Source organism: Vipera berus, assembly GCF_964194415.1.
Source record: "Vipera berus genome assembly, chromosome: 2".
NCBI lineage: Eukaryota > Metazoa > Chordata > Lepidosauria > Squamata > Viperidae > Vipera > Vipera berus.
Genome location: NC_138203.1, coordinates 102,489,764 through 102,550,711, shown reverse-complemented (window position 1 = coordinate 102,550,711; position 60,948 = coordinate 102,489,764). Strand labels below are relative to the sequence as shown.

At 40.5% G+C, this 60,948-nt stretch overlaps 2 protein-coding genes across 2 annotated transcripts; one reads left to right on the top strand and one right to left on the bottom strand.

Moving 5' to 3' along the window:
* Positions 1-668: 668 nt before the first annotated feature.
* SPMAP2L (sperm microtubule associated protein 2 like) lies at positions 669-37,923 on the top strand. Its single transcript, XM_081319792.1, has 9 exons — positions 669-1,243; positions 3,855-3,885; positions 7,373-7,426; positions 8,527-8,649; positions 14,546-14,683; positions 18,169-18,289; positions 34,300-34,431; positions 35,879-36,054; positions 37,782-37,923. Exons 1-9 carry the CDS (start codon positions 1,225-1,227, stop codon positions 37,894-37,896), a joined length of 909 nt encoding a protein of 302 aa, XP_081175918.1. The 5' UTR covers positions 669-1,224; the 3' UTR covers positions 37,897-37,923.
* Positions 37,924-45,066: 7,143 nt separating this feature from the next.
* Positions 45,067-46,511, bottom strand: HOPX (HOP homeobox; the record flags this gene model as incomplete). The annotated part of the gene is made up of 2 exons (XM_081321849.1): positions 45,067-45,144; positions 46,374-46,511. The coding sequence occupies 2 exons, from the start codon at positions 46,509-46,511 to the stop codon at positions 45,067-45,069; spliced, it is 216 nt and encodes a 71-aa protein (XP_081177975.1).
* Between the last annotated feature and the right edge of the window lie 14,437 nt (positions 46,512-60,948).

Below are 60,948 nucleotides of genomic sequence, written 5' to 3'. Positions count from 1 at the left end.
CTCCATACAGTTTTCTGTATAAGACAACAAGCCTGGATATTTCAGTGTAAAAATGTGACCCTATGACTTGAGGGTAAGGACAATTGCTGGGAAAGGTTTCCTGTGAAACAGTGGAGGAAGGTGTTGGTAGGTTATGCTCTATGTGACATTATTTTTCATAACTTGATGGCTTTGCCTGGAGAAGCCTGATAGCTCCTGTGATCTAATCCCACTCAGTATTGTTGCAATTTTCAGCATAGAGGTACTTTCATCAATGCAATAAAATTCTTTCTCTTTTAAGAAATATTTGGTGGTAGTATTAGTGCCAGGTTATATTGACATTGGCAAGAAAATGTAACAAATGCTGGTTTTGTTTTTAAAACAAGGTTAAATTTTTTTATTTTTTTGTAAGAATAAAAACCGTACCAAACTTTTCTAGAAATGTTTTCTGCTGGAATGTTAAAATTTTCTTTTCTTTTTATTAAACCAGCATGTTTTTTCTTTAATCGTGCATTTTACTGACATAAAAGTACTGTACCATGTTCCCTGCAATTATCGCTTATTTTACTAAGACAAATGCACAAACGTTTGATTTCCTTTTTTTTTTTGGCTTTCAGTTTAGAGCAGCGTTTCTCAATTCCAGCAACTTTTAAGTCATGTGAATTTCAACTCCTAGAGTTCCCCAGGTTGCATATTGACTGAGGAATTCTGGGAGTTGAAGTCCATATGGCTTAAAGCTGCTGGGGTTTAGAAACAGAGCACTGAAAACAGACGGATAGTGAATATTCATGTTGGATATAGTAACAAAGGGAAGGAAAGCAGTGTGAATAATTGTATGGAACCCTCTTGCACAGAAAAGCAATTAAAATTTCAGGGGTCTTCAAACTCGGCCCTTTTATGACTCATGGACTTCAACTCCCAGAATTCCTCAGCCAGCGTACCTGGCTGAGGAATGCTGGGAGTTGAAGTCCATGAGTCATAAAAGGGCCGAGTTTGAAGACCCCTGAATTAAATCGAAGGCCCAGCCGAAGTGACTGGACTATTTGCACTGTTGAGAATAATACCTGCAGATCCTACGCGCCCTCCCGCGGCACAGAGAGTAAGTTCACAGAAAGAGAAACAAACGGAGGGAGCAGTGATTCCTCAGGTTGCCGTGGCGACGGAAACAAAGAAGAACGCAAGGTGCGCTCCGGAGCACCCGCTTTTCTACAATTGCAAGCTGTGGCGTGAGATCGGAGAAGCAGGATGGTCGAGCCACGATCGGGTCAGTAAAGGGAACAACACCGTCTCTAAACTAAAGTGCCGCCGTCTTTCCGGGTAGAACCTGCCCTCTATTGTGCATTGCAATTATGACACCACGCAGAATGGGATCCAGTTAATGCTCAGAATGGATTTCCGCAGGAGGGGAAAGCAAAAATACTATTTTTTTTGACTTGATTTAAGAAAAAAGGGCTTGAAGGGCAAGTTATAATCACTCTCCTGACTAAACAGATCCGTCTCGCAGGAGGAGGGATCGTTCAATTTTTTTTTCTTTGTTTAAAGACAGTAAGATTGTAATGATTCCACCGCAAGGGATGCACAGCTGGATGGATTTTATGGAGGTCATCTTTCATTTTACCATTTGAGCGTAGCTGTCATTTCTCATTGTTTACAAATTGGGTGCAACAAATGTATTTAATGCTGCACTTAAAAAAAACCCAATTTTGTAACTTTGTGAAAATCCCATTAATAATTTGCTTATCAATCCATGTAATGCTCAGTTACTTATATTTTTTTTACTCTTTGGGAACTTAGGAAGGCCAGAAGCAGTGTTAATAGTTCTGTGCAACAAGTCTTGTCTTTTGAATTTTAGAGATAATGGCTAGTCTGTTTACTTCTTTTATTTATACCCATGTACTATTTATTTTTTTTATTCCTGTGATAGGTAGAATTTATATTTCACATGGAACTGATCTTGCCACTTAACCCCCAACTGGTAATTTACTAAATAAAATAGTTTCCCACCCCCACCATCCCCTTGTGGGGCAGCCATCCAGAAAACCCTTTAGAAAATGAATTTATTGGGCTTCACATTTCAGAAACAATATAGGAAAATAGTTTTATGGTAGCCAAAAACTCAGAGATTGGTAGCACCCTTTCTGACTTAACAAATTTTATTAAAAGGCATAAAGTTTTGTAAACTACAGTTCATTACAAAACTATTAGAACAAAAACAGTAAAAACCAGAAGAAAAATAATATCATTCGTTGAGCAAAACCCTTGAGATACCTGAAAGTTTAAGATAATCCTAATTCCTAGCATCCCAGAATATATTACTATAGTTTTGATTAGATTTGGCATTTTTATCCAGAGACCAAGTCCTTTCTAAGCGCCTGGAACACGCAGATGTTGTTATTTGATGGTGTTAATGGTATCATCTCAGGATGTTCATTGTTCTAAGTAAAGCTGCCTTTTGCAATTGACTGATTCTGATTTTGCCAATGCTAATGATCCTCAAGTGATGCGCCAGATATTTTGGGATTATTATTATATTTCAATTATCAGCCAGTGTTACAAACAAATACAATCATGTAGACAGCCCAACAAATAAATTATCGAACTATTAACTATACCAGAAAAGTTGTATAAAGGGCGTATTATATGGAATAGGTTGCTGGCACTTCTCAGGGATATATATATGAATCCACAGAGCAGGGGTTCCCAATCTGGGGTGCTCCACTCCCAGGGTGTGCAGGATAGAATTTCAGGGCATACAACAAAGAGTGGCTTGTGTTCCTTTGTGATGAGTCATGAGTCACAATTACTTTTGTACACGGTGTGAACATTAGCAAACATTTCCTAAGGGTGTGGGCCATAGAAAAGTTTGGAAACTACTGCCATAGAGGATAATATACTATTTTTTTCATTATAAATTATAAAACATATCCTGTTTAAGGTGCTGAATATGGGAATCATGCTAGTATTTGCAACACAAAACAAGTCTTTTTGATACCTTAAAAGCAAATGATAGTATTAGTTACGATGGCTTATGCAAGAATATATTAGCATTCAGGATGCTACATGTCTCTTGGATGTTTAATGTAAGCAGACCTAGTTGTGTCCTTTGGACCTCAAAAAGCTCAGAATTTCCATGCTGGCTAAGTTCTAAACATTTATAAGACTGTATAGTTAAGCAAAGCCACATTTTTTGCTGTAATCCATGGCATTCTTATGAGCCCTATTAGCACTTTTATCAATAGGAATTTTCATTGCCAGGACTGCAGTTCCTGGTGGCCATTTTGGCAACATCACACAGAGGAGTGGGGATTGTATTATGGGTCTCCATGTGCCATCTTGCTGACTTATTTCCCACTCCCAAACCTTAGGGAGTACCTTAGGGATCACCTGCTGCCGGCATCAACTTCCCTCCACCCTGTGCGTTCCCACAGAGAGGGCCTCCTCAGGGTGCCACCGTTCAGAGAATGTCGTCTGGTGGCCCCCAGGGGGAGGTCCTTCTCTGTGGGTGCCCTGAATTTATGGAATCGGTTGCCGGTTGAGCTCCGGATGGCTCCTGACCTTCGCTCCTTCCGACGCGATCTGAAGACTCACTTGTTCGAACAAGCCGGCCTGGCCTGATGGGGGATGGGTTGGGATTTTATTGTTGTTTTTAATATATCTATTTATTGTTTTAGCTTGGGCATTGTGTTAATTCTTTTTTAACTTTTGTATCTTTGTATTTTTATATGTTTGCCCTGTTCACCGCCCTGAGTCCTTCGGGAGAAGGGCGGTATACAAATAAAATTATTATTATTATTACTGAATTACTTACAATATATAATTAATCATGGAATGTGGACATTTTCAGATTCATTCGTTCCTTTCTGTTTCTTTTGCAGCTACTAGCTATGGGTTTTATTCAAATGAAAGGTAAGATAAAACCATCAAGCTCCCATCTCTTGAATAGTTACCGTACTTAAAATACATTCAGGAATTGCAGAGTGATATCCGAAGTGACACATTCAGACTTCAGTTTACAAAACTGATCTCCTCCCCAATATTTGGTTCAGAAAGTCTGCAGAAGTGAGTTTGAAGAAGTGAAGGGATTCTAGAAGGGGGGGGAATTATCTTGCCTTTTCTCATGATCAGTTGTGAGGAAAAAAACTGAATGCATTTATCTTGTCTTCTCTGATAACCAGTGAGTCTTCCAGTATGCATGATTATTATTTGCCATCTTTCTGCAGCAGCTGGCCTGCAGACTATCTTGATTCTATGAAAATAAATTAAAAATGAGGAAAGTACTAAAATATAATGACACCAGCAAACATATGCTTTGCCCCTAGTATATAAAGTGATGACATTTATATGGGCTCAGGAGGTTGATGATGACTTCACAATTTTTTCTTCCTCCACACAATGCTCATAGATGTCAATCAGTCTTAAATTAATTATGCATATGTAGCAGAAGCAGAACTGAAGAGAGCTGCCGACTTTCTTCTTTTGTCAACTTATCCATATTTACTGCTCCTTTATGCGCATGGGGCAGGGAGATTACACAGAAGAGTCAGGGACAAAGAAATACTATCCATTTTAATATTAATCGTTGTTCGGGATGTAACAGCCATATAATTTGTATAAGGAAGGTTTCACAGTATTAGTCAAAGCAAAGGGAGTGTCAGAATGTTGACAGTACCTGTTTGACATAAAATTAGACTTAGACTTAACCTTAATTGCATAGGTGATTACAGTTAAATTGTTGCACATAAGAAAACTAGAAGGTTTTTCTAGTTTATCTAGGTTTAGAGTGATGATTCTAGTTTAGTATTTTGTTCTAGTCAGTTTAGTGGGTGGAATTGCACTTGAGTGGTAAACGATAGTTACATTTTCGGATCCTGCCCTTTTTTCTTCTCTACATAGGATAGTCGATCGCAAAGGAAATGGTTATGTGTTTGGGGAGAAAAATTAAAAATTAACTGACCACTCTGGGAGGTGGTACCCAGAGGCCCCTAAATTCTGTCCTACCACACATTTTGTACAACAAGTGATGGTTATTTTTCCCACCTGGAAGTGATGCTGGGTGGGAGAAGAAAGGGCAACAGGGAACCCAACAGTGGCTGATCTGAAACTATCCCAAATTAAAATTTGTAAGACTGCAATATTGCAGGGTTAGCCTTTTAGCTTGAGTGTAATCACGGGTCTATGACAATTTACCATAGCCAACTTGCCACGGCCAGCTTGCCACTGCCAATTCACTGCAGGACAACTCGCCACAGCTAACTTGCTGCAGGACAAGAGTTACACTGGTATCAAAGAAATAGTGGAACAGAATCATTAAAGAAAGGATGCAAAAGGAGGGACCAAATGAAATGTGAACTGCAATTTTTTTAAAAAAATATTTATTTTAAATAATTAAATAGAATTGTTAAATTGTCCCACAGCAAGTTATCCCACAACGAGTTGGCCGTGATGAGTTGTCCTGCAGCAAGTAGGCCACAGCAAGTTGGCTGTGGTAGCTGGTCATGGTGAGTTGGCTGCGGCAAGTTGGCTGCGGCAAGTTGTCCCATTCCATTTAGAATTTTAGAATACAATAGAGCTGGAAGGGACCTTGGAGGTCTTCTAGTCTAGCCCCCTGCTCAAGTAGGAGAACCTATACATCTCAGACAAGTGACTGTCCAGTCTCTTCTTAAAAACCAGTGATGGAGCACCCACAATTTCTGAAAGCAAGCTGTTCTACTGGTTAATTGTCTTCACTGTTAGGAACTTTCTCCTTAATTCCAGGTTGCTTCTCTCTTTGGTCAATTTCCAACCATTGTTTCTTGTCCTGCCCTCTGGTGCTTTGGAGAATAATTTGACCCCCTCTTCTTTGTGGCAGCCTCTCAAATACTGGGATACTGCTATCATGTCTCCCCTATTTCTTCTTTTCTTTAGACTACCCAAACCTAAGTCCTGCAGCCCTTCTTCATAGGTTTTAGTCTCCAGGCCTTGGATCTTTTTAGTTGCTCTTCTCTGAACTTTTTACAAGGTCTCAACATCTTTTTTGTAGTATGGTGACCAAAATTGGTTGCAGTATTCCAGGTGTGGAGTCACTAGGGTTTTATAAAGCAGTACTAATACTTTGCGTGATCTTGATTTTATGCCTCTGTTTATACAACCCAGGATTGTATTAGCTTGTTTGGCTGCTGCTGCACACTGCTGGCTGATAGTCAAGTGATCGTCCATTAGGACTGATAATAACAGTCCGCCTGGGCAAAGTACATTGAAGCCACTACAGCAGACATGTCAAACACAAGGCCCGGGGGCCAGATCCGGCCCACAAAGTGGTTTCATGTGGCTCGTGAAGCCATCCTGGAAACAGTGAGGGAACGGCCCCCACTGCCTTGGCCCAGAGACCCTCCTTCTGCCAGAGACCCTCAGATCTGTCCCACTCCTGCCCAGGCCCCCATAGGCACCCTTGATGCGAACGATGTAGAGCTGGCCACACCCACCCAGTTGGCCACGCCCATCCTGGCCACGCCCACCCGGCCCCCTGAGGGCAACCACAATGCTGATGCGGCCCTCAATGAAATTGAGTTTAACACCCCTGCACTACAGTATAATGTTGACTCTAGATAGAATGTGGGTGTCCAAATGAGCCCTAACTGTCAGCAAAAAATCCCATTCCTTCATGCACTGGAGGTGTTCCGCATTGTACACTCTATTTAATATGCAATCTGGAACTACAAGCTTTGCTAGACCTGAGATAAATTCTTCTGACACAATTGCATATCTCTGAGCTGTTATGTCAACAGAGAGACATCCTTAGCCACTAGCCATCACATGCCTTAATTTATTGCCTGTGTTGCTAATGGCTGAAGGAGGAAGATCTTTCTGTCTCTCTCACAGTCTCTGTCACTGCCTGTGAGAAAGATTCTTCCTCCTTCCATGGCAGTTTTTCTCAAGGTCCTCTCTGTTAAGAAAACATCATTATGAACTTGAGGGTGGTGTTTCACTGGCAAAGAATGTTTGTCCTTGAACAAGTCTCAGCCTGAACTGAAGGCCTATCACCCCAATGCATCAGTGCCTCTCAATGAAGCTTTTGCCTAGAAGCAAGTTTTATACATGGCAAAATACAATTGGAGATTAAATGTAATCAGCTAAATGTATTACCTGGGTTTTTGTTTCAAATGACCTTGCAATAATAATGCATAATCTCCTTGTCAAATATGCATATCTCAGTGCTCCCAGAGCAGATTCAGTAGTAATGGAAGTTAAAGATTTGGAGGGATGTAGCTTTGGCCTTTGCACTTGATATAATTAGATGCAATGCATAGTTGGAAGTTGCTCAGTAGAACTGGGAAGGTTTGTCCGATTGTAAAATTTTAGAGAATTGACCTTCCACTCGGTCACCAAGTAATGTTTTAAAAATTGTATTTTCCAGGTTACAAGAGCTTGCAAAACCAAAGCCAACCAAAGATGTATGGAATTTTCATCGGTGAGTTAGATATAGATACAGATATACAGGTATAGATACAGATATACATGACAGATTACAACCTTCTGTTTAGCAACTAATCAAAAGTAACAGTGGTACTGAAAAAACTGACTTATAACTGGTCCTCACATTTACGACTACCAGTACTGCAACATTCCCATGGTCACATGGTCAAAATTTGGCTGCTTGGCAACCAGCATGTGTTTGTGATGGTTGTGGCATCCTGGGGGTCATGTGATCACCATTAAAAGAAAATTGTCAGAAATGTCATTAAGGAAAGATGGATTCACTTAATGATTTCATGATTTACTTAACAACTTCAGTGATTAATTAACAACCATGGCAAAAAAGGCTGTAAAATTGGGCATGAGGCATTACAACTGCATTGCTTAGCAACAGAAATTCTGGTCCAATTGTGGTCCTAAATCATGGACAACCTGTGGTCTTTACAGTGTGTTTAGGTGAGTGATCAGAACAATTGACATATTCCAGTGTATGTTGTAAGTACATTCAGATGCTTGACAACTGATTCATATTTATGACAGTCACAGTGTCCCAGGGTCATGCGAAGTGACCAAAACCTGTTGCAACCACCCAGAAGATGGGGGAGGGAATAAAAACCAAAGACACCCCACCTCACCCCTGCTGTCAATCCTCAACAGAAATACAACAATGAAAACCTTGGACAGGAGGAAGAGCGTCACCAGGTGGGCAGGCAGGTGTCTTGCTCAGCTGTGGCTTGGGGGACACTTTTTTCAGTACCATTGTAACTTCGAACAGTCACTAAGCGAACTGTTGTAAGTCGAGGACTACCTGTACTTCATCACTTTTTTCCTTTTTTGGGGGGTCATCAGGTTTTTGACACCTTGCTAGGCAACTGGTGGTACTCAGATGTTGAAAAGTGGTACAATGGGTGAAAAGGTTAAAAAGCCCTGGTCTAAGGCACAAGATTAGAACTCACACTTTCTTGGTTTCTACCTTAATGCCTTAACCACCACACCAAACTGGTTCTCATATAATAAAAATAATATTTATATATTACTAGGGTATGTGGTTGTATACTCATTTTGACTGGTACTTGCATTTTGTATTCATAACAGCAAGTTAATCTGGGGAAATCAAGAGCCAATATGGCCCCTCTCCTCAAGGACTTTGCTGAGACAGCCCAGCTCAAGAATCCTAACTCTGGCAAGGCCAAGGGAAACAGTTGATAAACAGAAGAGGTTTGCTTTTATGTCTGTCCTTTTTTGTTTCTCTCTCTGTCTTGATTAATTTTTTAAATCAAATTTCTTAAACAGTAACTACCTGTAATATATAGCAATTTTTTTTAAAGTTTTATTGATTTTTCTAGTTTTACATTTAAGTATTTAAAAAGCAACGTGGCAGCTGGATTAATCAATAATTCAATAACATACAAGTGTCTTTAGTACAAATCTCAAACTACCACATTAAATATTTCCTCTCTTTTTCCCTTAGTATTTACTGTCTCATGTATAAGCTAATACAATTCTTATTATATCAATTAAGTAAAAATAACATTGTTACATTTATCAATACTTTTTAGCTTATACATATGCTAATTGTTTTCACATTCTATCTTTATAGACAATCAATATCCAGTTTTTCCCAATTTTTAGCTTCCCATCAATATTTAAATTTAACATTTAATATTTATAATTTCAAAGTTTTAGGTAACCAAAGTTTCCTTTACCACAATTCATCACAAAATGTAATGTTCAAGATATATGTCCTATTTGAATATATTCTATTTGTCACCATCTTACATCATCTAGTTGATAATACAGTATAACGTTCTTATTTTCTACTAATTTCCAAATATCTTAAATTTAATGACCAAAATTTCCCTTATTTCAACATCAAATCCTCTCTTTTTCTCTTAATATCTACTATATCATATTTAAACTAATACAGTTATTTTAATTACTTTTACATTCAATCTTTATAGACAATCAATGTCCTATTTATTTTTTTCTCCAATTTTTAATTTCCCATCAATATTCAAATTTAACATTTGATATTTATACTTCCAAGTTTTAAATGACCAAAGTTTTCTTTATCTCAATTCATAGCATAATCTAATATTCAAAGTACACGTCTTGTCTGTTTGAGTACATTCTATTTTAATGACATAACATCCTCACTAATAAATCCAAACCCCAATTTTCTTCAGCCTTATCTAGCTTGCTTTCTTTGCCAACTCGCCTTCTATGTCCGTCCTTTTAAATCATCAAATAGATCTCCCTCTGTTATTGTATATATTATTTGAAATAAAAGAGACCATCCAATCGCCATTCTTTTGCAAGGACTAACAAATCATCTATTATTCTATCTTCCCATAGTTGTCCTGGAATGTTTATCTTCTCTTCGGTCTGTTCTTCTTCTTGCTCTTCAGATTTCTTCTGGTTTATATAAAAAGTCTTTTCCATTTTCAGTGTTATCAGTCCCTTTTGTGGGTTTAACATTAACTGTGTTTATTGGTCCATTGAATTCTCTATCATAGTGTTTGATTGTTCCACTTCTTCTATTGTGTTCTGTATAATTGATTCTTTAATTGTAGTCAAAGTTAGGGTTTGAATATCTAGGCTGACATCATGTTCTTTTCTCTAGCATCTTATTTCATCAGAAGCTGTAAGAATAGTTTCATGAATTGCTTTCAACATAGAAAGAATCTGTTCCTGATGTTCATCCATATTCTCTTGGTGGTATATTAAATTAAAAGCTTTACAATCGGGATGAAAATATTTTTTTGCACTGGTTATAGAACACAGCTGAGCTTCTCACAGCTTATACTGCCAAGGTTAAAGGAGTCTTATCTGTAGTCTGCACTTCAAGCCAAGTCTCTTTTAGACAATAACAGGTTGTAGTATCAGATTTAGCCACAGGATGTCACCAATGCTGTTTAAGATTTTTTAAATCCAAATTTTTTATAATTCTTTTTCCAATTTTACTTCTTTTTTGTAAGTAAAAACCCAAATCTTCAATAAGGATAAGAAATCTTTTGGTTCCCAAATTTTAGAAACATATAAATCCAGTTAAAATAAGGTTATTCTTTCAACGTTTTAAATTCCCCTGGATAGTCAGTCACCACTGCTGTTAGAGGGTGGGATAGGATTTCCCTTCGCTCTCTCCACAGGGGGGAAAATACTTTGGGCAGCTTACACAGGTAAAACAGATAGTTAGGATTGAAGAGAGGTTCAGATCTCACCCAGTCTCATCTACGCTGCTTTAGAAGTGCCTGGTGGTAAATTTGACTTCGGCTGTCTGCAGCCTAGTGACAGGCCATATTTCTATGGCCGGTCTTTCATCTGCCAGTTTGGAGGGCTGCCCCGGATCAAGTGGAAGGGCTACTGCCCTCCCGTGATCAAGTGGGGATCTCCTCCTTGCTTGTCGCCCCTACAGGGTGACTTTCAACCCTTTCCAGGGTTCCCCAGCAGTGCAAAATCAAATGCGGAAGATAGAGCTTGCCTTCCGACAGCCGCAGCAGCCACAATAGCAAAACAGAAGTCAGTATATAGCAAATTTCTTTTGAAATCCAGGAAATGTTAACTTTGGTTTAGTGTGGACCAGGTTTTGTCTGAGGAAAGTTCCTCAAATGCAGCTTTTGATATGGAATGGTTAAATATTTGACACAAAAGTCAAATATTTAAGAATAGTCATTTTGCCTTCTATGTCCCATCTAGCAGAGCTAAAGTCAGCTGCTACTTTTCCTACTCTTTGGTTCTACTGTCTCCTGCTCATTGGGCAATCAGTGGATCAAGTATCAATATGTATTAATTACATTTTTTTCTCTCCATAATGGAGTTCTTTGGTGTATAGAAAACAGGAAAGAAAAAGAATGGGGCGAAACAGTGAAAAAAAACACAATACTATTAACAAACAGAAGACAATATTACCTAAGTACTCCTAAGATTCTACAAAAGGTGGCGAACTTATGCAGAACCATTTTAAGATCTAACCAGGACATGTAATAGCCAGGAGAGGAAGTCATCAGGAAAGGACCAGAAATCCAGTGTTTACTGCCAAGCAGCAGAGATTGTTTGAAAAAACTATTTGGATTCCAAGAAAGACTATATCAATTTGTAGTTTTAGAAAAAAATATCCCACATACAAAAGGAATATTTTTCTACTTATAGAAGAAAATTTTTGTTCAGGGTTGAAATGTGGAGTCCTTGGTGCTCTCTGAGCTTGATTGTTTTCTTGCAGATGTTTCATTACTTAACTAGGTAATGTCTTTATGTTAGTAGTACTAAGATGTTGCCTAAAATGTCTGCAAGAAAGCAATGGAGCTCAGAGAGCACCAAGGATTCCACTTTTCTACTTCCTAGAGGAAAAAGTCCTTGATTAAAATGTCTTAGTAGAAGGATAAAGCGGTTCAATAAAAAGTTAGAACTACTAGGTGACTATTTTTTTCGTTAGGAACCCAGAATGATGAGTTAATCATTCTTTCAACACTTTAATATACTAAGTTGGATACAGAAGGTGATATTTCTCAACTAACAGATGCCCACTATCTATATAGGAAATGGCAATTAGCATGCTGCTTTTTTTTTTTGCCAGCCCAGTACTGCATCTTGAGCATGATACTTAAATTGAAGGATTGGCAGAGGGAAATGCTGGGCATTTGGAAGAGGACTTGGGAAGCAGCAACCTCACCAACTGGTAAACAGATTGCCCATATATGGACCTGATTCAAGTTATTGAGGGCCTTATGCAGTGCAGAGGGTGGAGTACTATTGCGAAGCTCCATGGCAAATCTCAAATTTGGTTGGCAGATTTCTGAAAGATCTCCCTCTTCCTCCCTATCCTTACTCAGGTTTCAATAAATAGACGAGTTTAGTGCTGAAGTCCCATTAAGTAGTTCAGGGAGTGAACTACTTAAGCATGAAATAACCTCTCTCACACTAAAATCATTGGGATCAAGCCGTCATTTGGTGCCCACTACTGTACATTGTTTTGTCTGGGTATTGGAGATGTTGCTTTGCTTACTGTTGCTTTCATTCAATAAATACTGTGTTTGCCTCTAAGCAGATGCTCCAGACATTGCTTTTGTGCTCAAACCAGCATTATTTTTTTCAGGATACATAAGCACTTCTAATTTAAAGAAACAAACCTATTTGAAATTGAAATCCTAACATTCCTTGGGTGGGGTGGGGGGAGGACTTAAGAACCATTGTCACTCACAAGTGTAGATATTGTTAAAAATATTAATATGATGTAGAATCTAATTAATATCTCCTACATTGTAGTTTCAACTGCCAAATGCAAAAAGTTGAGAAAATAATAGTTTTGATTAATAATAATGAATTTGCTCAGTATGAAATACAGTTTTGATACCAAAAAGGATAAATGAAAAGGGTGCAGAGTAGCTTCAGACCATAATAGTAAAGTTTATTGTTCACAAAAAGGGTGTAACATTTGTCTTGACTGCCAGCGCCAGCAAGATTGACTCATCGAATAAGCATCTGTTTATTCTGGAATGGCTGGATGCTTTAAATTGAATCCCAAGTCTGACACTGAACACTTTCGAGTACCAGTACATGTAGCAATAATGGAACAATTCTTGAAATGATTTAAGCACAGCTTGTGAAATTAATAAACTGATTTACTTTGTCCTGAACTTTCTTCTAAATCTCCTATTTACACTAGGGGGCAGAGATAGGAAATGTAAGTGTATGTATGTATAGGCATGGAAAAGTGCTTGCCACAATTCTGTAAAAAGGTTAAAGGTTCCCCCGCACATGCGTGCTAGTCGTTTCCAACTCTAGGGGCCGGTGCTCATCTCCGTTTCAAAGCCGAAGAGCCAGCGCTTGTCCAAGGACGTCTCCGTGGTCATGTGGCTGGCATGACTAGATGCCAAAGGCACACAGAACGCTGTTACCTTCCCACCGTAGTGGTCCCTATTTTTCTACTTGCATTTTTTACGTGCTTTCAAACTGCTAGGTTGGCAGAAGCTGGGACGATTAACAGGCGCTCACTCTGCTACGCGGCACTTGGGATTCGACCCGCCAAACTGCCGATCTTCTGATCGACAAGCTCAGCGTCCTAATCCACTGAGCCACCGTGTCACTTACAATTCTGTAGAATAGCATAAAAATGAACCAAATATTAAGCCCAAATTCAAGCTTCAGGATGATTAAATAAAAGGTAGACAAACAGCACATCTGTAGGAGATGACCAGGCTGAGTCCAAGGGAGGAGTCAAACGCATCATCAGTCATGGGTCCTGTTGTATAGGTAGATTAGTAGGGGAGTGGTTTCCCACCAGCGGGAAATCCACGAGCCTGGGTTGGGTGTTGTTTCCTGTGGTGGGAGATTCCCGGCCGGGGGTTAGCTAGCGTCCAGCGGCTGCTGGACATATATTGAGCCACCCGGACGGGGATCCCCAGTTGACTCCACGTGTATCAATAAACATTACTACTGCATTCCTCGCTGTGTGTGTGTCGTCGATCCGAACACAACAGGTCCCTTCTGTGCCCACAAAAGAGATCAAAGTCCAGTCAACCTTGAATTCCTTTGACTCTTCTCTACCTCCAATTTGTTTTGGCGTTTGTAGTTCAGATTCTTGTAGAGAGCTTTACTTATTCTTGCAATAAATCTTTATAACTATTTGAACTGCCTGGATCTTCTGATTTCCCTGGTGTTTGACATTAATTTAAACTACTAACGGACAAAACAACTTGGCGGTAGATAAGAGTCAAAAAAATTCAAGGTGGGCTGGATTTAGATCTCCGATGGGCACGAAGGTACTCATGACTGATGACATGTTTGACTCCTGCCTCCGGCTCAGCCTGGTCATCTCTCCTACAACACCTGTAATTAAAGCACAGCATAAACAGGTTGGTGAAAAACATTTAATTTTAAAAAAATGTTCTTTTTAATTTAAGGAAAGAAATTATCATTGCTTCTTTCTAATACATCCAAAAGGGATATAAGAAGCTAAACTATTATAGATAGCAATAGCATCATTATGACCTTGAGTAATTGAAGTTGCAGTTGAAGTGACTGGAAGCAGTAGAGCAAAGAAGAACATAGAATGGCCTTTCTACTTTAGACTTATCCTGTTTCTACTATTTCACTTACCCTTGTGGTTTTTCTATAGGTCCCTCTTCCTGTACAGCTGTGGTCAAATGTCAGAGATTTGGAAACGTTCTTCAACAGTGTATTCTGCAATGCCCACGAAGCGATTGCTGAAGCTAGCAGAACCTAGGCCAATTTCTGCAACTTATCTGAAACTAAGGTGAGGCTCTAACACTAATGAGTTTTTCTAATTGCCACAGGCCAGTGGGATTTTCAGTGTAGAAATTTAGGCAAGAAAGCCTTTGTAAAATAGGCTGATATTCTAATATAGAATCAGTTCAGCTCTCCATATTCCTGAGGTCAGGGTTTGGTCAGTAACAGTTCCAGTCTTTAAAAAAAAAAATCTTTAACAAATACGATCCAGCAAATTTCTGCCCGATTCATCTCTTTAATATAGTTAATAGCGTTTACAGTTTATACTTGACTTACAATCACAATAGAGCCCAAAATTTCTGTAGCTAAGCAAGACAGTTGTTAAGTGACCTTTGCCCCATTTTACATCTTTTTGCCATAGTTGTTACGCAAATCACTGCAATTGTTAAGTGAATCATGCAGTCATTAAGCAAATCTGACTTCCCTCTTTGACTTTTCTTGCCAGAAGGGCAGCTGGGAAGGTGACAAATGGTGATTACGTGACCCTGGGACGGTGTCATTGTCATAAATACATGCCGGTTGCCAAGCAGCTATATTTTGACCATATGACTGTTGGCGATGCTGCAACTGTTGTTAAGTGTGAAAAACGGTCATAAGTCACTTTTTTCAGTGCCATTGTAACTTCAAACGATCAGTAAATGAATGAATGTTTGTCAAGGACTACTTGTACACTTTTTTTTAAAAATTCCATTTATATCCCGCCCTTCTCCAAAGACTCAGGGCGACTTACAAGCTTAGCAGTAGCCTTCATTCTATGTATATGCCTGCTTATTAGGGCTTTCACACACACCCCAAGCGGCATTATTACAAAGTCAGCTTAATTGCCCCCAACAATCTGGGTCCTCATTTTACCTACCTTGGAAGGATGGAAGGCTGAGTCAACCTTGAGCCTGGTGGGATGCGAACCTGCACTAATTGCAGGCAGCTGGTGTTACTTAAGGAGGCATTAGCCCACTGCTCCACCAAGGCTCTTTAACAACCTCTCTATAGACAGTCTGGCTAAGCAACAGGCTAGATCGAGACTGGGAGGGTCTACATATAATGTCTGTTTAATGTGATTTTGTGAACTTTGCATTCTTTAAAACTCTTTTTATTCGTGCAAGTACTTGTTGCTCTTACTCTCTGTACTGTCTTCATTTGGTGTGCATATTCTTTGACAGGTGGTCAAGAGTATGAATAAAGCTAAATTAAATATTTCATCAGATGTTAGATATCTGCAGAATCTCCACATTTTCTCGCAGAATTACATAGTCACATATGACACCAATAATTTGCTCCTGGAAATAACATGTGGGAAATTCCAGGTACACATTTCCTTAATATACAGAGGGCAGCCAGTTTTCCATCTGGAGAAAGTCTAAATGGGAAGAAGTCACGTAATTAGCTGGAAAGGTTGTGCTTCAGTTGTGTTTCTCCTATTATTATCTATTTGTCACTATCTCTTCATGAATGGGTCTATGGAGAGGGTGATATTGGAAGAACCATAGATGATTTTTATGAAAATCTGAATTAAGATCATTAAGGAGGAAAAAAAATCTATTAGGCAACATGAGTGGATAGGTGGGAATGAAATGAAAGGAGAGAGAAAAAGTTACAGAGGGTCCCAAAACTGAATGTGAATGATTTTTTTTTTGAAATTGCTAGGTATGGTGGCTCAGCTCTACTCTCAACTGGTTTGCAAATTTAACAATCAGCTCCCATGAACCCATATGAGCCAGCACACCTCTGTGAAGATAATATAAAAGAATGATTGCTGTAAAAAATAAGGGTTACAGAAAGTAATTGTATGACGTATGCAGAGAGAAAAAAGACAGTTGCAAAGAATGGGGTCAAAGAGAACCCAAGAACAGTTTAAGATGAACAAAGCAATGAAAATACAGTCATTTTGATATATATTTTTTTCTAAAAAATTGGAAGTCCGTGATAAGGGCTAAACAAAGAACCTTGAATTAACAATAAAATTGATGATTTGGATGAAATTGAAGTGAAGGAATGTTGGAAGGAGAGTTTCAGAGATGTGCATGAAAATGATGGTGATATGTTGAAGAATACAATTGCTTTCCGGGCTGGTGATCAAGAAAAAAAAGATATGCAATATAAATAAATATATTGTGACAATACCGCTAGACAGTTAAAGCTAACTGTGAGGATACCTGGTATTTTGACACTTTTTAGCCACATTATACCACAAGCATGTCCAGGCAAACTGCAGATCTCTAAAAAATGCCATGCAAGCCAATATGTTCTTGGCCACATCAAGAAGGAAACTGCAGCCTTTGACATTGTTTACTAATGCTTAGTAAAAAGATACATTCAATGACTGAAAACTGTGTAAATTATTATCAGACAAAATTTAACTTCACAGGAATGTGCTCTGAAGTAACTACAATATTTACAACACGTCACATGTTTTAATTTTAAATACTCGAGAATGAGATCAGTAAGAAATAATACCAACAAAAGCAGTTTTACATGCTGAAGAGAAGAAAGTGTGTTCACGTTAATAGAATGCCAGAGAGGTATTTGATTAGATTTGCACATACAGTCCTGGAAATGAATTTGAGTATATAATTTGAATGTAGTCTATTACAATCTATAAAATGGCCAAAATGAATGTAGTCTATTACAATCTATAAAATGGCCAAAAGAAATTGATTTAGACCCATTCCAATTATTTAGTTAATTAGCATTGATAAATTGAAAAGAATTATGTATGACATCACTAGCTGGATCACACACATTCAGTAATGCTTATTCTGATATTTCTTTTCCAAACTTCCATCCACCATGGCTAGTCCTATCATGATACTAAAACTGCAGCCTTCAGAGAGGGCACACTGGCAGTATTATATTTTGCAATTTTGTTGGATTGCCATGCTCATACCAGCATAGAATTACAGTTGGTGAAGGGAGAGAGTAAAGGAACATAAATTCTAATGTAAGTGTGTCCAGTCTGTGGCCCGCTAGCCAGATATGGCCTTGGATGGCTAGTAATGTGGCCCCACAAGATTGTAAACTTTTAACATTGTGTGATTTTTAGCAATATTTATATATATTAACTATATTATAAATTTTATAGGCGGTTCAAGACAATCTCTTTTCACAGTGCAGCCCAGGCTAGCCAAAAAGTTGGACACCCATGTTCTAAAGTATACCCAATGAAAGCTTCAGAGACCTTTGAACTTCTGTAGGCAGGGGAGTCTGGGAGTGAAGCTTCCTGAAACTGCTCTGTGATAAGTGAACTTGGTCCTAGGATGTGGGAAGAGGTAGTTCTCTCAGTTGGGAAATGGACTGCCCATGTGTTAAAAAACCACAGCAAGAGCTTCCCGACCAAACTTGGATTATTTCAGTTCAAAGAAAGTCATATTTACCCTATCTGCAAAAACAATGGTTGGTAGAAGAATATAAATCAGATCTGAGACCTCTTTAGCATCCTGAACACGGCTAGTAGGAAACAAAAATTGTAGTTGCCCTTCTTCTGTTCATCTACAGGCCACGAAGTTCCCCTGAGTGGCGTGTCTGCTCCTCAGCACTTTGTTGCAAAGCTTCTCAACGGATTTTGACCCTTGCTCAACCGAGATCTATCCATCCAAACTTTAGTTTTCCAGAACAGGTAATTATGAAATAAAGTCAATCAGTAAAAATGATTTGAGTACAGTTTTCTGCATGTATGATGCAGAGAACCATGTTAATTTAGTTTAATGCTTTTAATTCATTCATGGGGGAAAACCAGAAAAACAGAAGAGGATATGCACAAGTTCTCTCTGCAAGTTCTCTTCTCAGTTCTGCCCTTTTTAAAGAAGTGTGTGTGGTCTGGAGAGGCCTCTACGAGTAGTTCTTGTTTAGCAACTACAGTTGAGACTGACAATATGTTCATTAAGCAAAGTGGTGGTTATGAATTTACTTCACCTCTCCATTACTTAACAGATCTGTGGAAGTCATAAATGGGAGGATCACAAAGTTACTTTTTCATCACTGTCATAACTGCAAATGGTTACCAAACAAGGAAGTTGCTAACGTATGGTCCAGCTATTTATTTATCCTCACAAGTTTCTCTAGCATAGTTCAGTGCTTTAGCCCTCCTGAAAGGAAATTTGATAGTCACCTAATTGATCAAAATCCTAGGCCCATCTTAGATAAAATAGATTTAGTGGGTCATATTCAGGACAATTTTTCTTTTTTCTACATTTTTTTACAGTCACTGACCAGCAATTTTATATAATGTATATAGAAATGTTACAAGACTCAAATTAGATGACTAATAAAAATAAATTAAATTAGATGACTAATAGAAATAAAATGGTTCATTCTAGAAACACTACCTGTAGAATATGAAAAAAAATCTAAATACTTAAAACTAATTGACTAAATTATAAAACTACCCTGTGGGGAAAAATGGCAACACTCTGAACTAAAACTTGAGTCTTAGATTCCAGGATCTGATCATAGTACACTATGAGTCAAGAATAAAAAGAACTAAATCTAAAATTCAAATGTATGCAAACAGTATTGATCCAAATAAGAGAGAGATTATAAAAAATATAAGATACAGTATAGGCTTTTGAAAAATAATTTATTTACCTTGTGATATAGAAGGCTCAAATCCCTTGCCCAATTGTTTAGAACAGGGGTCCTCAACCTTGGCAACTTTAAGACTTGTGGACTTCAACTCCCAAAATTCCTCAAAGCTGGCTGAGGAATTCTGGGAGTTGAAGTCCACAAGTCTTAAAAGTTGTTGAGGACCCCAGGTTTAGAATAATGCCTACAAGAATCTCTTATGCTTTCTTCAGATTGTGATGTAGAGCAGGGCTTTTCAACCTTTTCACCCATTGTACCACTTTTAGGGTATGGCAACATCTGAGTACTACCAATCGTCTAGCAAGATGTCAAAAACTTGATGACCCTCCCCCCAAAAAGGAAAAAAGTGATGAAGTACAGCTAGTCCTCAACTTACAACAGTTCGCTTAGTGACTGTTCAAAGTTACAGTGGCACTTAAAAAAGTGCCCCCCAAGCCACAGCCAAGCAAGACACCTGCCTGCCCACCCGGCAGCGCTCTTCCTCCTGTCCGAGGTTTTCATTGTTGTGAGCATTTCTGTTGAGGATTGGCAGCGGGGGTGGGGTGGGGTGGGGGTGTTTGGTTTTTATTCCCCCCTGTCTGCTGGGTGGTTGCAGCAGGGTTTGGTCACTTCACATGACCCTAGGACACTGTGAGCGTCATAAATGTGAATCAGTTGCCAAGCATCTGAATGTAAATCACAAGACCCTGGAGATGCTGCAACATTCCAGCTGATTGGTGCTTCTTCTGGGCTCAGAAGTAACAGGATCAGTGCTGAGCTCCAGCTGGAACCTGGCACTGATCCTGGTGCTTCCGCTGAGCCCTGACAGGCCTGCAGCTCCAGCCCTCTCTCGCTCAGGCTTGTGCGGTGCTGCCATCGGTTCAGCTCATCCCCGCTACCACTTTTCTAGGATGGTTGCGTACCACCTGCCAGGTGCCAATGTAACACAGGTGGTACCTGTACCACTGGTTGAAAAGACCTGATGTAGAGATCTCAGAGGCACTTGAGTTAAATGTTGCAGAAAGTGTTGCTCCTCTCATTAAGTTTGCAAAACTGACCGTCTGAGACTTGCTTTTCAAGAAAGCATGTGGATTTTCTGAAGCTCAAGAATCACAGGTTCCAAATCTTCATGGATCTGTGGTCCCTTTAAGAAAACAGTTTGATCCAACATACAGTTTTGCCAAAATTGTTTTTTCTTGTCTTCTTTTCTGAAGACATTGAAGGTCCCCCCACCAATCTCTGCCATCCCTTTGCACAGCAACTATGAGGTAATCTCCCCACCCCCAAGGTGAGCAGATGCTGGGTTCAATGCCAGTTATGCTTCCATAATACAATGAATGGTTTATTTGTTTTTCCCCCTTTTGGAGAGGGTTGGTAGATAACTTGGTTGTCACATTCCTATGGCAAATTTGCATGATCCTAGAAAAATAATCTTGAAGCAAGTTAAAGTTTTCAAAAATGGATACCATGTCTTTTGGCCATTTAATTGTAGCTGAAGATCTAAACCTTGTTATATATTTTCAATGTATTTATAATCAAATTTGATGCAAGCTTACACGTAAGAATTTAAATTAAAGGATACTTGATAGCTACATCATCCTATAAAAAGAGAGTATCCTTTTTCCCCCTCTTCTCACAGAACCTATTTTAGTCTGGATTATGTTTTCTTCTTCTTTACTTGACAAAGTTTCCAATTAAAAAATTTAGTTTAGATATTTTTGATATAATAATCCAAGATTGATTGTGCTAAACTAGCATCTTTGGATGTTTGAAACACTTTAGTTATAGTTCAAATTATTTGATTAGAGTGAGTTATGTCTAGATACGGTCTCCTACCTTCTCTAATTAAATAGATTGTGTTACTTGCAACCAATAGCAAGAATAATAAATCATTTAATTTCTGAACCAAATAAGTAACAGAGTGGCACCTTTCAAGGTTATCCACTTGCTTGCTTTGATTCTTGAACCATTAGCAATTATTGTAAATCATTCTTGAAATATCATTGGAATTACAATGCTGGACTCTATAACTTTTTTTTTTATTTTCTAATGATATTCTGCTGATACTGGATAATTTTTTACATCATTGCCTAATTTGAAGTGAGTAGTTTCAACAGTTTCAAAAATATTCAGATTATAAATTTAACTGGAAAATATCCAAATTATTTCCTTTAGGATCTGAGGTATCAATAGATCCTTAAGATGTTGTGATTTGTCATATGGACAGAATTTATTAAATGTTCTAAAGACTCCCTTTCTCACGAGGCCATCCTTGGACCTCACCATATTGGACAACTTCCATCCAACTTCCAATCTTGCCTTTTGGGGGTAGATTGTTGAGAGGGTGGGAATTGTTCAGCTTCAAAGAGCTGGAACCTGGAAGAATCTTACCCAGTCCCTGGAGAGTGTGAAGATCTGGTGGGGAGTAAGCAACTGTGACTCAATCCTAGCAGGATGGAGTGATTCTGGGATGTTCGGTTTTCTGGATCTAGAAAATTATCATCTTCAATTCTTGATAGGGTAGCATTCCAAGATTGTTAGAAGACAAAGGTTTTAAAATATTGTTTGATTTTTGAAATTCAAATTAATCCATCAAATACCGTATTTTCCGGCGTATAAGACGACTGGGCGTATAAGACGACCCCCTACATTTCCTGTTAAATTATAGGGTTTGGGCTATACTCGCTGTATAAGACTACCCCTCTTCCAGCGCACACCAAATAAAAATTAAAAAACATCAGATTTGATTTTAATATGGTAATTTTAATTCAAATGCTTATGACATGCAGGTACTTAGTAGGAAAACTGTCACTTATAAACATAAGGCTGTTTGTCATCAAACATGTAAACATAAAACTGCAAGTGGATTAAACAATAATAATAATAATAACAACAACAACAACAACAACAAAACAACAACAACAACAACAACAACAACAACAACAACAACAATAATAATAATAATAATAATAATAATAATAATAATAATAATAATAATAAGTTGGAAGGGACCTTGGAGGTCATCTAGTCCAACCCCCTGCTAAGGCAGGAAAACCTATACCATTTCAGACAAATGGCTGTCCAGTCTCTTCTTAAAAACTTCCAGTGTTGGAGCATTCACCACTTCTGGAGGCAGGTTGTTCCACTGGTTAATTGTTCTAACTGTCAGGAAGTTTCTCCTTAGTTCTAGGTTGCTTCTCTCCTTGACTAGTTTCCATCCATTGCTTCTTGTCCTGCCTTCAGGTGCTTTGGAGAATAGCTTGGCTCCCTCTTCTTTGTGGCAGCCCCTGAGATATTGGATCACTGCTATCATGTCACCCCTCACCCTTCTCTTCGTTAAACTACACATACCCAATTCCAGCAACCGTTTCCTATTTTCCTAATTCACTTTTTCACTTTTCCTAATTCACTCTAAAGCTTTCCCTGCGCAGAGCCTTAAGTAACACCAGCTGCCTGCAATTAGTGCAGGTTCTCATCCCACCAGGCTCAAGGTTGACTCAGCCTTCCATCCTTCCGAGGTAGGTAAAATGAGGACTCAGATTGTTGGGAGCAATAAGCTGACTTTGTAATAATGCTGCTTGTGGGGGTGTGTGTGTGAAAGCTCTAATAAGCAGGCATATACATAGAATGAAGGCTATTGTAAGCCGCCCTGAGTCTTCGGAGAAGGACGGGATATAAATGGGATTAAAAAAAAAAGACCAAATGGGAGATCCGCTCCAGGTTTTCCAGCCAGCCCGCCCAGTTCCTGAGTCAAATGTGTCCTTAGAGCTGGCTACGGCATTCCCCACCTGCCTTTCAAGTTGCTCTTGCATTCCCCACCTGCCTACAGCTGCTCTTCAACTTTAGAAGGAAAGACGCCCAGACCCCAGCCTGTAAAAAATCACAGACTGCAGCTTCTACTCCAATTGGTCCCGCTTTCCCTGCGCAGACTAAATGGAAGATCCGCTCCAGGTTTTCCAGCCAGCCCTGTCCCTAAAGTTTCAGCACCCGGCGTATAAGACGACCCCTGACATTTGAGAAGATTTTCATGGGTTAAAAAGTCGTCTTATACACCGGAAACTACGGTATCTATAGCAGAGCTTTTCAACCTTTTCACCCTTTGTACCACTTTTAGGGTATGGCAACATCCAAGTACTACCAATCACCTAGCAAGATGTCAAAAACTTGATGACCAAAAGAAAAAAAAAGGAAAAAAGTGACGAAGTACAGCTAGTCCTTGACTTACAACAGTTCGCTTAGTGACTGTTTGAAGTTACAATGGCACTTTAAAAAGTGCCCCCCAAGCCACAGCCAAGTAAGACATCTGTCTGCCCGCCTGGCGGCGCTCTTCCTCCTGTCCGAGGTTTTCATTGTTGTGAGCATTTCTGTTGAGGATTGGCAGCGGGGGTGGGGTGGGGTGGGGGTGTTTGGTTTTTATTCCCCCCCCCATCTGCTGGGTGGTTGCAGCAGATTGGTCACTTCACATGACCCTGGGACACTGTGAATATGAATCAGTTGCCAAGCATCTGAATGTAAACCACAAGAACCTGGAGATGCTGCAACATTCCAGCTGATTGGCGCTTCTTCTGGGCTCAGAAGTAACAGGATCAGTGCCGAGCTCCAGCTGGAACCTGGCACTGATCCTGGTGCTTCTGCTGAGCCCTGACAGGCCTGCAGCTCCAGCCCTCACTAAGTCTTGTGCGGTGCTGCCACCGGTTCAGCTCATTCCCCTCCCCCACTACCACTTTTCTAGGATGGTTGCGTACCACCTGCCAGGTGCCACTGGTTTAAAAGCCGTGATCTATAGAACCCCTCAAAAAATGTGCCACAAATGATGAATTGTAGATTTTCTCTGATGATGATGCAAACAATCTGAGGATAAGCTGTATTAACTCATATGATTTGGTCACGTCCAGTTTTGGTTTCCTTTTGGGAGACTATTATCACATATATAAGCAGGTGTATGAAAAACATTTCCAAATTATTGATGTCAATATTATATTAAAATATATTCTAAAATGGCAGAATTTGGCTATTTTAGAGGAGTATTGGTCGTAATGCCTGTGGAGATTAGCCTAGGGAATATAAATAGATTGAAAAAGTATATTATTCCAGATATCAAAGACTGGATTCAATAATTATTTTATCTGTATTAAGAACTTACTTTATATTTTTTTCTACTACCGGTAATAAAAATACACAATACATTTTCTTTGGTATAAATTTTATAATATTTTACAAAAAAAGACATTTAATTTAATATTAAAGCTTATAAAGGTTGTGATATTTAGGGGAATTATATCAATTCAATATATTCATTCATTTTTAATTGCCCATCTCCCTATAACTTTTGCAGGATTTTTTTTCTATTTATGTATTTATTGTTTCTATTTTGTTTGGGTATTACAAATCTATTGCAATTCTTGGTAATTAATTTCATTATTCTTTTCTTTTAATTTGTTTTTGTATGCTTTATTTCAAATTATACTTGAAAGAGATCCATTGGGGAGAGGCAGGCAGTTTGTGCACAGTTGGTAGAGAAGATGTTTATTGGAGACTGTAGTGTAGCCGGTTCTTTGCAGGCATTGAGTGAGACGGAAAGTTCAAAACAGCAACAGGCTTTATTGAAGTTCAGAACAGAACAGAAGCAACAAGGGAGCTGCTGCGCAGCTATTTATACCGATGGCCAATAGGCGGTGACCAATAGGTTTGAAGCATATGTTTCCTGCCCAAAGACCTACTTAGCCGGCTGAAGACAACCAGTCTGGGCCGGCTAGCAACTGTTACAACATACATGTGAACTAGCACTTAGCAATTGAATGCAAGCAATTAGCAAGCAGTGCAACAACAGCAAACAGTTACAACATATAAAAGGCAAATGTAAAGGTTCCCCCGCACACGCGTGCTAGTCGTTTACAACTCTAGGGGCCGGTTCTCATCTCTGTTTCAAAGCCAAAGAGCCAGCGCTTGTCCAAGGACGTCTTCGTGGTCATGTGGCCAGCATGACTAGACGCCAAAAGCGCACGGAACACTGTTACCTTCCCACCGTAGTGGTCCCTATTTTTCTACTTGCATTTTTTACGTGCTTTTGAACTGCTAGGTTGGCAGAAGCTGGGACGAGTAACAGGTGCTCACTCTGTTATGCAGCACTCGGGATTTGACCCGCCAAACTGCCAACCATCTGATCGACAAGCTCAGCGTCCTAACCCACTGAGCCACCGCATCCCTCTTACAACATATACAAAAGGCCAATCAGTGGCGTAGCGTGGGTTGTCAGCACCGGGGGCGGGGCAAGGCAACCGGAAGCGGAAATAGAGGGGCGGGCGGTGACGTCACGGCACTGCTGAAAAGACGCGCCCCGCAGCGGCGTAGACTTTCCAAGAAGAGTCGCGCGCATGCGGGATGCTTCCGGGTCCCTCTCGAGGGCGGCTGGGCGGGGCTCCGACCTGCAAGAGCCGCTGCATTCAAGCTCGCCGGCTATCACGGAGCCGAACCGGGCGACTTTTAAGGAAGGCTCTTATTCTGGAGCAGTCCGGTGCGTTGAGAAAGAAGGGACCCCAGTTTCTTCCTTCGCGGAACTGGAATCCAAAGTCACCCTGCCGCCGCCCTCCCGCACGCCCGTCCGTCCGTCCACTACCCTTTCTGGCTCGCTCTCCCGGAGCGGATGAAGGAGACACGGGAGGGGGCGGGGGCCGGGAGAGGGGGAGGGCCTCTGCAGCAGGGGGCCTCTCCTGGTTGGGCCCGCGTGCGCCGCCTGTCACTGGGCGGCGTGTATGTCGGCGGCCTGGCCCCGCCCCGCCTCTTCGCAGCCCGCGGCGCGGACAGAAATGACACAGAGCCTCGGTGGCTACCGAGCAGCTCAGTGCGAGCGCGCCCCCCCCAGATGTTGCGCCCGGTGCGGCCGGCCCCCCCTGCACCCCCCACGCTACGCCACTGAGGCCAATACATTACAGAGGCGTTTCCCAGGATTTTTGCTGTCCATCCAGAGGTCAAGGTTATCTTTCATCAACAGTGCCATTGATACCTAGCCATTTCTTTAATTGAGTCATTTAGGTATACTGAATGACTAAATTTGATTTAGACTTTATTAAAAGATACTCATGCAGCAAGGGCTTTTGCTTTCTCTTGGATCAACTCCACTACTTTTCCAAGACCTTCAATTTTGGATCAGGCCTCTGACTTTCAGCTTTAGCCGATCTGCTGTCAGAATTAGTTCACTTTCAAAAGAACTAAATGGTGATCTTATTCTGGAGGGCTACTTAGTGAATCTTCCTGCAGTTAAAGACAGAGATGATAAGAGAAACTTGACAGTTGTCTGAATTAAGCATACCATTTTGTAGCGTATGAGTTTGGGTAATATTTTTTAGGAGATGTCTCATGTTTTTGATCAATAACTATCTGAATGCCGAAAATTCCAAAGCATTCAGGAAGATCTTCATTTAATAGGAAAATGGATGGTATTATTGAATTGCTGAAGAACCGCTGAATCCTTTTTCCGCCATTCTGTTGTGAAGCCAGATAGCATGAACAAGGTCAGCAGCAAGTGGCTATCGGTGAAGTAGCGGATGGTTTAGAGCAGGGGTGTCAAACTCAATTTCATTGAGGGCCGCATCAGCATTGCGGTTGCCCTCAGGGGGGTGGGTGGGTGTGGCCTGGGTGGGCGTGGCCTACTGGGTGGGCGTGGCTAGAGTGCATATGGCCTACTGGGTGGGTGTGGCCAGCTCTACATCGTTCGCAACAAGGGTGCCTATGGGGGCCTGGGCAGGAGTGGGACAGATCTGAGGGTCTCTGGCAGAAGGAGGGTCTCTGGGCCAGGGCCAAGGCAGTGGGGGCCGTTCCCTCACTGTTTCCAGGATGGCTTTGCGGGCCGCATGAAAGCACTTTGCGGGCCGGATCCAGCCCCCGGGCCTTGTGTTTGACATGTCTGGTTTAGAGAAAAGCAAACAGAGGCTGTAGAACCCCAATTTCCTGCACTGATGCTTTTATTAAGAACAGAGAGAACTAGTTATTTATGTTAGTATGTGAAAGCAGAGGGTTTTTGTTCTTTGGAATGAAATAGCACAATAATTACTGTTTTCAACCTGCTTATAAATTAGTAAAGTATCTTTCTGAGAATCAAAAAGGTTTCTGTTTCTGTCAGAAGGATCCATTATGGGTATGAAATCATAGAACCATAAAATTATAGAGACCTTGGAGTTCTTCCAGTTCAACCCCTGCCGAGGTCAGGAATCAATATTTTCTTCAGAACATTAATGTTTACTGAAGTAATTATTAATTGATCAGAAAGGTTATTACAGTCTGGGCAGTTGTAAGGGAAAGTTCTAAAGAATATTTAATCGTTAAAATGTTATTGAACTCTTTAGTGGGAGCATTATTGGAGGCAGAGGTACGAATGCAATCTTCAAAGTGAACCATGCATAATAAGTTTTTTTTTTAAAGCCATCGCTCTGTAGAAATCGATCATTTTTACTTGCGAGCGTAGAGTTTGGTGTAACATCTCATTGCTGAGATAACACTTCAAATCTGTAAACAGAATTCAGAGATCCAGAAATTAATCCTTGATAGAAGCCTTTGAGGTGAGGAGATTATTTTCAATTGTTTTGCTGCCATTGTTGGTTTCAAGAGTCTAGGGCAGATTCTGGGTCTTCTTTTCCAGACCACAGCAACAGGAATATTATGTTGCAGGTCAGAAAATTAAATTCATAAAAGTAATTGAAATAAAAAAATGGAAAAATAAGTGGTCAGAAAGAGGAAAAGATAAGAAAAACCAGGTTAAAAAAAGAATTATATAGTAGTTCTTAAGTTACAATCATTCGTTTAGTGACTGCTCAAAGTGACAAGAGCACTGAAAAAAGTGACTTATGACTGTTTTACAGCGTGCCCATGGTCAAGTTAGCAAACTTTGGATGCTTGGCAACTGGCATGTATTTATGATGGTTGCATTGTCCTAGGATCATGTGATTTTCTGATAAGCAAAGCCAATGGGGAAGCTAGATTCACTTAACCGTGTTACTAACTTAACTATAGTGATTTACTTAATAACTCTGGCATGGGGCAAAATTCACTTAACAACTGTCTTGCTTAGCAATGGAAATTTTGGGCTTAATTGTGGTTGTAACTCAAAGATTACCTGTCTAGAGCTTACTAAAGGAATTGCCATTGCAATGCTGTGTTGTTATTGTTGTTGTTTAAAAAAACTATGGCCTATTCATATAACTTTTATAGAGATTTAGGGAGGAAGAACAGATGAAGCATACATGGAAGCTATGTTGCTAGGATTTGTTTGTATATACCACAGGTCTGCAACCCGCGGCTCCGGATCCGCATGCGGCTCTTTCAGCCGTCTCCTGCGGCTCCCAGTCCTCTGCCATGTGCAGTCCCCCCCAAAAAAAAGTGGGACTAAAAAAGTTCAACCAATCAATTCAAATATGCAGGGTAGGTGCATATCTCGCCTTGGCTCCACTCTTCAGTCAACCCTGTTCTGCGCATGCGTGCATGTATGCGCATGCACACATATTTTTTGCGGCTCCCAGTTTTTCCTTTTGTGAGGGAACCGGTTCCGAGTGGCTCTTTCACTGTTTCAGGTTGCTGGCCCCTGGTATATACAATAGGTTACTCAAATTGCAGTAGATGTATATCCAATATCCAATATTCCGTTCTGGATTGTCCTGTGTAACTTTTTCTTCTTTGGGTTATAATGTGATTATGAACCACATTAGATTTTACCAGTATGAGCAGAAAAACTAGTTCATATCTGGTTTAAAATATTAATGCTTCTATTCCTTTTAAGTGTCTAAGGGCAACTTATTCTTTCAGCACTTAGACATCTGAAAAATTGTTCCAAGAAAATAGAAAAAGAGCATTCTTAACCATTGTATCCTCTACTGTGTAGATGATTCAAAAGTAAGAATCATCACCAAATCCATGTCTAATATAGAAATGCAGAGGAAGGGAAGAAAGGAGGGAAGGGAAAAAAAGCAAACAGTGAGATAGATAGCATCTGCCGCTGTTTTTGTTTCCTGATTTCCATTCACAAAAGGTTTGATCTGTTGGCCTGCTGTATCTTCTTTCCTCCTTAGTGAATTTATTGTGCCCATGAGCACTAACAATTTTTACCCCCACCCACACATATATAAAATAGTAGCCATAAAAATGGGAAAAATCCATAGTCAGAATATTTATTAAGCCAACTGAAGCTTTATAGAACATTGGTTTCAATTGGTTGTTAAGTATGAAGCAGATTAGAAACTTTGCTGATAATTTCTGTGTCCAGCCTCACATCATTTTCTTGCTGCAAATGTTTCTGTTTCCAAATCTGAGTTGGTGTATGAAAAATAGAATTGCATTCTTGAAACTTTGACCTTCCCATCTACCTCACCGCCATTATGTTTCAAAATTGTGTGTTCCTTCGCCTTTACGGCACTAACACTCATAAGGACATGTTGTGTTGAAAGTTTTATGGAACTTCCTTTTAAGTCTGTTTTCAGCTGATTGCTTACCAGTAGTGCTTCGGCATCAGACCAAATTATATGACCTGTCTTGCACAGAGTCTTCATAAAAACTCTCACTTTTGTTCACTGACTCATAATCATTTCCCATTCTGTGATAATGACTAGCAACCTGTCAGTTAGACCATTAGGTAATGTTTATTTTATTTGTTTGATGTTGCTTTAGCTAGAGATGGATTTTTATTTATAAACGCTCATGTTAAAAAAAAAATCAATGGATTACCAAACTTCCATCCTTTCTATTGCAAGCATGCCAAGGTCGCACCCTTCTTCCCTCCCTTTTTGCCCCAGTGTGAGATAGCCTGTTAACCATTTGTTGTGACTCTGTCCTCTCAACCAAGTTTCCATTTCAGTGCCAGGATCAAAGCTGGATCAAAGTGATCTAGCGGGCAGTTTGTTTTTTTTAACCTGATGGAAAATTCAATAAAATTTCCTATGCAGTTATTCTGGTTTGAAAGGAGGAAGAAAGTTCTTCAGGGACGTCAGCAAAATGAAGCCCCAATTTGCCAGCTGCAAGACCATCCCTGTCCATGGTAATTTCTGCTTAGGCTACCAGAGAGACCAAAATCTCTCAGACAACCAACATCTTTTTTTTTTCTTGTTAGACTCTGGTAGGAAGAGTGATCTCACAGAAGGTATGAGGAGGAAGTTCCCCAGAATTATGGTCTGCTTTTTTGTCATCTCCATCAAACTTCCATACTTGCTGGAGAGGAGAAAAATCAAGGGAATCCTTTGTGCCCTCTACTGCCTTTCCTTGTGCTTCCCCCAAAGGAGCCTCCAACAACTTCAGTTCCCCCACCCCACATTCTCACTACACGTAGACACATAGACACACACACACACACACACACACACACACACACACACACACACAGAGAGAGGACATAATGAGAAAAGGGGGGCTGAGAAGAACCATTTTCTGTTTTGTTGAGAGTTGGCAATGCCTGAAGCACCAAGGGTGTGAAAGCCACACAACATGGACTTTCTAGTACCAATGACGTGGACTTTGTAGTATAAAAATATGCAGGCCGAGGCATGAGCGAACCAGATTTGGCAAAGGCAGCTCTTTTTAACCCCATCCATGGCATTGAAGAAATAAGCTATTGGTCATAGATCTACAAACTTTGACCTATTGCTAAGACTGGGGGGAAATTGCTTTTTAAAATGACTTCTTCTGCCTCTCCCTTCTTCTTGAGCATATGCAACACTTTAGTTTATACACTACAGAAGCAATAATAGTTTTCCTAATAGCAATAAATGGTTTTCCTAGACTACAAGTTCTTCAGTGTGGCTTTTACTATGTCCAGGAGGCATTGGGCAAGGAGCACCAATTCCCTCCATTGGAAATGGAGCTCTTCCATTGGGTGCAGAGCTTCTTGATAATAAAAGCTATGCTAATGAATAAACGTTAAAGGTGGGGTTGGTTTTCCTTCTGTATAGAAGCAAAGAAAGGGAGAGTCATATAAATCCTATAGGGAAGAGGGAAGAAGTACAACATCCTGAAAACCCAACATCAGATGGAGAATTTTGCTGAGAAATTAATACACATCTCTAGAAATATCCAGCGCATCATTAACTTTTTCTGACTTTAGGGACCTTGATGGCCAATTGCTTGAATTATTATTTGTGGACTGCACTGTAGATTACTTTGGAAGCCAGTTTTGTTTTGGGTATGTAATTCATAAAAGCCTAGTCAAGCAAAGTAATCCTTTCAGGAAAATGGCCTAGCAGAGGATTCCTTAAAATACCATAAGTGCTAGACGTTTTATAAAGAATTAGGAAGCTGCAGGTTGTAAGAAATCTATTTTAAAAGTTGCCTGCCAGAGTTATATGTAAGTTACCATTTGTTTCAAAGGCAAGAAATAAGAGGTTCGGGATCAGAAGTACTGTTGACAGAAGATGTGACAGAGACAGGACTTAAAATCTGTCCTCCAAAGCTTTTCCTTCAAGAGAGAAGAAGACAAAATACTGAAAAGTGTTTTAAGCATAAACTCACAGGGATCCTCCCATACCCAGGATGGATGAAATACCAGATGAAGTTGTTCTGTACCAGCCTGCTACTGGCCCTGCAGAAAAGGCAGGGACAACCCCTTTACAAGAAGGCAAGAGGCTGGAACTAAGCTTGCCAAATTTATTAACATAAAACAGCAAACAGAGCAAAGAGAGCAAATACGAACCATGAAACAGGAGCTATTCAAATGGTTGCCTTCAGCAAACCAGCCCTCCCACACATTCCCCTTTTAAACAGTTCAGGGCGTGGCTTCTCTCTGCCTCCTTCCGAGGTGCCCCATTGCCTTCCTCTGTTTACTCCTGATTGACTGCCTCCTGCGTCGGGCGTCCTTGAACAGGGCCAGCTGTGGGTCATCTTCATCCACGCTGTCAGGGTCACACAGCTGGGTCTGCGTAGTGACCAGATGGGAGGGGCCTGGCTGAGGGCTCTGCGAAGCCTCCGGGCTGTTCTCTGGAGGCTCTCCAGCACCCCCCTCCTCCTCCTCTGAATTGTCCGACCCAACTGCCGAACCCACAGGCTGACCCTGAACAGAAGTTGCTTTGCAGGCCAAAGGTTTTCTATCCTTAGTCTACGCTATCTTTGCTGAAACCTCTTGCTCCTGATTCACACTGAAGAACCTGCTGTTTCAGCAAGCTGAGAAAAATCTTTCATACTACCTCAGCCTTCTACCTTTGGCTATTTTATTGTGTTGTTTGCATTTTAAAAAGGGATTTTTCAAATCTTCTGTCATGGTAGATGGCATAGTTTGTATTTTAAAATTTGTTGGTTCTCTTTTTGAGAAGACAATGTAATTTTCACTCTTCAAGAAACCTCTTCTTGATTTTTAATATGCTGCAAAGCAAATCTCTAACCAAATATACCACTTGAAACCAGAGCTGCTCAATAGTGGGATTATCAGATGAATTTGGAAAGAGCAGATTTAACTCTGAAGCTCTGAGATGAAATGATTGTGAATAAGAGATGAAGAGGTTAGAAAGATTTTGGCCAAAATAGCTTCTGCTATTATGATGAATCTACTCTTGTCCTGTATTTACCCATCATCCTTGATTCTTTAATTTTTCCTAGGAAAGGATTGTGATTTTTTTTTCTGCTGAAAAGAGGCTTACATTAGAAAAATGACAGAGGGAAAGACCCAGTGGTGGGATTCAGCTGGTTCGCACCACTTTGACAGAACCGGTAGCTAATTTTTTGTTGCCCAGGCCCAGAATGGACTTCCGGAAGCAGCATCCACACAGAGAACCAGTTGTTCACATATTTGAATCTCACCACTGGAAAGACCTGATGAAAGGCAGGAGAAGGTTGAAGAAAAAATGGAAGGACTAAGAATCTGCATTGGGATGCTGGAACTAGAGAGGAGAATATTGGGGGAAAAACATGACATTATTGGGGCATTTCGCTAAGAAAGCTTGGAGCAGTAGGGCCAGTTACAATTGTAATTTGCTTTTCTGCCCAAGTCACATTACTGTGAATTGCAAAACTGATCATACAGTAAGGATGGGAGAGAGGAGGAAAAGAAAGCTGAATATTCTTTGGCCCAGAAGTCTGACACAATTATCCCTCTGGGAAACACATTTATTTATTTATTTATTTATTTATTTATTTATTTATTTATTTATTTATTTATTTATTTATTTATTTATTTATTTATTTATTTATTTTTCCATTTATATCCCGCCCTTCTCCGAAGACTCAGGGCGGCTTACAAGCTTAGCAGTAGCCTTCATTCTATGTATATGCCTGCTTATTAGGGCTTTCACACACACACACCCAAGCAGCGTTATTACAAAGTCAGCTTAATTGCCCCCAACAATCTGGGTCCTCATTTTACCTACCTCGGAAGGATGGAAGGCTGAGTCAACCTTGAGCCTGGTGGGATGGGAACCTGCACTAATTGCAGGCAGCTGGTGTTACTTAAGGAGGCATTAGCCCACTGCTCCACCAAGGCTCAATATCGAATATGTGAATACATTTGCCTATTATCTTCTGATTTTGAGCTATACATTAGCATTATGTGTTTTCCAGGTGGCCCGTGTCTTAGATGACCAGCCCTTGAGGTAAAATAGGAATTTGCTGGTCTGAAAATTTACATTTTCAGAGCTGGGGAAATGAAACAGAACTGTGCAGTTTTGACAGCTGGGTTTCAGAGTCTAGGTTCCTGAGGACGGACTTACCTGCACTCTCATATGAGAGTTTTCCCCCTCATGTACTCAAGAGGAAATGCTATCTTTAATAAGAAGCCATTGCCATATGCCTCTCCCAAAATTAGAATGAGCAAATAAGCAGATTTTCTTGTGTATCATAACTATTGGCGTGAACTTTGTCTATACAGATCCTTTCTGGTCTACTGTATATAGATTAAAGATGCATCAGTTTGATTTGAGACTAAATAAGAAATATATATCCAGCCTGGTCTTTCTTCTTCCACAGGATCCTTGGGAAATATTACCGGGGGAGAAAGAAATGTGTTTTTCTTGGCATGTGACCATATTTCTTTTTGTTTGTTGGCTGGTTGGTTGGTTGGTTTTGTAATCAAATTTGCTTTATTGTTGGTTTATTTTTCCTGTCTAGCCTGAAAGAGAGATTTCAAAGGCTGCAAGAAGAGCTGAGGCTAGCCCAAGATTACAGCAACTTGCCCAGCCAGTAGTTAGGAAAAAAATGCAGATATATGAAAATACATGCATGGAGGTCCCAATCCGCCAAGTAATTTTTTTTTACTTTGATACTTCTATGTTGATAAAAGGGATAAGATTGCAAGGTAGGATCAAGCAGTTATCCAGCTGGAAAGAACCTTTATGTAAATTTCAACAATTTCCCAAGCCATCAAGAGACTGGCTAATATCTGCTGAATGGAAGTACTGTTTAAAGATCAGAGCATAGATGTGATCTGATCATATATATCACATATAAAGGCCCCAATTTCTGTTTCTTGGTACTGTAGTAGGCAATTTATTTTGGCTAGGGCTTATTCTTGTTCACAATAAAATATTCTAATTTAGCTGAATTGTGCCTGGGAATCTTGTATCATCAATCGAAGGGCTGAATAGTCAAAAGTCTAAAGAGTTTACTGCTGAGCCCAAGTGTCAAGTGGACACTTAATATTGAACTTAGCTAGGAATGAATGTTTATCATTGTATACATAGGATAAATTTGTTAAAAACCTCAATATAATGCCCCAAATTTTCAGCCATCCTATGCCTCACCACACCTTTGCCCTTTCCCACTTCTCACTGGCTGCTGCCACTATAGAAAGTAAGAAGTAGCTACACAATCACTTCCTCCTCCCACTGCGCCCTGTTCGGTATCATTGTCAATGCCTTCCTATTCAGACCATCTCTGAGTAGTATTTCTCATGCCACTGGTACCCGCCCCTGATTACTGCTGCTCCTGTAAATGCCCAATAAGCAGCTTCCAAGTGATCATCTTTTATAAGTGAGATCCTATATCATTTCTCTGAAATGATATTGTAGGAGATGATCAGTCTGAGTCCAAGGAAAGGGTCAAACATGTCATAAGTCATGAGTCCTTGCTTGGCTGCAAGAGATCTAAGTCCAGTCTGCCTTGAATTCCTTTCTATCCTTAACTCCCGCCAATTTCCCTTGACCGTTAGGAGTTTAGATCATTGTAGAGAGCATAATCTTGCAATAAATCTTTACACTCATTTGAGTTGCCTGAATCTCCTGATTTCCGTGGTGCTTGACAGGTATAGGGTCTCCTGCTTTCAGGGGGTTGGAATAGAAGACCTCCAAGTCCTCTGTTATTCTCCTGCCATGTCCATAAGATGGATCACCACCAAGGACTTCCACCCTGTTACCTAGGCAACTCCTTCCTCTGAGGAATGTGACTTAAGTAGATAATCCATTTCTCTTTGGAGAGTCAGCAGATCTTCCTCAATTGATCTTATTCATCTCAGGGTTTGACAGAACCCTATATTCAGCTATTCTTGGGACCTGTCACACTCATTCTACTACCTTTAGAATCCTGCCAGAAAGCTTGTCTGTAGCTTTGCCTTTACTTTGCTTTCAGAGATTTTTGAGGGAAGGGGAGAGTAGGTCCTAATCCTTTGGGGATGGATTTATCTTCAATCTTAGCTTTTTCAGAAATGTTCTGGAATTGATCCCAGGTTCAAAAATCAGCATTTCTTCTGCAGATACCCCTGACTGCTCTACAAGCATTCCCAAGTCCAAGGGTACTCGAACTAGCAAGACCAAAAACAATCCCTTCTGAGAGTGCCATGGATCGTTCCCCTGAGTGGCCCGTGTCAGTGGCAGCCAAGCAGGCAGTGGCCTCTCCTCGACTCACGGAACTCGCTCAGCCTCCCAACAGGTGCGGTCTCCCAGATGATCTGATGGCTGTGTTGATGGTCTCACCAACTGTCCAATTGAGGGAAAGGATCTTGGCCTTTAGATGACTTTTAAAGGCTCTGAGACAGGGTTCTCCAACTTTGACAACTTCAAGACTTGTGGACTTCAACTCCCAGAATTCCTCAGTCAGCTGTGCTGACTGGGGAATTCTGGGAGTTGAAGTCCACAAGTCTTAAAGTTGCCAAGGTTGGAGACCTTCGCTCTGAGAGACCTAAGGGCAGAAGGATCCTCCATGCATGCAGAGATCCTAGCTTTAATTGCCCCTCATGCTAGTGTCTTATTCTTTCTGTTGTTTTTGTCCACTAAAATTACGATCCGGTAAAGAAGAACATGTCAGGAAAGTTGTGAAAATATATTTGTTACATTTCCGTCATCTGAAGACCTCAGCAATCCTTTGAAATGGTTCTCCCTCTGTATCTGGAACCCATGGCAATTGGTGCCATTGCTCTACTTTCATAAACGCCCTAAGTTCCTTTCCCCCCGCTATATATGATCCATAGCTTCCTGTGCTAGATGGATCTTTCTGCAAACTGTATTCTCTCCAGTTATTTGCTTGACAGGTGACTAAATAACATTCATCCCAATGACTTCCTTGGGAACCATTGAGTTTTCTGAGAACAAAGAACCCTCCTGAATTGGATTATTGATGGAATGACTATCATTTGACTAGTAGATATTCCTTCACTGCATATAGCGATGGAGAGACAGACTACTTTTTCATTGTTTTACCTCAGAATATCATTTTTTTTTCTATTATTTTTTCTTCTGCTGAAGCCAATGGAATTTTTAAAAGCAGCAGAAAACATAGGTGTTATCACAGTGGTATCATAACAGGGACAAGAAGCTAGTAACAAAACATGTGTTATAACTTATGACAGTGCAAACCTCATGACTTACATGTAACATCAGGACACAAGTGCAAAAAGATTTGTGTTGTGAAAGCAAGGCATATGTTTTGTCGACCAGTTAGCAGAAATTTAGAACTGATCCAGGAAGATTTATTATCCAACTGACAAAGCAATTCTCTGCCAAGAAAACAGCACAGACCTTAGCAATGTTTTTTTTTCCTCATCCAGCATGTGAAACTCGGGGGGGGGGGGGGTTGGATTTCTTTGTTAATCTTGCAGGCAGTTTTATAAAAAGGAGAGCACTGAGCTTGGTGGCACCATGGTTAGAATGCAGTACTGCAGGCTGCTTCTGCTGACTCCTGGTTGCCAGGAGTTCAGCAGTTTGATTCTCACTGGCTCAAGGTTGACTCAGCCTTCCATCCTACCGAGGTCGATAAAATGAGGACCTAGACCAGGAGTAGGCAACCTCGGCGCTTTTATGACTCATGGACTTCAACTCCCAGAATTCCTGAGAAGTCCATGAGTCATAAAAGAGCCGATGTTGCCTACCCTTGACCTAGACCAGGGGTAGGCAACCTCGGCTCTTTTATGACTCATGGACTTCAACTCCCAGAATTCCTGAGCCAGCTTGGCTGGCTCAGGAATTCTGGGAGTTGAAGTCCATGAGTCATAAAAGAGCCGAGGCTGCCTACCTCTGACCTAGACAGTTGGGAGCAATATGCTGACTCTGTAAATCTCTTAGAGAGGGCTGTAAAGTACTGTGAAGCAGTATATAAGTCTAAGTGGCATTGCTATTGCTATTACTATTGCTAACTAATCTTTTCACATTTTTTTTCCTCAGGGCACCAACCAATCTTGTGCAGTTTAATCCAGATGCCTTTATTGTAAAGGAGTCTGCTAAGAAAGCATTTTGTACAGAAAGAGTCAAGCATTTAGCACAACCAATTACTCGTTGATCACACGGATCACCCACATCTAACTCTCTGTGGCATTTTCAATAAATTAAAGGAACTATAGCCGCATGCTTTTGTCTACTTCTTCTACTGTCATGTTTTGGCTTCCACAAGTTCTTAATAACATCTGAAAAGTAACATCAGTTGAATGAACAACATACGGTAGTTATTCACATTTAAGCAGGAGCCTGACTTTTAAATATGAATGTTTGATTTGTATTTTCTCTTGATCCAATGTCATCACATACATTTCATAACAGCTAATAATAGAATTTAAATCTAGATAAAAATCAATAAACAGCAAAAAGCAAAGCAACAATAAAAGAAAAACAGAATTATTACTATTATTATTATTATTATTATTATTATTATTATTATTATTATTATTATTATTATTATTATTATTATTATTATTTCGGTTTATATACTGCCCTACTCCCAAAGGACTCAGGGCGGTTTACAAGGCAAAATTTAAAAACAATACAATATAAAATTAAAATAAAATAAAATTAAGTCTAGCCCCCAAAAATTAAAATCACAACTTAAAAACATTAAAACCCGTCAGACCAGATAGCTCAAAGAGCCAAGTTTTTAGGTCCCGGTGAAATGAACGAAGGTCGGGGGCAGTCCGGAGTTCCGTTGGCAGTTGATTCCATAGGGCAGGCGCACCCACAGAGAACGCCCTCCCCCTGGGGATTGCCCGTCGGCAATCCTTGACCGGCGGTACCCTGAGGAGGCCCTCCCTGTGGGAGCACACAGGACGATGGGAAATTGACGCTGGCAGCAGGTGCTCCCTCAGATAATCCGGGCCCATGCAAAAATAATGCCATAAAACAATACATAAATAAAATGGTAATATCCTTAAAACAGAATTAATGAAACAGTATAATAAAAACCTAAATCCAGATATCGAGCCCATACCAGAAACTCCGAAAAGCTTGGCCTTGCTTTAAGGCTTGTATGGAACTAACATTTGGAACTAACATTTTCTGCTCCTCAAGAAATAAAGGCGGTACCTATTCTGGAGACATCTAGAGATAGTTTTCAACCAATATCAATGCAAAAACATTCACAACTGAAGGGATTTGGACAGTACCAGCTTCTGGAAGTATCAGCAATATAATTCACTGTGAGGATGGAAAAAGTGGTAAGATTTAGTTCAGACATATTGTATACGTTTTATTTCTTCTGTTAAAATGTGTCTGATTCTCAGAGACTGTCTAGACTAGACCAGGGGTAGGCAACCTTGGCTCTTTTATGTCTTGTGGACTTCAACTCCCAAAGGAGGAATTCTGGGAGTTGGTCCACAAGTCATAAAAGAGCCAAGGTTGCCTACCCCCAGTCTAGACAAACTCCCTACAAATTTCTCGGCAAGGCGTTTCAGAAGTGTTTTGCATTGCCTCCTTCCTAAATGTGTAAATGTGCATAATTCTATTTCCTCCTTACGAAGAGAGGTCCATTACTAATCTTGTGCCCTGGAGAAGAGAATCTGAAGCAAAACAAGTCTATTGTGTAGAACCAAAAGATTCTAGGCATCATTTCCCACATAATTTTATTGCTACTGAACGTGACAATCCGAATTGCTGATTTTCTTCTCCAGTATTTCAACAAGTATATTATTGTGCATTCATAGGATTAAGAGTAATACCTATGACCTCACTACAGTAGCTGCATGAAGTGCCTAGTATCTGTATTACATCAGTATGATGCAACTGAAATAATACACAACCTTTGGAAATTCCTTGCCATCACTCTCAAGTGCTGATTAGGCAATATCCCTCCCACACACACCAATCTGGAAGGCACAAAAGCAGGTTGGACGTTTCACATTCTCTGTCGTGCAATCTTCTGTTTTGGAATCGTGACTTACATGCTAGTAATGTTACCCCATGGCCTGGAATGTATTATTATGAAGGTGCCCTTCCCTCTCATTTATCCCTGTTGAATTGTCTCTGGATGTGGCAACAGCAGCAATATAGAAAAGTATCTTCCCTTTTCATCTCATCCATCACTTTCATATATGGAATGAAATTTGATTGTCTACATTTTCCAAGTTCCCCAGTGTTTGCAACACTATAACAATTTTTCAAGTCCTGTGGAAATGTAGCTGTGATGTGCTGAACTCATAATTACCAGGTTTGAATAATTTCCAGGTTTGTACTGGTGAATGGAAAGGAAGATTTGCCTACAGGATAGGTCCGTGGTGGCGAACCTATGGCACATGTGCCACAGGTGGCACACAGAGCCTTCTTTGTGGGCACACGTGCTGTCACCCCAGTCCTAGGCCTTCAGCTGGGTTTTGTAAAATTTTTTTGCTTTAGGCTTCCACCTCCGTGTACAAAAAAAAAAAAGGTTCAATCAATCAATTTCAACTTCTCGTGGGGAAAAAAAAGTTCTCACAAAGTTGGAATTGATTGATTGAACTTTTTAGTCCCACCCAGTCTGCCTTTACCACTGCAGCCATGCCCACCCGATGGGCCACGTGCACCCAATTGGCCATACCCACTCAAAGGGCTACACCCACCTGGCACCCGATGATACATAAGTGGGTTTTGGGTTGCAGTTTGGGCACTCAGTCTCTAAAAGGTTTGCCATCATAGGTATTCCTGTAGCAGAATAGAGAAAAGGGTTCCTGACATTCAGTTTACACTTTTTCTGTGCTGCGGTGTGTGAGATTGTAAACTACATTAATTTCCCAACCTTATGATCTTTAATTCACCTTGGACTGCAAGGTGATCAAACCGGTCAGTCCTAGAGGAGATCAACTCTGACTGCTCTTTAGAAGGCCAGATCCTGAAGTTGAAACTCAAATACTTTGGCCACCTAATGAGAAGGAAGGACTCACTGGAGAAGAGCCTAATGCTGGGAAAGGTTGAGGGCAAGAGAAGAAGGGGACGACAGAGAATGAGGTGGCTGGATGGAGTCACTGAAGCAGTAGGCGTGAGCTTAAATGGACTCCAGAAGATGGTAGAGGACAGGAAGGCCTGGAGGAACGTTGTCCATGGGGTTGTGATGGGTCGGACACGACTTCGCAACTAACAACAACATGATCTTTAACCATGTTGAGATAGACTAGAGAACCTGCAGTCTAATATGAATAGCACTCTAGATTGCACTGCAGTATCTAAGTCAAAAGACTTGAAGAAAAAATATGAGATCTGGAGTCAGAACAGTTAATATTTTACATTACAGAATGTAAAATTTCAGTGTTAGGAGGAGAGTACTTTGCATCTTCAGCCACTCAAAGCCTCAAGAAACTAATGCAAAAGCTAAACTTGGAATAACCAGGTTAGGATTGCTAGGAAGTTATATGAAACAAATGAACAGCTAATGCAATTGGACATGATATTTCAGGTCAGTATCAAAGAAGTATGGTAGGATTGTGAACAATATGATGAAGGAAAAAACTACACTGGGAAATTTCCCAGAAAAGAATATACAGTAGTTGGTTCAAAAGAATGAAAGGCATGGCTGAAGAGAATTCCTTACAGAATTCTGTGGGCTGTGAGAATAACCTTGAGGTACAGGAGGAAGAACTGCAACCAAGCCAATTGCCAGATAATGAATCAGGGCAGAAATAGAATTTGAGAAAGCTTGATTCTTCCTAGTTCTGTTTAGGACAGAGGTAGAGATGGTTGAGCACATTCAGCATTGCAAAATTCTGTTATTGTTACCCTATAATAACACTAGCATTCATGACATCGGAATTCAAGTCTGGTTCACCTCAAAAGGCTGACAATAACTCAGGACCTTGGGATGAGTCAACCTACAAGAACAAAACATACATTATTGATCTCCTGTAAATAGGATCAAACCACAACACTGGAAGTTGTATTGTTATTTATTAGCTTATTTATAAATGTCCCAACTCGTGATTGTCCAAATAATCACTGACTCTGAGTGGCATACAAGGTTTAAAACAACAATCCAATCCAATAGAATAACATTACCATCACTCAAAAAGATGTTCCTAATGGAGAACATACAGTACATAGAACATAAATGTGCAAAACCAATACCATGGGAGACACACCCACACCACTCAAGTCCAAGGCCTGCGGGGAAAAGCCAGCTCTTAACCGGACTCACCTGAAGATACTAGCCATGATGAAAGCAAGAATGCCACTTTATTGGCCCAACTACCATTTCCTAAGAATTCATTAGTGCATCTTCCTTGTTATGTGAATGAAGCAAAGCCTTATTAATAATATTCATATTCTCTAGGGAATATCCGAAAGCTGAGAATTATAGTTTGATGCATCAGGCCGACACCTGGTTATGAAAGATTAGCTTCAAATAATATACCTTGCAAAGATTAGCTTAAGATAATACACCTAAACGCTCAGTGTCCTTGACTGATTTCCAAAGCCTAAGTAGGCCTGACCTGGAAATTATATGACAATCTCATAGATGGTCTTGCGGAAGATCACGAGTTCTCAGGCTGTAGATTACATTTGGAGGTCAAAAGAGTTCTTGAACTAAGACAGTGTCAACCCTCTTCTGTCAGGGAACCTGCAGAGGTTCAACCTCTAGGTCACAAATAACTGAGTTCAACTAAAAGGAAGCTACTTCTGAACTTTTGATCACTGAGCTCTATTACATTGACAGCAAGCAATTTTAAAAGTACTCATGACATAGTGTGAGAGTTTCTTCACCGAATTGCATTGTTTCATCAAGAGTTTCCTAATGCCCCAACAAATTTCTTTATTTGGGTGAAAACATCATACCCTTATAAAAATCCCCAGTTGTGAAGAAATGTCAAAACAGTTCCACGTTTGTCCTGTTTTTGCAAAACAGCAAGTGGGCATATAAAGTCAGTCTGATTTATCTAGCTCAGGGGTGTCAAACTCAATTTCATTGAGGGCCACATCAGCATTGCGGTTGCCCTCAAGGGGCCGGGTGGGTGTGGCCTGGGTGGGCGTGGCCTACTGGGTGGGCGTGGCTAGAGTGCGTATGGCCTACTGCGTGGGCGTGGCCAGCTCTACATCGTTCGCATCAAGGGTGCCTATGGGGGCCTGGGCAGGAGTGGGACAGATCTGAGGGTCTCTGGCAGAAGGAGGGTCTCTGGTCCAGGGCCAAGGCAGTGGAGGCCGTTCCCTCACTGTTTCTAGGATGGCTTCGCGGGCCACATGAAACCACTTTGCGGGCCGGATCCAGCCCCCGGGCCTTGTGTTTGGCATGTCTGATCTAGCTGTTTCCTATCTAAAACAAAATAAAACAAAACAGCAGCAATTCTCCAAAACGGTAAACGGATTCATTTGGAGATGTCAGCAGCCTTTCAACCTGACTTTGGGCATACACAGAGACCTTCTCTGCTGAACTATGGACCTTCATATTCATTATTCTGATTCTGTTCTTCGATACATGGCTTGCTAATTTTCCATAACTGATTGACATAATGCTGCCCCTTTTAGATTCTTTTCCTAAAATAATTTACAGATAAAATGTGTGTTTCTAAACTTAGATACTTCAATATACTTGTTGATATAATTTATTACACATTGTTCCCATTTTCACTGGAAGGATGGGCCAAACCCTCACTCTACCCATTTCAGCATTCCAGGTTTGAAGCTATTCATCAAAATTTCTGTTGTGCATCTCTGAATGCTTTTGAAGTTTATTGACTTCTCGGAGAATTATAAGTATATTGATATATTTGCTGTCAGCACAGAATGCTTCTCTGGGCACCCATTTCTTGCTTTACCTCCCCCTTCTCTCCCCATTGTATTCCAGTCAGTCAGGAATGTAAGTGGGTAGGGGAACAGATTGCTAAAACCTTGATGTTCTATTTTAACCGGTTTGTTTTGCTGCTTTGAATGATCAGACATGATTAAAGATTAATTAATGATTAATTCCTATGAATACTTCATATATTGACCTATATTTTGAAGCAGCCTTCCATGTGTGGAACCTGAAAAAAAAAGGCCCACTTGAAAAAAAGGTCCGGTTTGCCACATGTAGTTGTGGTTGGGACAGATCCTGTACATTGTGTAACTGTGATGAAGAAATAAATTATTATCTCTATAGATTTTGTGTAAGCCTTTCCTCAGAAGTGGCTTTTTCAGAGATAATAGAGTATAAAATCAGTCAGATGGACTCATCAAGCCTGGGTGCAATGTGCGATACATTAATATATCCAGAGAAAAATACTCTTTCTTGCACAGCATTAGAATTATTAGAAATATGCTTCTTATATTCATTCAATTATCTAATCAGCTATGCACATAAGCCACTACTTTTGATGTATTTGGCTAGTCTGTAAACAACCCATGTATGCTGGATGCCTTCTACCAGATATCTGAGACAGGGATGAGATAGAGGAAAGGTAAGGAGAAAGAAGCAAAGTACATTCGCATCTTTTTATTCCTATCATTTTTATATACAGGTAGTCCTCAACTTACAACCACAGTTGAGCGCAAAATTTCTGTCGAACAGACACTAAACAAAAGATTGCAAGTCGAGAACTACCTGTACTTCACCTGTTGGCTAATTGGGTCTTTACATGATTTGACTAACTAAGCTGCACTATGGGACTCAAGATATTACACATTGCTCAGGATTGCAGGAGGTTGTTTCACAGGGTTCATTAGTATGCCTGCCTTGAATTCACAATGGATTGTGTGAGTTTTCTGTGTACATAGGAGCTGAATATGGACTCAGGCAAGATGGAGCTTGTTCTCTTGTTTGTGTACAGATGAAGGTCTTCACAAACACCACATGATGGATCATGCCCAAACTTCATTTTTTAAAAAAATCTAATTTCTCTAAGATATTAATGGATGCAGTTGATTCCAGCTATTGCTTTCCTGGACACTGGTGCTGAAGTTATTTCTCATAGTACAGCAGACAAGAAAAGCACGTTTCAGTCTATTGCGCCTTCCTATTAATTTTGCTGGAATTAATGGAAATATTTAACTAGATCCACTCCGTTATCACTGTATTTGCAATAGGCATAGTTTGTAACCTTTTCCTTGTAAGTTTCATAAAAGTCTACATTACAATCAGTATGCATAATTTCATATACTTATTTTCCACCTCTAGTATATACATTTTAAATAAGCAGCAGGTTAAAAAAACAGGAAAAATATTTTTGACAGTAACGTTCCACAGAGAAAGCAATAATTGAGCTGCTGTCCATTTTCCAGGGATGTCTCCATAAGGGGGGGGCTTTAGTCAATCTCTGACAGACCTAGATTCTGAAGGAAGCCCTTCTGATTTCCTCCACTCTCCCAGGCGCTTTTTGAACCATACCTGCAGAAACAAAGGAATATTGCTCAATGAGTAAAGAGTGGGCTACAGGCACAAGACAATGAGGCTTTGGCAGGCAATGGCAAAATGAGTGGTGAGCCACAGAGAGCATAGGTTTTAAAAGAGGGGGGAGGGAAAGAATGGTCATTCCATCTGGGAAAGTACTGGTATAGAATGGATGTTATCATTTTGACCTATTAGTAAAAGAAAAAAAGTTTTGAATCCCTATTAAAAAAGGAAAAACAGCTTTCAGTCAAAGAGAAAAATGCTTCCTCAGTCCATTCTCTCTTGCTTGTTTCCTATACTGAGGGAGAAAGAATTAGTTTTTTTAAAAAAACAAGAAGACTGAGGTCTCTTATCTGTAGCCAAATGTGCTGTGTGTCAGAATCCATTTATATCACATTTCATAAATGTATGGTTAGAATATTGTGACTATTCTCGGGATTCTGCCATCTCTCCGAGGGGGTGGGGGAGAGGATGTGTATTCAGATTGTAGTAGGCTGGTTTCAAAGACCAGGAAAGCTTTTGATCTGGGGGGAACAGGGGGGGAAGAGAGAGATCTGGGTTGCATCTCCATTTGGAACTGACAGGAAGAAAGCAATAACAATAAACACAAGAGGATTTCCCTTTCCCCCCCCCCCAAAAAAAGGCCTGACACCTAAGTAAATGATGTGAGCCTGACCAAATGGATTCGAGGGGAGGGGGTTGAAACGGGAATGCTTTACTGTATATAGTATTGAAATGTAACTCAATGTCAGATCCCGTCTTGTATTACCACAACCGATCTCATCCTAGTAAACTTTTCCTTTTGGACAGACTTGGATCCAGGAGTTCTTATTTCCTAAGATGTGGATTGGGGTGGGTCCTGACACTGTGATTCATTCTACCACCTCACCAGCATTCTACCACTCCATTCCTGATCCACCGTGGATCAGGATAGTGTCAAATTGCATAAAGGGTTGGTCCCTCCATAAATATCCTGCAGAGAGGTGGTCTCCTTCTAATCAGTAAGAAGATTCTGATTCCACAGAGGGGATTATAGGCTGATTCTCATCCCCCCTTCCATATGTTCTAGAAAGTGAGGCACTCTCTAGCCCTAGCAAATGGTGGGAGGCGATCAGAAGGAATAATTTATTGGAAAGTGGTAACATCGGAGAAACGTGGTCCAGAAATGAATGAATCACCTCAAGATGCAAATTATTGTATTTGAAGTTAAAGACATGGTTACTCACTAGAACCTCTTCTACTGATAGGCCTGCCTCAGCAGCAATGAGGTCCAGGGTAGCACGATCAGGGTTCTTGCTGACTCTAGTGAAGTTGTACTCCAAAATCTCCACCTGGTCTTCTCTGATAGCCTTTTCCATGGACATTTTCACTTTGTACACGTTTGGTCACAAACAGAGAGCTAGGAAGGCATATCAACATAAAGAATTAGATTCTGTGCAGAATTTACTATTGCCTGGCCCCTTTGATGCAATCACAACAAATATTTTTTGCCAAAAGTTCCATGTGCACTTTAAATATGCAAGGATCCCACTACCATTTCCATGCACCACAATATACAAATTTTATCAGCAACTAAATAACATTTTGGTGCAGTGATTAAGACACTAGGCTAGAAACCTGGTAACTAATCGCATCTTAAATACAAAGTTCTAATCGCATCTTAAATACAAAGCCAGCTGGAGGAGCTTAGATTAGTTTCTCTCTCTCTCTCTTTCAGCCCTCAGGAAAGCAGGCAAGGGTAAACTACTTATGAAAATCTTGTTAGAAAACCACAGGGACTTGTCATCAAAAATTGACACAAAGGCACCAAAATAAAAGAAGAGAGTTTTCTTTTGGCAAACGTCAAATGTAAACCCTGATTAATTCTGCAAACAAGAAAATCTTTGCTTATATGGGTATCTGTGGAAGGAAGGGAATCCAAAACATCAAAAGTGTTGGCCATCATGGCACAATCAAAGCCCCACCTCTTTTCACAAGGGGCAGGGCTTCATTTGCACAGTTGCCGCCATCTTCTTGATGTCGTTGAAACACACATCCTTACTTACCAGAGCTTAGAACAGCTTTCAGTTTAGATAGTGTTGTGTACTGGGTTCGTTGCGCAGGAATGAAGATGAGGCGAGTGAGTTCAGCAAAGATCATGATTTATTGCTTGCAGGATCTGAACTGAGGAATGGGGCTGCAGATGCAGCAATTTATACCCTGGCCTCTAGGCGGCAGCCAATAGGTTTGAAACAACCTACTGCCACCCTAGAGGCAACCAATAGCTGCGCTGGAGCCGGGTTGTCTAAGGAGCTGGGAGCTGTTAGTCAGCTTCCAGCAATTACCACGTGGTGTTCCCTTATCAAAGCAAGCCCAATACATTACAGATAGCATGCATTCAGAAAACAAAAAAGGCAGTAAAGTCTATCTTTTGGAAAGGAGAGGAGCTTCTTCTTTGTATTAGATAGAAGCATTGCTGGTGGCTGAATTAAACATGCTACTAACATTAGCATAATCTTTCAGGAAGGTAGGAGAAGTCAATTCTTGTTATATGGATAGTTTAGTTATATCCAACCAAACTAAAAAATACTTGCTTTTCGGAGGAAAGTAATGTACACTAGTTTTTTGTATCATTCTCAGCACGGTTAAACTCCAGATTCCAAAGGAAATTCACTTTTATCATACTGAACCTATCCAACAATCTGTGCTCACTAACAGCAGTTGGGAAATAGAAGACTGTAGAAGTGGTAAAAATGTTTAATGCTTGCACTTGCTGGCTCTCTCTCTTCAAAGGTGGCTATAAATGGCTGCATCCTTATTGTATTTCAGACCCAACAAAATGACACTGCAGAAATGCAAACAAACTTTCAGAGAAAATAAAGCCACAAAAATAAATCAATGATTTCTGCTGTCTCCATCTAAATTACCAGATCGAATTTAGCCTGGCAATATCCAACCTATTGCAGAAAGATGATGATAAAAATAATCCTATGGAAACTTTTGGTGCTGTTTAAAAGAGATTTCACATCCCACAGGAAAAATGATAAAATACGTGGGCATGAGATAATCACACAAATGTCACAACTTACATACTTGTGTGAAATGTTGAGAGGCAAACACGTATGTGACATTTGCATGATAACATGACCCTTCATAATATCTCATTTTATCAACACACTTTATTTTGGATGCCATTGACCTCAGGCCCCAATATATGTGCACCTTGCGCACATATAGAAATTGTGCATATTCATTGAAATGTTGGTGTTAATGCATGTGAAGTGATTTGCCTGGATTTCAATTCATTTAAAATGTGGGATGCCCCATGAAGAGGACATAGATGAGCTCTCCCTTCTTCTGCCAAAGGGAGAAATTTAGAGCAGGGCTGCACTCTTAATACTATAGATACATTTTGCCCCAGATTACAAATGTCAGGTGCCATAGAAGGAGTTTAGATAATGGTTCTTCCTGATTCTACCTTTTATCCAGTTACTGAGAAACCTGTTGATTCCCCTTGCCTGAATGCTTTTCAGCAAAAGTGGGATGGGGGCGGGGGCACGCAAAGCATTTCAGTTCCAAACATTTAGATTTGAAACAGCACATTTCAAACTCATTTTGAGTTTGGAACAGATATTCTGATTTTATTAGAAATATTTAGTGAAGTTTTAACCATTCTGAGAATGTTCTGAGTTTGAAACAGTCTCGTTTCACTTTTGGACCAAGCATTCCAAATTTAAGGCAACAGTTTTTTTGCTGGGCACTAAATTTTATAAACGTTGAAACGTTTTTGGTAAGGTTGTAGAAGTCTGTTTCAAACCTAAAGCAACCATTTCAAATCTGATTTTTTTTTAAAAAAAATTGCACACCTAAAATCTCTTTCAGAGAAATATTAAATGGGATTACAAAATGAAGCTGGAGGCTGGATTTCCAACTGAGCCTGTGTTGCCGTCCATTATAACCCTTAATACCACGGCCTTATGGACTATATTCATATGACACACAGTCCTGAACCAAACATATCTGAATACAAGTAAACCACTTTTCTAGATTTGAACACCACACTGAATCAGAAATATTCCCTGGTGGCTGGGTTTGCACGACATACTAGCTTACAAATTGGTGGTGGCGATGGTAGTGATAATAGTGTATTGTGCAAATCTGGTTTAGTCTACAGGCATCATCTAATCCAAAATACCTTAAGCAGCAAATGTCTGTTCCTGCCCTTCTTTAAACTGCAGCATGGTGAAGCGACCTTATCTGGGGTTTTCCCCCTGAAATTGTTATTGTACTTGTTTTTAACTGATTCTTCTACTAGGAGAAATATATACTTTTTTTAAAAGCCATTTGAGGAGGAAAAGGGCCAGCTGGTAAGCTTTGGCTCTCTCCAGCCACCCGCTCATGCTTCACTTTATATCATTGTCATTCATTTATTGTAGCAATCTACCTGCCTGGGAAGGAGATTGGCCATCCAGGTGCGCATCTGTATTAGTATGTGGGAATGACCTTGGGGGAGAGGAGGAAAAGATGCAGACTGGACAACTAGCATGTAAAAGATATCTCAGCCCACAGAAGGAGGGAAGGTGTGGGAAGCATCTTAGAAGGGACCCTCCCTAGTTTTCTGAAGAGTAAAAGGAAAAGAGAGGAGAAATACATTCAGTCTTACAAGATTCTGATAATATAACTTCACAAAAAAAAGAGAAAAAAAAGAGCTAGTACTCCTGGTTGTTTTTCTTATCTGGACTACCTTACAGGGCTAATAACATCAATACATTCTAGTATTATTATGCATTCCAAATGTAATCTTATATTACCATAGGCATTTATCACTATATAAACTCCTATAGGAGTTTATAACTCCCCGTTGATTTTACTATCAAATGTAATAATATGTTACCATGCCTTGTTCTGTTCAGTTTTGCTTTATTTTAATGTTTAACTTTTTGTGCTGGTCTGTGACTCTAATAAAGATTGAACTGAATTGACAGTGTTTTTAGAAGTGTTAAAGCTATTTGGATTTTAAAACTACTTTGAGACAATTTGACTAAAGTAACCTTTTCCTACGAAAGACGCATATAGGCTAACCCTTTCCCTCCTCCTCCTCCTCCTCCTCCTCCTTCCACAACCAGTACTATAATACAGGTATACAATAACTCCTCTACTTGAAGAAGTAGCGGGGAAATTGGGATGTGGCATAATCCAGTCATGGCCATGGATGTGGCTCTAAGGAAACGTAGAGCCAAAATAAATCTGATGACCTTTGTATTTAAGATACAGGTGCTACAAAACCAAATATTACAGTTTTAAAACATGCAAATACATGCAAATACTGTAGCAGTGCTGACTTTAAAGCAAGCTTGATGGAGTCTTAGTGTTTTGCCTTTTAGTTTTTTTTTTTTTTTAAATCCCATTTATATCCCGCCCTTCTCCGAAGACTCAGGGCGGCTTACAATTTAAGCACAAACCAATGTGCTTAGCAATAGCCTTCATTCTATGTATATGCCTGCTTTATTAGGGCTTTCGCCCTAATAAGCGGCATTATTACAAAGTCAGCTTATTGCCCCCAACAATCTGGGTCCTCATTTTACCTACCTTGGAAGGATGGAAAGCTGAGTCAACCTTGAGCCTGGCACTAATTGCAGGCAGCTGGTGTTACTTACAGTTACCTAAAACTGTTCAAAGCTATTATTTGCACTAAGAGACATGCCCTCCCCTTACAAAGACCTAAACATGGCTTTTCCCAAGACTGCAAGGAAATAGATACATCCCCCCCCTTTATGGCCCCTCTCCTGATGGTATTTGCAATTAAAAAGAAAAAAACAAAAGTGCACATCAAAGACAAAGACAATTTAATGTGAAGTCCATTTTAGCTTCCATCTGCAGCGACTCTGTTTTGAAGCAAAGGCCAATCAAAAGGCTGAAGGTCTTACATAACATTTTGGCTGGCTTCTGAGTTTCAGCCAATGATCCTCAGCTCCCTGTCACAGAAACCAGTTGCCTTGGCACTCCTGAGGATGGAGGGGGAAAGTACACAAGGCCCATTCACCAGATGCTGTTTTGGGGGTTGTTCTGTCCCAGTTTTAAATAGAAACATAATCCTAATTCATCTTGTCTTTGAGGGAACACAGCTTTGTGACTTGCTTTTGTTTGCTTTGTTGGCAGCCCTTGTGTCCTGGATAAAGAATGGGTGCTTTGCAATACCAAAAACATCCCTCACCCCCACTTAAAAATATGACTAGGCTAAGTTGGGCTCTGCATATTAATTTGTTGAGTGTTGCCTGCACAAAGCAACCTGGAAATGGATCAAGGCTTCTTCTCATAAATCCAGCTTGGAGATCTGTTTAGTTAGCAATGAAAGACAGGGAAGTACCGTATGTGAAGAGTGAAGCGGTCTGTTTTTCAGTGTTACTATTAGAAGGTAGGACTATCAACTCTGGGTTGCAAAAATCCTGATTTTGGCAGCAAAGGGTTAGGTTTTCTGTATATTTTGGCTGACTTCTAGAAACCATTCTGATTTTTGTAGATCTGGTAATCCTATTATTATGTATTACCAGTATCTGTGGGCCAAGACCAAACCAACAAACCATAAAAATCCTTGTGTGCTAAGGGGGCCAAACCTGCAATGAAATACCAGCCAATGCCAGACTGGATTATTAGTGATCCAGCATTAAATTGGATTACTAGTTTTAGACCAGAATACTGATGATAATATTTATACCTGTGGTAACAATCTTTCCATTTTTATAACAATGCCAATTTGGTGAAAGATTTAAGGAAAATTAACTGAAATAAAAGGAAAAATAGAAATATATTTCTATTTAGTAGCATATAACTGACAGTGGTTGATATCTGCGTAGAAAAAGCTAAGCAGAATCAAAACTGGCTGAAACTGAGATGGGAGACCATAAGGAAATCCAGAACTGTAGGTGACAATGGGTCGTCAAAAGATACCCAGTAGAAAACAGTGGCAAACCATTTCTGTCTCATTACCAAGGAACCCATGTCAATGTGCCCACATATCTCAATGAGCACATATCTCTGTGAGTCAAGCTTGTCTTGAAAAAGTCTTGACCTAAATATGGAATTTTGGAACAATAGATTGGAAAAGGGCTAGCCTAAAAGAACCCTTTTTCTCCTTTCCAGTCACCCTCTTTTGAAACTGCTTTTCCTTTGACATTGTGGCTCTCAATTTTGTGGCCCATACTTGAATGTAACACATAGTACATAATTTAGTCCTAAAACAGATTTAATTATTTTTCCTTTCTGAAATGATTGGGGACAGCAATGGGGCAAAACAGAGAGTAGAGTACTGAACAATGTTGGTCCAGTTCTCCTCTTGGAGAAAAATGTTGAGAAGATGGAAGGTCTATATCTCCAACGTGTTTTGGAAGAAGAGGATTCTCTACATCCCTCCTGGCCCTACTTGATTTCTTAGCAGCTTTCTAGACCATCAGTCATGACATCTTTCTGAGATAGCTGAGGGCTTTGGAAAAGGGAAGCACTACTGTCCAGTGGCGCTCTTCTTTTCTCCAATGCTGGTTGCAATTGGCGTTGGTAATGGGATTTTTCTGGGGTGCCACTAAGCTCCAATCTCCTCACCTTTATTTAACTTCTGCATGAAATGCTAGGTGAGGTCATCCATCAGCACGAGGTTAAGTACCAACAGTATGCTGATGATACTCAGCTGTACATCTCTGCCCTGAGCTGCCCAAGTGATGTGAAGTATTTTCCCAGAGCCTAGAGGCTGTACAGGCCTATATGGGGAAGAATTGCCTTTGCCTCTACCATGATAAGGTTTTGGGGTACCTCATATCTACTGATTTGCACAATTTAGAATTGTCCTGAACTCACACTTCCTACCTGGAAAGCAGGTGGCAGCTTATGGTCAGGATAGCCTTTGCACAAGTACATCTTATGTGCCACTTGTACCCTTTTCTAGAATGGGGGCTCTGCTCATGCTCATTCATGCCACACTCACCTCCTAACTGAATAATTGCAATGCTCTTTACATGGGGCTGGCCTTGAAGAACATTGAGAAGCTGCACCTCAATCAATTATGAATACGTGCAGATGGTCCCGCTACCTCTGGCCACTTGCAGAACCATGAATGCAAGGTCATAAAAGGACAGCAAAGGAAACAGCCAATATCCTAACCCACCTGGAAACATATGGTGTCTTAGGGAAACACCTAAACTACCCAAAAGGGAACATATATTGTCTTGGATGAACACCCAAAAGGGAACATTTTAGCTACTTCCGCTTTCTTCCTTCTTATCTAGAGCGTGCCAGCCTTAAAGGGCGAAGTCTTTATCTTATCTGTGTCAGCTTTGCTGGGTGAATTGCTTATGTAATCAAAGAAGGTATAAAAATAAGGCTTTTCTGATATTTGGGGCTTTTTCTCTTTTTACAGAATCCCGTCTTTCTTCAGCTGAATAAAAATGTAAGGCTTGAAAGCAACTTCTGGTATCCTGTATTTTTTATCAAGCAAAACCTCAGAACCTGCACAGCAAAAACATAGAGCTGACTGCCTTCTTACCCTTTTTATTAAGCAGAAGTTACTTTTTATGACACTATAGTAGACACTATGAAGCTTGTTTGGGCAATAAACCCATAACCTATTAATTAGAATAGATCGAACTGCTGATCAAGGGATATCAACAGTCTGGTTTTTCTGCAACTCATCCTCATCCTTGTTTTCCAAGGTGCTGATGCCCTCTCAGGTGTTTACTTGCCCAAAAGGTGGCTAGGGATAAACCAGGAAGAACCCCCATACAGTAACTAAGGCTAGTGGGTGAGGAGCTTAATTAGTAAACAATTCATCCTTTAAACAGGCATTCTTCCGTCTCCCATTTGGGAACAGGCAGAACATGGTATAGAGAGTCCTTGACTTACAACCATTCATTTAGTGGCTGTTGGAAGTTACAACGGCATTGAAAAAAGTGACTTATGACCATTCTTCACACTTATGACTGTTGTAGCATTCCTATGGTCATATGGTCAGAATTTGGCCGCTTGGCAACTGGCATGTATTTATGATGGGTGCAGTGTTCCAGGATCGTGGGATCCTCTTTTGCAGCCTTCTGACAAACAAAGCCAATGGGAAAACTTGATTCACCAGACAAACATGTTATTAACTTAACAACTGTTGTGATTCACTTAACAGCTGTGGCAAGCAAGGTCGTAAAATGGGGCAAAACTCACTTAACAATTCTTGCTTAGCAACAGAAATGTTGGGCTCACTTGTAGTCGTAATTTGAGGACAACCTGTTCTGCAGGAAATAATGGTTTAGATCAAAGCCTTCGGCCAGCATGCGCTGTCCTGCAGTTGCCCTACTACAGCTTATATGAGCACTATGAGTTTTGTCCAAGGATTCTTTACAGGGAAAAGAGCTCTGTTGGATTTCACACAAAAACACATAACAACTGGTTTAAATGGTAACATTCTGTTCTGTTCAGGTGGCATAATATCTCTTCTAACTATAGTAATAGAGAGACCACCCAATGGGAGAGCATGAGGAGACATCTCTCTGTCTCTCTTTGTCTATCTCTCTTCTCAAGTGCCCACAGACACACAAGTGTTTTGGAAAATGTGAAATTGCTTCTTGAAAGCAAGCAGTTCTCAGACCAAACAATTACTTCTAAGCACTGAAGACCAACATTATCTGGACCAGAAGGTGACCTTCATCTGTTTACTGAATTTGGGGGGAAAGCAAAAAACCAAGGGCCCTTGAAGGGAAATGCAGGCAAGTAGGAAGGCACTGGGATCTGCCAGCTGCTCCTTGAAAAATTCCAGGCAATCCTCCAGGTCCCCTGAGATAAGTGTACAGTACTATTATTTTTGCAACTGGTTGCAGAAAATAACCTATGGCTGTAGGTGTTATGTATGGGGGTTAAGCAGCAGCTCAGCAAATACCACCAGGTGGCACTGTACCAGGCTGGCTAGCTTTCAGCGGGAGATTCAGATGAACGGATTGGCCGAGAGCGTACCTGGCAAGGTATATAAGGGGTACAGGTAACCCCCTTAGTTCAGTACAGTCCTACCCATAATAAAGAGCTGATGCTGTACTCATCTGCCTGCTGTCTTCCATGCGGTCCAGAACCCACTATATAATAGTAGGTGTTTGGGGGAGATGGCTTGGAACTAGTTATAGATTTCAGCCCTATAAGTGCTCTACACTCTCAGTACTACACATTAATTTCCCTCCCCCACAATATATTTCAGCCCTAGCAATGCCATGGTTACAAACAACAGTTATATCAAATTGTGATGAAGGGAAAAGAAAAGGTGAGTATATCATGAAAACTATCTATAGTTCTCAGATATAGATGTTAGTGGCAACTCTGAAGAGGGCTCTGAAATCTGGCTCTGAAGCTAGATCTCCAGCTACAATCAGCACAGGCTAGAGCTCCCTGATCTGAGCTGACAAAATCTGGTTAATAACTAGGGAATTGCCAGATGGTGTCTTCTGGAACTTTGCAGCCCGTGTTTGGTCTCCTATCATACCCGCCCAGCAGGGCAATTTTGAAGTAAGAAAGACCTTGATTCACAAAACATAAGAAGAACGGTTGCTGGAATTGGGTATGTCTAGATTAATGAAGAGAAGGACCAGGGGTGACATGATAGCAGTGTTCCAATATCTCAGGGGCTGCCCCAAAGAAGAGGGAGTCAATCAATTCTCCAAAGCACCTGAAGGCAGGACAAGAAACAATGGATGGAAACTAATCAAGGAGAAAAGCAACCTAGGACTAAGGAGAAATTTTGTGATAGCTAGAACAATTAATCAGTGGAACAACCTGCTTCCAGTAGATGTGGGTGCTCCATCACTGGAGGTTTTTAGGAAGAGATTGGACAACCATTTGTTTGGAATGATATAGGATCTCCTGCTTGAGCAGGAGTTCAAACTAGAAGAACTCCGAGGTCCCTTCCAAGTCTGTTATTCTGTATTCTGTTATTCTGAATCCTCTCACTTACATTTGCAAAAATCTCTGTTGCCCTCCATTTTCCTCAGTAACTCACTTCTTAAGTTTCAGTTTGGGTCACAGTATGGAGAAGCTGCCCATGGGACAAGAATAAGAGCCTTCAACAAATATTGCTGGTCAAAGAACCTATCTGACTGGCATGTATTTAGTCAGCTCCTATTCAGCAGAAACAATGGGAGGATTCTAATTTCTCTAGGAAGCAAAACTGTCCTGAGATGCACTCTCTTTTCTTCTTCCCAGAATCCAAAGTGGACCTGGGCATGCCTGAATAAGGCCACTTTCTCTAACATATGCCACCTTATAGCAATCGTCACAATATTTCACTGGTCTGTGAATCAGGCTATAACTCAGAAGGCTGAGTTTTGCAAAGAAACTTTTGGAAAGAAGTTGTGGTTGACAATTCCTGCCTTGTGGAAGGGATGGAGCAGAATTCATATGAGATTTAAATTCCAACCATCTTAGAATTATCAGTGTAGTGTACAAGAGTAGCTAGCCCTTGCAATAATATACTAAAAATAAAAGACAATCATAACACAGCATCGTCATTACTTTCATGCTGGAAAAATATAATCATAGTAATTAAAAATCCCTATGGTACTACCCTAGCTTTTTTTTTTAAAGCTATCTAGAATAACCGGAGGTCAGCAGAGTCAGGGCAACAGAAAGCTATACTACAAAATGTAGGCCTTCAGATTATCCTGGCCATTTGCTTTCCTAACTCACCACCCCACCTGAATGGATTCCTCATACATGAACCCTTTTTAACCAACGATGCCACCAAGTTTACAGGTTGTTTTCCTCAGGCTGAAGGGCTGCCCTGAAGTTGCCAGGAGAATAGACAACACTTAACAGAATTCTGGAACAAAGTCAGGTCAGATTTTTAATTTTGCCACTCAAATGTAATTGGTTGAAAACAAAACCCTAAACATTTTTGAATTAAAAACTGAAACCCCTCTTTTAAAATGGACGTTTCCTTCTTCAAATGGGAATGCCCTGAACTTATTTGCCTTGCAGATATCAAAGGTACAAAATTTTCTAATGTAAAAAAAACACATCACATTAATACCTTTCAAATCAACCCTAAAATACATTAGACACTAAACATAAGCACGATGCAGCAAGCCCTACCCAAATTCCCACTTTCATTAAAAACATCCACAAGTGTGTCCCATACCTCCTCTCCCTCTCTCTGCCATTTGCTTTCTTTCTCTGTCTTGCTTCACCCATTGTCAAAATTGAACTGGCAAAGATGTTAGAATAAAATCTGCATTGGTTTTCTTTCTTTCTTTTTTTTTGCTTTTGCAAAATTGATGGGAGGCTTTATTTTAAGAAGGTCAACATCAACAGCAGCAGAGGGCCAAAGTTGAGAGGGAGCAATCCCTGCTCTTAGAATACATGATTTGCTCCTCTTCTGCCTAAAAGTGTCCAGGCCTTTCACTGCACTGGAGAAGCAGAAGCAGAAGACACTCTGGGCTTCAAGTCATCAAGAACTACCGTTCAGTCTGGCACTTACCTGGGTCTCAGGAGATCTTCTCTGGAAAATCAAGGTCCTCAATGAAGGTACCTACAGAGGCGGCAACCTCAGACAGCACCCTTATCCCTAGATGTGTGCGAGTGTGTATGAATGAGGGAGAGAGAGAGAGAGGGAAGAGAGAGAAAGTGTGTGTGTGACAGGCAGGTGTGTGTATGCGTGTGTGTGACTTGAAAAACCTGCACCACAGACAGGCTGAAACTTAAAGCAGTTGCTTAGTCCCTTTCCCTGCTGGCAATTCAGGTTTGGCAGTCAGCTTGCATATGTCAGAGAAAAAAAAATCTCCAAATCAGTCTGCTGAACTGAGCTGCAGCTCCCTCACTCTTTCCCTACAGCGAAGCAGGCATGCTTTGGAATGGATGAAAGAGCAAGTACAAATAGGGGGAGCGGGGACAGATTTTGTGCTCCGCTCCCCAAAAGCAGAGATGCTGCAATCCTTCCAAGAGTCTCCTGCTACTGCTGAACTCCTTTTCGGGAACTGGACTTTTGCTACTGTCAGTGTCATCTTGCCAGTTGCCTCACGAAACCACAAGTCGCTTCCCTTTGGGGAGGCAACGTTCTCTTGCCAAAGGCAGAGGGGAGGCATGTCTGTTGCAACGTCAGTTCTACATCCAGTATCTGAGCAGAGTTGTTGGAAGGGGTTTGCTCAGAATGGATGAAGGCCCTTCTGTGCTGGGCAGGGGAGGGCCCATCTCCTGACCGGTCCCACCACCCCAAGGCGGAGGCAGGTGAGGCAAAGTGGAAAGTGAGTGCTTCAGAGCACCAGCTTCAATCTCACGTGGAATGGGACACAATTTAAAAGAGGTGTTTTGATACAGAGTCTGGAGGCTTTGCTGGACACCTGGAAACTTTTATTCCACACTTTCAAAAGTTGTCTCATGCCAGACATTGGCATCTCTAACCTGGCATTGTGTGTCTTGCCTGGGAGAGTCCCTCAAAGTTTCAGGCATGGAAGAGTTACATGGAAATGGTGAGGCATTAAACCTCCACCTTCTGCCTGCAAACAGGAACTTCCCTGCTGAGCTACAGTCTTTAAAAGGTCCATGAGTTTGGGCAGATGAACAATGAATTCTGTATCTGGAGGTCCAATGATTATACTCAATATACAGTCAATATATTCAAGCCACTTATTTAACTTAAAAAGTATTATTTTAAAGGAATCATTTATTTATTTTTTCATTTATTTATCAGGGATAGGCTGAAGTCCAGGACTTCAGGCTCAGGAGACTGGTCAAGGGGATCCTTAAATGCCACAGAGGTGTTTTTCCATACGTTCCAATCAGTCAAATGTTCTGCAGCTATGATCAATTTGCCTCACTGATGCTATGGATGGACTCCCCCCTGCCCCGGGCTGCAGAAATGAACCCCTTTCCTTCGGTTTTCTTCTGAAGAGTCGATGCCTTTCTCTTTTCCAGTAGAGTTACATTGCAAACATTTCTGCATGTTGCTGTACTTTTGAAACAACACGCAACATACCTGGGTTCAGAAAGAAACAGGAAACCACTTCACTGAAGTAGATATCACAATAAGTCAGGCAATAACTGCTGCTGCTATATTTGCTAGAAATGAAGGCGGCCCAAGGCAACTGGGGTTACAGTAAAGCCCTGTGTGGCTTTTGATAAAGAGGAAAAGGCAGTATTTCCTAGGTGATAAATAAATATTTTTCTAATTCTGTTCCCAGCCACTCACAGAGCACCTTGGATCTCCGAGGCCCATTTAAGGCAATGCCCTCGCCTTTTTTGAATTCTAAAATGAAGTACCTAGTGAAAATAGAATTGCATAGATGCTATCCCTGATCCAGTGTCATCACATAGACTTGGATTGTGTTGACTGGTAAAGCAAAAAGGCTTCCTGTAGAAGGATTGCCCACCTGTTGATGGATATATGCTCAGATAAGTAATACTCTGTCACACTGGATTTGTCACAAATTTGCAAAGCTGGGAAATCTTCTCTAACGTCCATGGTTATGAGTGTAAAAAAGGATCCACAGAATTACTCTACCATTCTTGCAATGAAAGCAGAAAGCCAGGGGAATGTTGAAAATTCCAAGATATTCCCTAGATAAGAAACTGCTCTCAAGAATGGATAAGATGCAAAAAATGGATGAGTTCCCCAGGCACAGCAGCAGTTTTAATGAAGCAGATTTCTTCCACTGAGTCTGTATTGTTGGAGCACTACTGTTTAAAAAATCAAATGTTTATTCTGCTGAAACAATGTGAAAGGATATAAATCTTTATTTTGCAGCTATGAAGCAAACCCTTCAGCCAAGTTAAAGCTCCAGTTTGTCTTTGCAGTTGATCAGAAGCCAGCAGTAGTGCTACTTGATTCGTTTACTGACAGCCAAATGGATTTGTTGTTATTTTAGCAAAAAGAGGCAGAGTATGCAATTTATATCAGGGAAATACTAAAATCTCTTTTCCCAGCCTCCTAACATTTTTTCCAGCTTGAGATCTGCCCCTTGGGGCTGAAAGATTTCAGAGACTGATTTAGCAGACTGTACTGCACTTATATTTGATTCATTTTACTTTATCTCATTTTGCTCCAAGTACTGAGTCACCATGAAGCAGATTTTTTCCACCCTAATTTTCACATGGTCATACTGAGGGTTTTTTTTAAAGTACCAGTATTTCATTCTGCACTGGTATAAAACAATGCAATACAAAAATTGAATCAACTGAGAGTTTTATTACACGCATCTGTTTCCTTGGGGAGGTGCTTATAGTGCCAAAGCTTTAAGAATTGCTTTCATTTGGCAGAGTTTCATGGAATGTTTGCTGTCGCTGTAAAACAGCAGTCGCTGCCATGTTTCCTATTAAATTGGCAGGCACAATTAGATGAAGGCATGTGCCATCATGCCTTCCTAAGTAACACAGGGTTCAGTCCTCTAGCCAAATTCCAGTCCCATGACTCTTACCTGGGAGTAATTCTGGACAACTAGAACAAGTCCCCTCCCTCAGAAATATTAGGGAGGCTCATTTATTTAATGGTGAGAGGAAGTATTGCATATATAAGCTGTGGTTTCTGAGAAGATGTAGTAAGTGCTGTTCCTATGCTGTTCCCACATAATTACCAGTTTTGTGTGAAAGCAGTAGAAATAATCATAACTGCTTGCATTTTTAGCCCTATAGGCATGTATGTGTGTTTGTGTGTGTGTGTGTGTGTGAGAGAGTGAGTGAGTGAGACAGACAGACAGACAGACAGACAGACAGACAGAGATAAAGAGACCCAATCTGGCAAAATCATCACATTTCACACAAGGCCACCCTTCCCTATTATGCTTAGATTATCAATGTCTGAGGGTTTGGCTAGTCTAA

Bases quoted from the DNA above. Each gene is read 5' to 3' on its own strand.
- SPMAP2L (XM_081319792.1), top strand. The intron at 8,650-14,545 runs GTTTGCTTTTAT...GTTTTTCTATAG, and splicing joins ACAGTTGATAAACAGAAGAG to GTCCCTCTTCCTGTACAGCT. The intron at 36,055-37,781 runs GTGCGGTCTCCC...TTTTTTCCTCAG, and splicing joins CTCGCTCAGCCTCCCAACAG to GGCACCAACCAATCTTGTGC.